The sequence below is a fragment of the Heterocephalus glaber genome, unplaced genomic scaffold (genome assembly GCF_053883595.1).
Source record: "Heterocephalus glaber isolate CG9 unplaced genomic scaffold, H.glaber_assembly_v1.0 deba00001429, whole genome shotgun sequence".
Lineage (NCBI taxonomy): Eukaryota > Metazoa > Chordata > Mammalia > Rodentia > Bathyergidae > Heterocephalus > Heterocephalus glaber.
Genome location: NW_028258294.1, coordinates 5,202,031 through 5,274,119, shown reverse-complemented (window position 1 = coordinate 5,274,119; position 72,089 = coordinate 5,202,031).

Sequence of the window (72,089 nt, the reverse complement as noted above, 5' to 3'; positions counted from 1 at the left end):
GGTTTCTGGAATCTTAACTATTCTATGGCTATGTGTAGATTTTTTTTTTTTTTTGACCAAGGCTAGTTGGAGTCCTATGTGCCTCACTTATCTGTATGTCAATTTCTTTTCCCCTGCTTGGGAAGTTTTCTGCCATTGCTTCTGTGAACAGATATTTATGTCATCTGCACTCTCTCCTGTTTCTTCATTGACTCTGATAAGTCTTATGTTTTTCTTCTTTGCATCATCTAGCAGCTGCTGGATTGATGTCTAGTGGTCCCTCACTCATGTAAAGAAATTTTTCTTTTCCTGGTCACTAATTGCAATCTCATCGTCTTTATCTGAAATTCTGTCTTCACCTTGGCTCATTCTGCTGTGTAGACTTTCAATGGAGTTTGTAATCTCCTGGAAATCTGTTTGCATCTCTTTTATGGATTCCATTTGTTTCCTATGTTGAGATTCCATCATGTTCCTCAGCTCCTCTATTTTTTTATCTGTGTCCTCTCTAGATTTATAAATCATGTCTTACACTATGGGCAGAATCTCTGCTTTTATTTGAGAAGTTATTTCTGATTTCATTATTTCCAGATCCCGTTTTGTTTTCCAGTTCATGGAGTCCAGGTCGTTGAGTATCAGATTGCTCCATCTCATTTCCCTTTGGTGTTGCTTTAGGTGATCTGAAAGCCTGTTTTTGAGATTTGTTTATGTGTTTTCTAATTTTAACAGTTAGGGGGCTTTGAGGAGGGGTTGTGTGCTGCTGGCACCTGTGCAGCTCACCTCCTTGTTGATGGGGGTTGTGGTATGGTGGCTCAGAAGGTTCATTTCCTCTGTGGGATATATTATGGCTGGTATCTAGATGTCTCCTCAAATCTCATATGGTTTTAAGTGGAGCTTTTTGGAAGTGGCTACAACTAGAATGTGTGATGCTGGGATAAAGGATTTCATGCTGGGATTGACTTAGGGTGTGATGCTAGGATTAAAATTCCCCCACCTTGGGTGTGAGTGCCACCCTCCCTAAGGGTGGTACCCTGGTTAGAATATAAGGGAAAGAAAAAGGGCTGCTGTTGTCACTTGCTTGGCTACTTTCTGCCCACCATGAACTGTTTCTCCTCTTTGATGCCTGTCTACCATACCACCGTCCCTTGGAGCCAGCCAATGGATTGGAACCTCTACAAATAGTGAGCTCAATAAACCTTTTGTCCCTTAACTTTGGATGTTGGGTATGTTGTCTCAGAAATGAGAAAAATTCACTAAGACAGAATACCACACAATTGTAGATGGCTAGTCCTACAAGTGGCACTGATTACTTTCTTCCACATGCCATTACCCAAAAACCAGTTACATGGCTCCAATTTAAAATCAGGGGTGGATTGGGGTATGTTTCTTTCCTGATTGCTCAGTAGGAATAAATAAAATGTGAATATTCACCTCGTCTGTTATAGTCCATCCTTTTGAGCATAAAATTTTATTACACACTCACACACCGAGTACATTCACCATATTCACAAAGTGGTATCGAATGTCTCATTTAGTCACTCACTGAGCTGCATCCTTCTCAAAGCCTATAATCTCCATTCATAGCAGTAGCCTCTCTGCATTCCATATGTGGCTTTTTACAGTTATCTATCTCCCAACATAGTCATTTACAATTGTTGAACACATGCAGAATAATGAAAATAAGCAGTCTTATTTCAAAATCAATTCAGAAATTACTAGCCCATGGAAAATGTGAAATTCCACTGGGTACTTCATATTTGGGAAAACTCTATCCCAATAAGGGAAAGATCCTTGGTTAAACCTTAGCTTTGCTTTATTTCTGATTTTCTTTTAAAAACTTTTTTGTTTTAATGGAGCATAATGATTACATTCATAATGGGGAGTTCGGTACGTATACATAACACACCACAGTTTTCTTTTATCCCCTCTTCTTTCTTCCATGTTCTCTCTATTGCTAAGTCTTCTGTCCTTTGCTTCCTGTTATCTATTCTTTATTTTGCTCTTTAATGTACTTTACTTTCTGATAAGAACTTCTCTACCAACCAGTCTCTGAAAAGTAAGTCCTTTGGAACATTTTGTTTCTTGGCCATTTTCAGGTCCTTCTTAAGGGATATAGAATTTTCCAACTCAGCCTTCTACTTATGGAAACTGGGAAACTTAAGGGTAATTTCAAAGCTGAAGCAATATTGTGTTTTTGTGGAGTGGTGGGGGAAGGTAAAGGGAGAGATGATTTCTATGACAACACAATTACTTCAAAAGCAGTAGGTTCTAATCTAGTAGATTTAAATTTTTATATTTGCCTCCAATCTCAAAGCTCTATCATACATATAGTGATAAACTTTGCTTCATTAACTTTTTTCTTGCTATCTTTGCCATGGATCTTTCTCTTTAGAGAGATTTTTTGGCACCAAGGACCAGTTTTGTGGAAGACAGTTTTTCCATGTAGCAGTTGTGGAGGTTATTTTCATTTTATTAGTAGCATATATTTGTGATACATAATAATTTGTTCACTAGCACTAGCATCACCACCTCAGCTCTACCTCATATCATCAGGCATTAAATTCTAACAAAGAGCAGAGCATGCTACCTCAGTTCTTTGCATACTCAGTTCACAGTACAGTAGAGTTCAACCTCTTATGAGAATTTAATGCCTCTGCTGATCTGACAGGAGGCAAATCTCAGGTGGTGATGTGAGAGATGAGGAATGGCTATAAATACAGATGAATCTTTGCTGGTTTGCCTGTATCTTCCTGAATCCTGGTTCCTAATAGACCATGGACCTAGTACTAGTCCATGTCTGGGTGTTAGGGTTCCCTGTTTCTTTTGCTATGATTGGAACCACTTTAAGAAAGGGCCAAGTGGAGCTATCCTTGAAACTATTCATGAGATATTTTACTGAAATTTTTTCATTTAGTCTTAAGAATTATTTTGGAAAAATTTAAATACAAGTAGAGTGCATAATAAACTGCCCTGATTCCATCATTCAGGTCCAACCATCTTCAAACTCTGAGCCTGTAACTCACATATTATTATTTTGAAGAAGAGCTTGCATAAAAGTTCATCTTTTCTATAAAAATTTCACTATGCTCATCAGAAGAGAATGACCCTTTTAAAACTTTTTTAAGTGGTCATTTTTAAATGGCCATTTAAAATTGGTCATTAAATTTTTTAAATGGTCATAAATTTTGTAGTTTTGTTGTTTACAAACCTCTGTGGTGGTGTTTATAATATGTTCTTCTCTCATATATCAATAAATTGATTGATCCAGAGCCACAATGAGATTGCAGTTCACTTTTTTGGGAAGAGTGCATATTAGACAAAACCCACAGTGATCCTCCAAGAATTCTTAGCTTACCTTACCTCCTACTGTACATTCTTTGTGTAATCTCCTCTTGAGCAGGCACAGAAATTGTGATTTGCATTTAGGGAATATAATATAGCAAAGCTGATGAGATGTCACTCCTGTGATCAGGTGACATTAGAAAAGACTGTCACAGCAGACCAGAGTGAGAGATTCATACAGCTGTAATGAAATGACCAGTCATGTTGAGAACATTCATGTGTGAAAGATGACTTTGCTTGGTATCTGATGAAGCAGAACAGTGTGCATATGTACATAAAATGTAAGTAATTTTAACTTCATTGCACAGTGCCTTTTAGATGTTCTGAATAAAGTCTTCAGAATTTTGCATATTTATTATATATGATCTAATGTTATAGAAATACATGTATAATATACATATTTTTTCTATGGGTATCAGATAGCTCTGTATTTTTTTTTATAGAAGTTGAAAGAAAGAAGTATTTATCCTCAGAAATTAAAGTTAAATAAAAAAGAAATAAACATTTTTAAGTAAAAGAAAGAAGGAAGGAAGGAACAAAGAAAGGAAAAGAAAGCAAGCTAGAGTGGCAAGAAATTGTAGGTGGCTGCTCTACATGGGTTCTCTAATAAACTGGCAGACATGGGTTCTCTAATAAACTGCCAGCAAAAAGCTAGCCACTCAGGCATACTACCACAGAGAAATAAATTCTGTCAACAGAACTGACGATTTTGAAAGTAGGTTCCTCGTAAGTCAAGCTTCCAGTTAAAAACACAAACTAGCAGACACCAGTATCGCCTTTTTGTGAAACTCAGCAGAAGTCCCAATGCCAATGCTTACACCCTGACCCACAGAGGCTGTCAGAGAGTAAATGTACGGTGATTAAACTATGTTTGTGGAATTCCTTTATACATTATAAAAACAAAATGAAAGTGTTTCATAAGGTATATTGTTTGTGATCATAAGAAGTACAAATTTTCTGATAATTTTGCTCAGGTCAGTAAATGACAAGTGAATAAAAGTCTCTGAACTCTTAGTTAAATCTTTCTTCCATGTTTTTTTTTTCCTGTTCAGTTTAATTATGGGCAGTGAGAACACTTAAAGCAACTACTGTATGTTTATTGGTTATTAGGGAAAACATTTTATCTTCTACAAGAAACTTAGAGATACTTAAGGGGAGATGAGATGTACAAAACAAAAATAATTAAAGGCAGAAAGAGAGTACTCTAAAGTTTGCTTCCAACTGCCAAATCTATTTTTTTCAAATATTTTTACTTTAGTTTTATTTATTAAACTTCCCTCCTCTATATTATATTTGATAATGTAAAATATGAGCATATATTAACCTGAAGACTCCAAAACATTATAATTTGAAGTGAAATAATAGAATTTAAACAACAAAATTGAAGAGGGCACAAAGAAGACAAAATATTCCATTTCAGGATGGACTGAATCAAGTATTTTTGCATTAACACAGGAAAGACTTGCAGCTATATGAAGACACAGCAGAGTGAGCCTGCCCCTTTACTCTGGTAGTGGCAGCTCTGCATAGTGCCACATGGGCTCCCAGTGGAGCAGATTGGCAGGTCTTGCTGGCAAGCTGTGAGCAAATCATGAGAGAAAATCAGGCCTTGTACCTGTGATCAGCTGTATTACAGGCAGTTCTCTAAGGATTATGGAAAAAATATTACATCATTTGAGTGTCTTTTCCCACAGGCAATTGGGATCATTTTGAAAAGTTTCTTCTATTCCCTCAATATTCCTAATTTGCTTTAGTATCATATGTAACCAGTTAGAATCAATGCTGTACTTTTGATACAAACACATACAGCAATTTGATTCTTTAATGATCATTAAACAAAGTGATGTCTTCATTTATGATACATAAACAGTCTAATGTCTCTAGACATCTGTAATGTATTTTCCAAATATGCATGATTAATATTCTCATTTTGTTCAGTGCTAACTTATGCCTAATTCTCTGTTATCACTGTACGCCTGAGGATTCTACCAACTGCCCATACTCGGGTCATCTGCAGCATCTGTGACTGTTCACCATTCGTGATCCACATACCTGAACTCTGGTTTGAACCAGACAGAAATGGATGCTTTTCTAGCCCTTTCCTCATTATTGCTATATGATCTGAGTCTACTCTATTTCTCCCAGCCTCCATATCTCTATTTGCAACTTCAGAAAAAGTATTGATATGTTATTACTATGAGATTACTGTTCACATATCATCATATCATGATAGAACTGATAATTTTGCTCAGATCAGTGAATGGACAACAATCCAATAAAAGTTCTCCCCCCCTGTTTAAGTGTTGTCCTTACAGGCAGTCCCAGGAATGTTTCTCTGATTTTAGTACCTTTTTATTAAGTTTTATAAAGGTATAACATTTTATATACCATTGCATCTTCATAGACCCAAACATGATGCTATTTATAATTTTATACACAAATAACTATTCAGGAGGACACAATACTTAGGTAATTTGATAGTTATTTTCTTTTAGTATAGTATAGGACAGTGGTCTTCAACGAAGGGATATTTAACAATGTCTGTTGAGACATTCCCTGCTCCTGGGTAGGAAGGATTAATAGAGTGAAAATGGCCATACTTCCAAAACTCTATATAGAATTAATGCAATTCCAATTGAGATCCCAGCAACATACTTCATAGACCTTGAGAAAACAATCCAAAAATTCATTTAAGAGACCCAGAATAGCAAAAGCAATTCTAGGTAACAGAGACATGGCAGGGGGTATCACAATCCCCAACCTGCAACTCTACTACAAAGCTACTGTAATAAAAACAGCATGGGACTGGCAAAGAAACAGACTTGAGGACCAGTAGAACAGATTAGAAGATGCAGAAACAATGCCAGACACACTCAGCCATCTCATCTTTGATAAAGGAGCCAAGCACCCTCACTGGAGGAAAGATAGCCTCTTTAATAAATGGTGCTGCAAAAATTGGTCTTCAAATTGCCAAAGATTAAAACTAGACCTGTATCTCTCACCATGCACTAAACTAAAATCAAAATGGATTAAAAATCTAAATATTAAAATAGAAACTCTGAACCAGTTGGAACAGAGGTTAGGTAGAACCCTTGAAGACATTGGTGTAGGAAAAGATTTTATGAACAAAACCTCAGTTGCCCGAGAACTAGCACAAACAATCAACAAGTGGGATCTCTTCTTATTAAAAGGCTTCTGCACAGCAAGAGAAACCACCAGTGGTGTGAAGAGGCAACCCACAATGTAGGAAAAAATCTTCACCTGCTCTTCCTCAGACAAAGGTTTACTATCTGGAATCTATAAAGACCTTAAAAAGATCAGACCTCCCAAATTTAAAGACCTAATCCAAAACTGGGCATTTGAAATGAACAGACATTTCTCAGACAAAGAAGTAGAAATAGCAAATAAATACATGAAAAAATGTTCAACATCACTGGTCATTGGAGAGATGCAAATGAAAACAATGCTGAGATTCCACCTCACTCCAGAAAGAATGGCTGCTATCATGAAATCAACCAATAACAAATGCTGGTGGGGCTGTGGGGAAAGAGGAACCCTGCTCCACTGCTGGTGGGAGTGTAGACTGATGCAACCACTGTGGAAATCAGTTTGGAGATACCTCAAAGAACTAGGACTGGAAGTCTCATTTGACCCCGCTATTCCACTGCTGGAGATCTTCCCCAAAGAGTTAAAAGAATCATACCACAGTGATATATGTGCGCCCATGTTCATAGTAGCACCATTTGTAAGAGCTAAAACTTGGAAACAGCCCAAATGCCCAGCAACTGGAGACTGGATAAAAGAAATGTGGTTTTTTTATAAAATGGAGTACTACTCAGCCATAAAAAATGAGAAATTAGAGACTTTTATAGCTAAGTGGATGCATATTGAGGCAATACTCTTAAGTGAAATAAATAGGATGCACATGAATAAATACTGAATTGTTTCTCTGGTGTGAGAAACTGAAAGTGTAAATAAGGACTAAATGTATAATAGGCAATGTGAAATAGGAAGAAAAGGGGCAAAGGGGAAGGGGAAGTGTGAGGGGTAGGGGAAAGGACAGAAGGGAATGGGATTAATATGAGAAAATGGAAAAATAGGAACAAAATCTTTGTAAGTAGGGAGGACTGGAGGGGTTAGTGGGAGGGCTGGGCAAGGGTGAAAAATAAGAACCAAGAGAGACTATGTAAAGGTGCAAATTTCCAATGATGAATGTCATTATATTTGTATACCTAAAATGTACCAATGATTGGAATGAATAATCGATAATGTAAAATAGGAAGAAAAGGTCCAAAAGGGTAGAGGTAGTGGGAGGGGCAGGGGAAGGAAAAATGCTGAGAAATGGAAAAAATGGAAATAAAGTCTTTGTAAATATGGAAGGGTGGAGGGCGTGAAGGGAGGGCTAGGAATGGGGAAAAAATAAGAACCAAGATGCATCATGTAAAGGTACAATTCCCAATGAGAAATGTAATTGTGTTGTATACCTACCATGTACCAATAAAAGAATTAAAAAAAAACAAAAACAATGTCTGTTGAAAATTTCATCTATCAGTTGGCAGTTGCTACCTGGGATCTGGGATGTTGCCGAAGATTCTAAGTTTTACAGTGATAACAAACAATAAAGAATTATCTGGGCCTAAATTCTAATAGCACTAAGTTTGTGAAATCCCTGTACAATGGAAAATACAGCAGTAGAGTTAGACCTAGGTTTCAATCCTAGATCTATTTTTCACTTGCTCTGTAATCCTGGCAAAGTTGCTTGATTTTAGTTTTTTCTACCTATAAAAAATAAAAGTATTGCTTCATTTTATTTTCGGAATTAAATACAACAACAAATATATAAAGTACTTTAATGCTTTAGCTGCAGAATATATGTATATATGAATTTCCCCTGTACACTAAATATTGGACATAAAATTTTACAAGAATCTAGATACAGAGAAGTACATAAAAATGGATTCTTATCACGGTCCAAAGATCTTTGGATCTTAACAGGAGATATTAATAAGGCTCAGGCTGTTTTTTAGAGACCAAAGGTAAGGCAGTCTTGATCAAAATTTTGTTTACAAATGCTTTTTCTGCATCTATTGAGATGATCATATGGCTTCTGTCCTTGACTCTATTGATATAGTGCATTATATTGATTGATTTGCATATGTTGAACCATCCTTGTATCCCTGGGATGAATCCCACTTGGTCAGGGTGTATGATCATCTTGATGATCTTCTGCATTCTGTATCTTAGTAAGGATTTTTGCATCTATGTTCATTAGTGAGATTGGCCTGTATCTCTCTTTTTCGGTTGGGTCTTTCTCTGCTTTTGGGATCAAGGTGATGCTTGTTTCCAGGGATGAATTCGGGAGTATTGCTTCCATTCCAATTTCATTGAAGAGTTTAAACAGTAGTGGCAGTAGTTCTTCTCTGAATGTCTTGTAGGATTCAACAGTGAAGCCATCAGGACCTGGGCTTTTCTTAGTTGGTAAGTTTTTAATTACATTTTCAATTTCATTGGTTGATATTGGGTTGTTTAGGATTTTTATGTCTTCTTTGTTCAACTTTGGTAATTCATATGTATCTAGGAATCTGTCCATTTCTTCTGTGTTTTCCATCTTATTGGCATATAGGTTCTCAAAGTAGGTATTGATAATCTTCTGGATTTCTGTTGGGTTCATTGTAAATTCACCCTTTTCATTCCTAATTGCATGGATTTTCTGATAAGGTTGGTTAAGGGTTTGTCAATTTTGTTTATTCTTTCGAAGAACCAACTCCTGGCTTCATTGATTTTTTTGTATTGTTCTGTTAGTCTCCATTGCATTGATTTCTGCTCTGATCTTTATAATTTCCTCCCTTGTATGAGCTTTGGGTTTGTCTTGCTCTTTTTTTTCTAGAAGCTTGAGGTCCAGCATCAGGTTGCTTAATTGGGTTCACTCTGTTTTTCTAATATGAGTATTCACTGCTATGAATTTCCCTCATGAGACTGCTTTCACTGTGTCCCATAGATTCTGATATGCTGTATTGTCACTGTCATTTAATTGAAGGAACTGTCTAATTTCTTCTTTAATTTCCTCTGTGACCCATTGGTCACTCAGAAGTGTGTTGTTCAATTTCCAAGTGTTTATGAAATTTTTTTTGGTTTCTTTTTCTATTGGTCTCCAATTTCATCGCACTATGGTCTGAAAATACACAGGGGATAACTTCAATTCCTTTTTCCCTTAATTAAACATGTTCTATGAGCTAATACGTGGTCTCTTTTGGAGAACAACCCAGTTAAGCTGAAAAGATTGTGTATTCTGAATTTATGGGGTGGAGCACTCTGCAAATATCTGTTAAGTTCATTTTTTCAAGAGTTTGATTGAGTTCTAGTATTTCATTACTTATTTTTTGTCTAGTTGATCTATTTGTGACATTGGGGTGTTGAGGTCCCCCACTACAATTGTATTAGTGCATATATGACTTTTCATGTTTGTTAATATTTGTTTTATATAGTTCAGTGCACTAGTGTTTGGTGCATAGATATTTATGATTGTCATCTCTTCCTGTTGGATTGTTCCCTTTACAAGGATGTAGGGTCCTTCTTTGTCTCTCTGAATCAGTGTTGGTTTGAAATCTACTTGATCTGCAAAGAGGATAGCTACTCCTGCTTTTTTTGGGGGGGGGGTTACTGTCACATGGAGTATTGTTTTCCATCCTTTAACTTTCAGCCTATGTTTTTATTTTTGAATTAAGTGTGTTTGTTTATGTAGCACATTGTTGAATCTTGCCTCTTGACCCATTCTGCCAGTCTACTTCTTTTGATAGGTGAATTGGGACCATTAACACTGATGGTTATAACTGATACATATTGAATTATGATTGTCATGACTTTTTCTCTTTGCTGGATTCTCCCCCTTTACATGTAATTTCTTGTCATGCCTGTTTGATTCATTCTTCTGTGCCTGCTGGGGTTGTGATGCTCATTGTCTGTTCCTAGGATATTATCTAAAAGTTTTGGAGTGCTGGTTTTGTCTTCATGAAGTTCCTAAGGTGCACTTTATCATGAAAGTATCTTATTTCTCCTTCAATTTTGAAAGATAGTTTTGGAGGGTACATCAATCTAGGTTGGAGGCTGCTTTCCTTTAGGGCTTGAAACATCACTTCAAGCTATTCTTGCCTTGAGAGTTTGCATTGAGAAGTCTGCTGTAATTCTGATAGACATTCCTTTGTATATGATTTGTTTCATTTTTCTAACTGCTTGTAGAACTTTGTTCTTCTGTTGAGTTTCTGGGATCTTAACTATTCTATGCCTATATGTAGATTATTTTTAATCAAGGCTAATTGGAGTCCTATATGCCTCACCTATCTCTAAGTCATGTTCTTTTCCCCAGCTTGGAAAGTTTTCTGCCATTACTTCTGTTAAGAGGTTTTTATGTCATCTATACTCTCTCTTGTTTCTTCTTGACTCCAATCAGTCTTGTTATTCTTCTTTTTATCGTCTAGCAGCTGCTGGATTGCTTTCTCATGGTCCCTTAAAATTTCAAAGCAGTTTTTCTTTTCCTGGTCACTAATTGCAATCTTATCTTCTATATCTGAAATTCTGTCCTCGCATTGGCTCATTCTGCTGTGTAGACTTTCAATGGAGTTGGTAATCTCCTGGAAATTTGTTTGTATCTGTTTTATGGATCCTATTTCTTTCCTATGTTGGGATTCCATCATGTTCCTCAGCTCCTCTATTTTTTCATCTGTGTCCTCTCTAGATTTATGAATCATGTCTTGCACTATGGGCACAATCTCTGCTGTTATCTGAGAAATTATTTCTGATTTCATTATTTCCAGATCCTCTTTTGTTGCCAGTTCAGGGAGAATAGGTGAGTATCAGAGTATTCCATCTCATTTTCCTTTGGGGTTGCTTTAGGTGATGTGGAAGTCTGGTTTTGATACTTGCTTACATGTCTTCTCATTTTGTTGAGGGGGGATTGCTGTTGGTGCTTGCAAAGCTCACCTCCTCTGCTCTGGGAGCTGTGAAACAGCGGCCTGGAAGCCCCTCCCTCTGGCCTGGGAGCAGTGGAATGGCAACCTGGAAGCCCCTTCCTCTGGGCTGGGAGTGGTAGAACAGCACCCCATAAGCCCCTTCCTCTGCACTGGGAGTGGTGAAACAGCATCCTGGAAACCACTTCCTCTGGGGTGAGAGTGTTGGAATGATGGCCCAGAAGCCCCTACCTCTGTGCTGGGAGAGGTGGAACGGTGGCCTGGAAACCCCTTCCTCTGCTCAAGGAGTGGTGGAACAGCAACCTGGAAGCCCCTTCCTCTGGTCTGGGAGCAGTGGAATGGCAGCCCAGCAGACCCTTCCTCTGCACTGGGAGTGGTGGAACAGTGACCTGGAATCCTCTACCTCTGGGCTGAGAGCAGTGGAACAGCAGCCCAGAAGCCCCTTTCTGTGTGCTGAGAGCAGTGGAACAGTGGCTCAAAGCCCCTACTTCTGGGTTGGGAGCAGTGGAACCAGGAAAATATATAGGTATTCTTAATTGTATTGAAGTTTAACCCACAGGCATCATCAGTTAGGCCAGGAAGGCAAAACACACAGCTTTAAGTTCAAGGACACACAGGAATGAACAGGCTCCTGATAATCCAGGCAATGGTTTCTTCAAAAAAACCTAAAAAAATTGGAGTAGATGGTCTCTACTTCAATCTGATAAAAGCCATCTATGAAAAACCAACAGCCAATACCATACTAAATGGTCAAAAACTGAAATCCTTCACACTAAAATCAGGAACAAGACAAGGATGTGACTATCACCACTCTTGTTCAATATAGTTTTGGAAACATTAGCCACAGCAATTTTCTTCCACATCACCTAAAGCAACCCCAAAGGAAAAAGAGAAAGAAATAAAAGGAATAAAGATAGGAAATGAAGAAGTCAAATTGTCATTATTTGCAGATGACATGATACTCTATATAGAAGACCCAAAGCACTCCATCAAAAGTCTTCTAGACTTAATAACCAAATTCAGTAAAGTATCTGGATACAAGGTGAACATACAAAAATCAATAGCTTTCCTCTACACGAACAACAGACTCACTGAGAGAGAAATAGGGCAAATAATTCCTTTCACAACAGCATCCAAAAAACTGAAATACCTAGGAATCATCCTAATGAAAGAAATCAAAGACCTCTTCTCTGAAAATAGAGAAGATGATATCAGAAAATGGAAAGACATCCCTTGCTTCTGGGTAGGAATGATCAATATAGTGAAAATGGCCATACTTCCAAAACTGCTATATAGATTCAATGCAATCCCAATTGAAATTCCACCAGCATACTTCATGAACCTTGAGAAAACTATCCAAAAATTCATTTGGAGCAAGAAGAGACCCAGAATAGCAAAAGCAATTCTAGGTAACAGAGACATGGCAGGGGGTATCTCAATCCCCAACCTGCAGCTATACCACAAAGCTACTGTGATAAAAACAGCATGGTACTGGCAAAGAAACAGACTTGAGGACCAGTGGAACAGATTAGAAGATGCAGAAACAACTCCAGATACACTCATCCATCTCATCTTCGATAAAGGAGCCAAACACCCTCACTGGAGGAAAGGTAGCCTCTTTAATAAATGGTGCTGGAAAAATTGAGTTTCAATTTGCCAAAGATTAATACTAGACCTATATCTCTCACCATGCTCTAAACTAAAATCAAAGTGTATTAAAGATGTAAGTATTAAAAGAGAAATGCTGAATGGGCTGGAACATAGGTTAGGTAGAGCTCTTGAAGACATTGGGGTAGAAAAAGACTTCATGAACAAAACTTCGATTGCCTGTGAACTAGCACAAACAATCAACAAGTGGGATCTCTTCTTATTAAAAAGTTTCTGCACAGCAAGAGAAACCAACAGTGTGAAGAGACAACCCACAATGTGGGAAAAAGTCTTCACCTGCTGTTCTTCAGACAAAGGTCTACTGTCTCGAATCTATAAAGAATTTTAAAAAATTACACCTCTCAAATATAAAGACCCAATCTGAAAATGGGCATCTGAAATCAACAGTCTTTTCTCAGACAAAGTAGAAAAAGCAAATAAACATAAAAAATGTTCAACATCACTGGTCATTGGAGAGATGCAAATGAAAACAATGCTGAGATTCCACCTCACTCCAGAAAGAATGGCTGCTATCATGAAACCAACCAATAACAAATGTTGGTGGGGCTGTGGGGAAAGAGGAACCCTGCTCCACTGCTGGTAGGAGTGTAGACTGGTGCAACCACTGTGGAAATCAGTATGGAGATAACTCAAAGCACTAGGACTGAAAGTCCCATTTGACTCAGCTATTGCCCTGCTGGGTGTCTTCCCCAAAGATTTCAAAGAATCATACCACAGGGATATATGTGTACCCATGTTCATAGCAGCACAATTTGTAATAGCTAAAACTTGGAAGCAGCCCAAATGCCCATCAACTGGAGACTCTATAAAGAAAATGTGAGGGTTTTTTATAAAATGGAGTACTACTCAGCCATAAAAAATGAGAAACTAGAGACATTTATAGCTAAATGAATGCACATTGAGGCAATACTTTTAAGTGAAATAAACAGGACACATGTAAATACCGAGTAGTTTCTCTAATGTGAGAAACTGAAAGTGTAAATAAGGACTAAAAGGTATAATAGATAATGTGAAATAGGAAGAAAAGGGGCAAAGGGGAAGGGGAAGTGTGAGGGGTAGGGGAAAGGAAAGAAGGGAATGGAATTAATATGAGAAAGTGAAAAAATGGAAACAAAGTCTTTGTAAATAGGGAGGGATGGAGGGGTTGAAGGAAGTTCAGGGGAAGGGGGAAAAATAAGAACCAAGAGAGATTATGTAAAGGTGTAAGTTTCCAATGATGAATGTCATTATATTGTATACCTAAAATGTACCAATGAAATAATATTAAAAAAAAAGAAAGTGTGCTTACGGAAGGAGAACTAAAATAAATCTCATACCTTTTTTGTTTGTGGCCGCTCTGAGCTACTTTTTCTTCACTATCCAAACAGACTACTTAAGCAAAAAAAAAAAAAAAAAATGGAAACGTACTAACTTCATAGAGAAGAGATCAATTCTCTCCTTTCCTGAGCTCAGTAAGTACGCAAAAAATGGAATTTTTACTTAATTGATTTCATAAGTTCACAGAGGCTTACTTTTATTTTTTATTACTGGGGATTGAACTTGGGATCTTGGGCTTTTGAGGCAGGCAGCAAACCACTGAACTAAGACCCCAGCCCTCACAGAGCCTTACTTTTACCAAGATCATTAGAATGAGGCTGGAGGCTTCACAGCAGACTCAGTTTCCAGATAATCGGGACGAGCACAGTGGGCTGGTGGGCACATTGCACCAGGACAACCAACTCATCTTTCTTCACAGCTCTGGCTCAACAATGACACAGAGGTATCCTCAGGTCTCCAGACACTTCAACTGTTACACTCTATGGTAGACAGCAACTGAAGAGGTCCCGGAGAACCTGGCCTGAGTTCAGGGATGGTATCTTGTTCATGAAACAGACTCAGGACTAAACATAGTGCCAGCACATAGTAAGTATTTAACAAATAATCACTGAATAGTGTCACAGAAATTCTGAAATTAAATATCCAGTAACATTTAACTCTGCATTCTGTATCTAAGTCACTTTCACATTGATGGGTCAAAATGCCCAATACTCACAATTTAAAGGAGAAGAGGTTTATTTTGGCTTATGGTTTTTAGAGGGTTCAGTCCTTAGTTGGCTTGCTCTAAAGCAGAAAGGAAATGGTGGAAGGGCCCATCAGAGGAAAACTGTTCAACCCACAGCAGCAAGAAAGCAGAGAGAGAAGGGAAGAGTCAGGGACAAGAATACACCCTTCCAAGTCATGCCCCAGGGACCCTCCTCCACCAGCCCCCACCTCCTAGAAGTACATTCAACTATGAACTCATCAGTGGATGAATCTACTGATGACTACACAGCCACCATAATCTAATCACCTTCCATATACATGAAAATTTGGGGGGACATTTTTTATCTAAACCATAATAATAATCTTCTACAAGGGGATGTGGCCTTTCTGGAGAGCTTTGAGGTGCATAATACATAACTATTGCAGAAATATTCCTAAAGGACAACTTCTCTAACAAATGAGGGATATATTAGAGTGATAACTATATATCTACAATCAAATTGAGTGTATCCTCTCTCTCACATTATTAAAGGTACTAAAGGAAACCTCTATAAAGAATCATTAGGAAGTATAAGTCAGGGTGAATAACCAAACTCAATTGAGGGAAGTAACAAATTAGAAGACAATTTTTCCCTCAAATCAAGTGTTAATAACCAACATTTATTCAATGCTTACTATGTCCTGTACACAGAGATAAGTACTTTTCATATAGTATTTTATTTTATGCTCATAACATCTAATGATGTAGATCCTATTGCTATCCCCATTCTCTAGATGAGAAAAATGAAGCTTGGAAAAGTTAAGTGCTTTTCTCAAAGTCACAAAACTATTAGTACTTAGGTCAGTATGAGTCCAGAGCCTGGACTCTTAACCACTAAGCAATTCTGGGAGCAGATTCTCAGTCACAGATGTTTCATGTATAAGAAATTGGCTCCAAGAAAATAATGTTTATGGATGACTATCTGAAGATTATGCTCTCCATTTGTTCCTCTATCTTTACACTGCAAATGGCCCACAAGAATATTCCTAGATTTCCTGGTTATGGCCTTTTTTTGTGAGCTGGTTTTATAGCAAGGATGGTCTTGTAGACATTGTTAATTACGTGAAACAGTGTCCTCTGTGTGACACCCTAGAGAAATGACTCTGTAGGTTTTTTGTTTGTTTTTGTTTTTTGAGACAGGGCCTCACTATGTAGTCCAGGTTTACATTGAACTCACTATGTAGCCCAGATTGGTCTTGAACTCTTGGTGATCCTCCTGCCTCAGCCTCCTGAGTCCAACTCTCTGGTTTTAATACCAGAGATAATTATGTTTCCCTAATGCCTCTGGTTTGTCTTTTTCTTTTCTACATCAAATCATGTACATACTAACATTTCCTTCTTTGTTTTGCTATCAAGATACATGGTTACTCTCCCGCTAATTTATAGAAACTTGCACACTGCAGCTAAGTACCTTCTATAGTTGAGGCATTTGCCAAACTCTATTTTTCATTTGAGAGAATCACCTTGAGGAATCACCTTTTATTACAAGGAATTGCCCTATCTCCTGTTGTTTTCACCTCCTCCTCATGGGAAACGGTAATTTTCTAGGGTAGAGGGGAGTTGGTTGGTGAAGAGCAGCTAAAAGGTTCCAAGCAATGAACTAGTACCAGGACTAAACAAATACAGAAGACATTTTCTCTACCCTCAAAGAGTTCATAGCTTTAGAAAGAAACACATAAAGTAAACACAGAAAAAAATGCACTGAAAGTAGGATAGGATCACAGATGAAACATGTGCCCTCCATCGTCTGCCATGAGAAATAAAAAACATGTTAATACTGGAGTTGATAAGTAGATGGGGCCTTGAGATAGAAGATTGCATTTATTGAATACTACATGATGTGTTCATCTTTTGTTAGATTATACTGAATCCTGACCATTACACTATACTTTTCCACATTTTCTAGAGAGATAATAAGTAAGGCCAAGGCAGCTGGAGCATTTATTCAGAATCCCAGAGTGATAAAGCATGGAAACTGCAACTTGAACCTAAGCCTTTTTTCACTTCAAAGGGGCCCTTTCCCTTGTGCTTTAGAACTTCAGGTCTAATGAGGCCTTCAAAGTGGCCTTTCTAGGTTTGCTTTATGTATGATTTTGGGAAGTAGGAGAGCAAATTCCACCCAGAATACCTGATTGGATGTTGTGCCCTTTGCTTAGGCAAAGGAATGGGCCGAATGATTTCTTAGGTTGTTTGCAGACTCGTTTCGGAGCATGCTCATCCCAGGGAAGAAAATGTCCCCACTTTGAACTTTTGACCAGTGTTCCTCTTGATAGAAATCTCTCCCCAGGTGTACAGTGAAGATTTTACTGAACTACACTGAAGCTCAGTGAGGGAAGGGATTGGGTTAGTATTGTTCAGTGCTCATGCCTAGACTCCAGCCCACTGTAAACATGAATAATCCTTAGAAATGTATCCAATGAACATAGGACTTGTTGAAACAACTTGAAAATAAATGTTAGCCTATTAGATTTGGTGACCTATTGATTTCCACATTCCCCAAACACCCATGAAAGTTTTATGTGCTTACTAAGTGTTTTGAATAAAAATAAATATATAAAACCTACTGTGACAATCATGATATGTCAACTTCACTAAGAAATGCCTCACAGATTAGTAAAGCATACCTGGGTATGTATGGGGTATTTCCAGAGATGACTGACATGTAGGCCAGCAAACTGAGGGGGAAGACCCATCCCAATTGTGGGTGGCACCATCCATTAGGCTTGTAGCCGGGATAGAATAAAAGGAAGAAAGGAAGCTGGGACATAGTTTTGAAAAGCTTCTTTCTGCTAGAACAATTGCATCTTATCCTCCCTTCACCAGTGCCTTCACCAGTGAAGAAACCGTCAGTTTCTTCAAAAGCAGACTCATACTACTAACTCTCCAGGGAGCTTCCATGCCTTCATGCTTGGACTGGAACAAAGTCCTCGATCCCACTTTTTCCCTAGCTTCTAGCTTCTTGTTCAGTTACTGGGTCCTCCAGCTCTCCAGCAGATACAAGGCCACTGCAGCTTCTCCTGCCTCTGGATCCTGTAAGCTTACCTAATAAATACCTTCCACAAATTTTTTTTCTATCAATTCTATTTCTTTAGAGAACCCTAGCCAATACAACTAAATGTAGATAGAACTGCATTTAGTCCAAGAAGACCTCCTTTACATTATTCTCACTGACCTACTGTCAGTCCAAACTATACATGGCATTTTTGCCACATAACTTCTATACTACCTATACCTCTTACAATAGGAATGATTAAATGCACTTGTAATTGTTTTCTTCTCTGAACATTTTCTGTCATTCCTTTATGAGGATCGAAGGCAGAGGCTATGGGTCTTTTTCATCTGTGCATCCATAACATCTAGCCTGCCGTAAAGCAGGGCTGATTACTTCAAAGAATTTATTAATCAATTAATAAATATTTTAGTTGTCCTTCACTATCATATAATCAGATGTTTTGCCAGTTTTTGTGAGGAGTCATATTATAAAGAACTAAAAATATATATTTTTCAATGTTTTAAAGCAAACTTTTACATAAAACCTTCCAATGCACAGAATGGAAAATACATAAGAATTCTAGGTGGTTCCTAAGAAGTGGCCCTCAAAAACAAAACAAAATGAAACAAAGCAAAACAAAACAGGTTTATGTTTATGATTTGACAACAACCGCTTTCGTTTCATTGTTTTGTTGCTGTAGTTTCTTCTTCCAATACTTTCAGCACCTCTTCACTGAGTCCTCATAGTGTAAAGGTCAAACACCTCATGCTGAAGATTTTCTCACTTGTTCATTGTTCATTTTCTTCATTCTTCCTAGGAAGAAGCATGTTTTTTACATACTGATGCTCAGAGTCCTTTGACCAACTGTTCTCACCCTGCAAACTGCTTTGCATTTTCATCTTAATATGCATGTTTTAAAAAATAAACCAACCATCTTCTTACTCTTTTTACACTTCTATTTCTCTCACAATATTTTGTTCATTCTGAAGGTTTTCCCTCATCTATTGCAGATACGAAGGAATTATGTAAATGATTGATTTTCTATTTTTTGTTACTAAAAATTGAAAAAAATGTCTTAAAATTTTTAGATGTTTTCATATTGACCTCAATTCTTAGAATATTTAAGTGATAGGTGTATAATAAGTACTAATACTAATATTATTCAGGGCACCATATATTTGTTGCTTTTTGAATGTAGCTATCTAAGAGTAATCAAACAATAATGATTTATAAATTATATCTAAAAAATAGGCCTAATAATATGTGTATATATTTGTAACTTAGGGACTATTTTCACAGCAATAAATTCTCACAACAGCCATGTGAAGTGTTATAATATTTAGCACATCTTAGAGATGAGGAAACTAATGCTTAGAAAGCTTTGTTCAAGATCAAGTGGTCAACCTAGGTGTTTCTTTTTGTTTTTGTTATATTTGTTTAGTTTTTGTGTGCTTGTTTTTCTTGTCCATGTATTCCCTACATTATACCATTGGGGTGAAATTTAGAATCAGATAATCTTGATCCGGGGAAAAGGATTTTCACCCCAATGTTTTTGTTCTGGGACCATGCTAGACTTAAAGAGGTCCACTGATAACTTCATGTAGCTTCTTGGTTGTGTCAAACCTGTGCTTCTTGCCTGGAAAACTGATTTTTATTTTAATCCTGAAAACCACTCTATATTCTGTTTAGATGTTTAGATCACACTTTTCTCTGTGAAGAATACCTTTTTACCTGAACAAAGTTAGTGGCTTCCTCTGTATTCCTTCTGTCCCTTGTATCTTTTCCCATTACTGGAATTGAAAACCTGGAATATTTTGAGAGGGTACTGTCTCCCCTGATTTAGGCAGTTTTATGGCAGAGAATGTTATGTCAAGTAAATGCTTCGTAAATCCCAGTTCAGATGGAAATGGAATGTGTGAAATGTACAGAGAATTCTGCCTGATTTTAAAATGGGTACTCTTTTTTCTATACCATAGAACCCTTTTTTACTGTATGAACCACAATGAAATAAATTAGAATGCTTTTCTCCCTTAGCCATTGGTTCAAATCTGTCTTTGTTTCCCTTTCCAATGGTTTTGCTGGGAAGAAAATACTTAAATCCTTTCCTCCAACAGTGCACCTGGTTGAGAGTTGAAGTAGCTATTTGGCAAATCACTAGATAGGTAAGAATTTTAATGAAACTCATTTAAATTCTTTACCTTGGCTACATGGCCTCAATCCACTAATAAAACTTGGTTTTAACATTTATTTTTCTTTCCCAGTGTGAGTGAAACTACTGATGGTTTTCATAAATGCACATTTTTTTCTGCTGGAAACACAGTTTTCTGATGTCTTTCATGTTGGCTTGATAGGTTTTTTTTTTAAGGACATGAACAAAACGTATCTATAGACACATATATACAGTAAAGGCGTGTGTGTGTGTGTGTGTAATTTATATGTGTACATTATACATAAGATTTCTACTTCATCCTCTGGAAGACAGTGACAGGAGGTATAGAAAGTTCACTTTAATTTCTACTCTTCCCCTCGTTGGGCAATCAAAGGCTCAGTAAGTAAAGAGACCCCGAACACTGTTCTGAAAGATTTCATGCTGGTTTTCAAAGATGGCCTCAATTTCTTCTAGGTCACTGGATATTTTCATCTATTGCAAAAATAGCTTTGAGGGAAATTGCCATAAGCATAGGCATTAATATAGCATTGATTATTCAGTGTCAGGAACCTTTGAGAATGGAGGAAATTATGAGAACCAAATAATATTCTTCCCCTGATATTTTAAAAAAGAGAATATCTATTTTGGTAAAATTCAAATGAAGACCCAGGAAAATGTATGAATAAAACCTAAATAAATTTTTTTTCAGTAAAAAGACCTAGGGTTGGAATCCATTTCTATTGAATTATTTGTTTGTACTGGTGATCCAGTTAAAATGCATAGAAATATAAAGCAGAAAATTTGGGGAATTTCCAGTCCTTATTCTTTAACTATTTTTTCAGCACTTAATAACTCTTTGTCTTTAATTTCTAGGAATGATAGCACAAACAGTAGGTCTGTCTTATTGTCCTACAAATGTCTCAGAGTGAGATTTTAGTCTCTTTTTCTCTCTCTTGTTAAGACTGGATAACTTCTATTTATCTATGGACAAGATCTTTAATTCTTCTATTATTTTCTGCCATCTACATTCCACTATGAAGTACAACCAGCAAGTTCTTTATTCCAAATTGTGGTAATTTTAGATTTAAGATATCCACTGGGTGGTTACTTAATTTTCCAATTCTTTACTGAGACTCAATTTTTTCATTTGTTTGAAAAATAATCATAATTATTTATTTATAGTAAGTGCTTTAGAGGTTTTCTCAGATAACTCCAACATCTTTGTATCCTGGTCTTGGCATCGGTTGTCTTTTTCCATATGAGTCAAAATTTTCCTGTTCTTCACATACTCACTAATTTTGGATAATTGAAACACCAGAGAAAATGACAGTTTTGTTCTGGTGAGGTTGAGGCTATAAGTGTAATCTCAACTTTTGTGGTATTGTTTATGGTTCCTTCCCTACCTGTGTTTCTCTACTAGACAGTCTGGAACTTGAGTGGTGATACATCTTTTGATTCAGTTGTCAATGATTTGGAGTTGCTGATTACAATTATATCTGTTCTTTCGCAGTCTAGGAATTTATTTACAATTTTTTGGATACCAATTTCCCGAGGTCCTAGATATTTTTAACCTTTCTGGTTGTTTCCAGAAAGGATTCACCACTTTGATCCTCTAGCTAGAAATCTAGGTTTTTAGTTACCTAACTATTCTGTTTTAGGGCTAGAGATAATATGAAATAATTAAGACCTGCTTCTCAGGTATGAAATTTAAGAAAGTACAAAAATTCAGTAATCAAGGTAAATAACATTTTAACACATTTCAAAAATCAAAATGCAAAAACCCGTCCATGCCCTACTGAGGTCCTGAGTCGCACAGAACATGCCAAATCACCCCACTGCAGACAGGCAGGTCTGCCCACGCCCTACCAAGGTCCCCAGTTACGCGGAATACTCCGAATCAGCCCGCTGCACAAAGGAAGGTCTGTGCACGGCCTACCGAAGTCCTGAGTCACGCGAAAGACACCAAATCACCCCACTGCAGACAGGCAGCCACCTGGTGCCTCACTACAAAGACGGAGAGGACACCAGACCACCAGACCAAGGTACTGAGTTCCGCTGTTCCCGGCCCAGAGGTAGGGGCTTCTGAGCTGTCGTCCCACTGCTCCTGGTCCAGAGGAAGGGAGTTCCAGGCCACCATCCCTCCCGCTGCTCCCAGCCTAAAGGAAAGGGCTTTTAGGTCACCATCCCTACCGCTGCTCCAGCCCCTGTCCCACCTTACCCAGCTCAGAGGAGGTAATCCGTGCAGGTGCTAACAGCCGCCCCCCCAGTAGAAATGAGAAAACACGTAAATAAGTCTCAAAACCAGACTTCCAGATCACCTACAGCAACCCCAAAGGGAAATGAGATGGAACACTCTGATACTCAACCATCTGGACCCACTGAACTGGCAACAAAAGGGGATCTGGAAAAAATGAAATCAGAAATAATTTCTCAGATAACAGGAGAAATTGTGCCCCTAGTGCAAGACATGATTACTAAATCTAGAGAGGAGCTTAGGAACATGATGAAATCCCAACATAAGAAACAAATGGAATCCATAAAACAGAGGCAAATAGATTTCCAGGACATGAAAAACTCCATTGAAAGTCTACACAGCAGAATGAGCCAATGTGAGGACAGAATTTCAGATATAGAAGATAAGATTGCAATTAATGACCAGGAAAAGAAAAATGGCTTCAAAATTATAAGGGAACATGAGAAAACAATCCAGCAGCTGTTAGATGATGCAAAGAAGAATAACATAAGACTGATTGGGCTCATTGAAGAAATAGGAGAGAATGCAGATGACATAAAAAAATCTCTTCACAGTAATAATGGCAGAAAACTTCCCAAGCAGGGGAAAAGAGCTTGACATACAGATAAGTGAGGCATATAGGACTCCAAAGAGCCTTGATCAAAAAAAAACTACACATAGGTATAGAATTGTTAAGATTCCAGAAACACAACAGAAGAATAAAGTTCTCCAAGCAGTGAGAGAAAAGAAACAAATCACATACAAAGGAAAGCCCATCAGAATCACAGCAGACTTCTTAACACAAACCATCAAGGCAAGAAGAGCTTGGAGTGCCATATTCCAAGCCCTAAAAGAAAACAGCCTCCAACCCAGATTGATGTACCCTGCAAAACTATCTTTCAAAATGGATGGAGAAATAAGATATTTTCATGACAAAGAGCACCTTAGGAACTCTGTGAATACCAAACCAGCACTCCAAAGAATTTTACACAATATCCTAGGAACAGACATTGAGGATCACAACCCCAGGAAGCACAGCAGAATGAACCCATCTGGCATGACAAGAAATTAAATGTAAAGGGGGAGAACCCAACAAAAAGAAAAAGGCATGGCAATGACAAGTCAGTACATTTCAGTTATAACCACCAACATTAACAGTATCAATTCACCAATCAAAAGAAATAGACTGGCAGAATGAGTCAAGAAGCAAAATCCAACAATATGCTGCATACCAGAAACACAGTTCGAAAGGAAACTCATAGAACGAAAGTTAAAGGGTGGAAAACAATACTCCATGTGACAGGAACACTCCCCTCTAAAAAAAGCAGGAGTAGCTATCCTCTTTGCACATCAAGTGGATTTCAAACCAACACTGATTAAGAGAGACAAAGAAGGACACTACATCCTTGTAAAGGGAAGAATCTAAGAGGAAGAGATGACAATCATAAATAGCTATGCACCAAACACTAGTGCACCCAACTATATAAAACAAATACTAATGGACATGAAAAGTCATATATGCACTAATACAATTGTTATGGGGGACCTCAACACCCCACTGTCACAAATAGATAGATCAACTACACTAAAAATAAGTAATAAAATACTAGAACTTAATCGAACTCTTGAACAAATGAACTTAACAGATGTTTACAGAGTTTTCCAACCCACAAGATCAGAATACACATTCTTCTCAGCTGCACATGGGTCATTCTCCAAAATAGACCACATATTCACACATAGAACATGTTTAAGTAAGTGCAAAGGAATTGAAGTTATCCCCTGTATATTATCAGACCATAGTGTGATGAAATTGGAGATCCATAGCAAAAGAAACTCAAAAAATTTCATAAACAAGTGGAAATTGAACAACAATTGGCTATTCTGAATAGCCAATGGGTCACAGAAGAAATTAAAGAAGAAATCAGTTTCTTCAATTAAATGATAATGACAATACAACATATTGGAATCTATGGGACACAATGAAAGCAGTCTTACAAGGGAAATTCATAGCAGTGAACATGCATATTAGGAAAACAGAATGAGCCCAATTAAACAACCTGATGCTGAACCTCAAGCTTCTAGAAAAAGAAGAGCAGGACAATCCCAAAGCTCATACAAGGGAGGAAATTATAAAGATCAGAGGAGAAATCAATGGAATGGAGACTAAGAGAACAATACAAAAAAATCAATGAAACCAAGAGTTGGTTCTTTGAAAGAATCAACAAAATTGACAAACCTTTAGCCAACCTTGTCAGAAAAAGGAAAGAAAAGGCCCAAATCCATGAAATTAGGAATGAAAAGGGTGAAATTACAATAGACCTAGCAGAAATCCAGAGGATCATCAATACCTACTTCCAGAACCTATACGCCAATAAGATGGACAACACAGAAAAAATGGACAGATTCCTAGATACATATGAATTACCAAAGTTGAATGAAGAAGACCTAAAAATTCTGAACAACCCAATATCAACCAATGAAATTGAAAATGTAATTAAAAACTTATCAACTAAGAAAAGCCCGGGCCCTGATGGCTTCACTGCTGAATTCTACAAGACATTTAGAGAGAAACTACTGCCACTACTGTTGAAACTCTTCAATGAAATTGAAAGGGAAGCAATACTCCCAAATTCATTCCTGGAACCAAGCATCACCTTGATCCCCAAAGCAGAGAAAGACCCAACTGAAAAAGAGAACTATAGGCCAATCTCGCTAATGAATATAGATGCAAAAATTCTTAATAAGATACTGGCAAACAGAATGCAGAAGATCTTCAAGAAGATCATACACCCTGATCAAGTGGGATTCATCCCAGGGATGCAGGGATGGTTCAATATATGCAAATCAATCAATGTAATACACTATATCAATAAAGCCAAGGACAAAAACCATATGATTATCTCCATAGAGGCAGAAAAAGCATTTGACAAAATCCAACATGCATTTATGATAAAAACCCTACAAAAAATTGGAATAGATGGTCTCTACCTCAAACTGATAGAAGCCATCTATGAAAAACCAACAGCCAATATCATACTAAATGGTCAAAAACTGAAATCCTTCACACTAAAATCAGGAACAAGACAAGGATGTCCACTATCACCACTCTTGTTCAATATAGTTTTGGAAACATTAGCCACAGCAATTGGACAAGAGAAAGAAATAAAAGGAATAAAGATAGGAAATGAAGAAGTCAAATTGTCATTATTTGCAGATGACATGATACTCTGTATAGAAGACCCCACGAACTCCATGAAAAGTCTTCTAGACTTAATAACCAAATTCAGTCAAGTAGCTCGTTACAAGGTCAACACATAAAAATCAATAGCTTTCCTCTACACCAATGACAGACTCACTGAGAGAGAAATAGGGCAAATAATTCCTTTCACAATAGCATCCAAAAAACTGAAATACCTAGGAATCAACCTAATGAAAGAAATCAAAGACCTCTTCTCTGAAAACTATGGCACACTGAAAAGAGAGGTTGAAGATGATATCAGAAAATGGACAGACATCCCCTGCTCCTGGATAGCAAGGATTAATAAAGTGAAAATGGCCATACTTCCAAAACTACTATATAGATTTAATGCAATTCCAATTGAGATCCCAGCAGCATACTTCATAGACCTTGAGAAAACAATCCAAAAATTCATTTAAGAGACCCAGAATAGCAAAAGCAATTCTAGGTAACAGAGACGTGGCAGGGGGTATCACAATCCCCAACTTGCAACTCTACTACAAAGCTACTGTGATAAAAACAGCATGGTACTGGCAAAGAAACAGACTTGAGGACCAGTGGAACAGATTAGAAGATGCAGAAACAATGTCAGACACACTCAGCCACCTCATCTTTGATAAAGGAGCCAAACACCCTCACTGGAGGAAAGATAGCCTCTTTAATAAATGGTGCTGGAAAAATTGGGCTTCAAATTACCAAAGATTAATACTAGACCTGTATCTCTCACCATGCACTAAACTAAAATCAAAATGGATTAAAAATCTAAATATTAAAATAGAAACTCTGAACCAGTTGGAATAGAGGTTAGGTAGAACCCTTGAAGACATTGGTGTAGGAAAAGATTTTATGAAAAAACCTCAGTTGCCTGTGAACTAGCACAAACAATCAACAAGTGGGATCTCTTCTTATTAAAAGGCTTCTCCACAGCAAGGGAAACCACCAGTGGTGTGAAGAGACAACCCACAATGTGGGAAAAAATCTTCACCTGCTCTTCCTCAGACAAAGGTCTACTATCTCAAATCTATAATGAACTTGAAAAGATAAGACCTCTCAAATTTAAAGACCCAATCCAAAAATGAGCATCTGAAATGAACAGACATTTCTCTGAAAAAGGAGTAGAAATAGCACATAAATACATGAAAAAAATGTTCAACATCCCTGGTCATTCAAGAGATGCAAATGAAAACAATGCTGAGATTCCACTTCACTCCAGAAAGAATGGCTGCTATCATGAAATCAACTGATAACAAATGCTAGCAAGGCTGTGGGGAAAGAGGAACCCTGCTCCACTGCTGGTGGGAGTGTAGACAGGTACAACCACTGTGGAAATCAGTGTGGAGATACCTCAAAGAACTAGGACTGGAAGTCCCATTTGACCCCGCTATTCCACTGCTGGGGATCTTCCCCAAAGAATTAAAAGAATCATACCACAGTGATATATGTGTGCCCATGTTCATAGCAGCACAGTTTGTAATAGCTAAAACTTGGTAACAGCCCAAATGCCCATCAACTGGAGACTGGATAAAGAAAATGTGGGTGTTTTTATAAAATGGAGTACTACTCAGCCATAAAAAATGAGAAATTAGAGACATTTATAGCTAAGCGAATGCACATTGAGGCAATACTCTTAAGTGAAATAAATAGGACGCATGCATAAATACTGAATAGTTTCTCTGGTGTGAGAAACTGAAAGTGTAAATAAGGACTAAATGTGTAATAGTTAATGTAAAATAGGAAGAAAAGGGGCAAAGGGGAAGGAAGTGGGAGGGCTAGGGGAAAGGACAGAAGGGAATGGGATTAATATGAGAAAATGGAAAAATAGGAACAAAATCTTTGTAAATAGGGAGGACTGGAGGGGTTGAAGGGAGGGCTGGGCAAGGGTGAAAAATAAGATCCAAGAGAGACTATGTAAAGGTGCAAATTTCCAATGATGAATGTCATTATATTGTATACCTAAAATGTACCAATGATTAGAATGAATAATCGAAAATGTAAAATAGGAAGAAAAGGTCCAAAAGGGTAGGGGTAGTGGGAGGGGCAGGGGAAAGGAAAGAAGGGAAAGAAAAAATGCTGAGAAATGGAAAAAATGGAAATAAAGTCTTTGTAAATAGGGAAGGGTGGAGGGTGTGAAGGGAGGGCTAGGAATGGGGAAAAAATAAGAACCAAGATGCATTATGTAAAGGTACAATTCCCAGTGAGAAATGTAATTGTGTTGTATACCTACCATGTACCAATAAAAGAATTTAATACATTACAAAAATGCAAATACCCATGATTGAGCAGAAAGCTACAATTTTAAGTGAAGATAGCAACCTGTTCTTTACTTCACCACCCCACTTCACTCATCTCATTCTAATTCCAGTCTTGCACTGCTGTGGACTTCACAACCCTGTCCCCAGCTGAAGCCAAGAAGTAGAGAGAAAAATACTGTAAGCACTGATAATTTAGTGGTACTTTGAATTTTGGTCTTCTTCCTCCATATGTCTATTAGTATCTATTTTCAAAAAGCCATTGGACACCTGTTTTATGCATCCTGTGCAGGTTTTGTAGCTATACTCATTGGGAGAAACAGGGTGGGAGTGTTTATTTCATTTTAACTAGAACTAGAGCTAAAATATATGCTTAAATTGTTATATGGAGCTAAGTGAGAGATGAGATGTAGCCAAAAAAGGAAATTCTAGGGGGAAAACAGTAAATATTTCAAAAAAACAATTCTGTCTTTCATTATGTTTCATCCTTTCTACTGAAACTTTGCATCCTTGAAAATTAAATTTACTTTCTAGGAATTATGCAATGTATTTCTTTTTTCTTCCTTCTTCTGGTAAAGAAGAGGCATTTACATGTGTGCATCTGTGTGTGTGTGTGTGTGTGTGTGTGTGTGTTTATTTGCATAAGTAGGCATGGGGGTAGCACAGGGAGACTTAGATAAGAATGCTGTAGATTTCAATAGATAAGGTCCTTTCATATTCTCTCTCAAAACAACTGCATCAGAAAATGGTAGGACTTAAAGCTTCTGAGCGTCTATCTTCGTTTCTTTCTTGTTTTGGAAAAATTGCTAGAGTGAAAACCTATCACATGGGTACTGTGTTTGGTGACACTGGCCATATTTTAGTTTTTCCTCTTTATAAGAAAGAATACGTACATAATAAGTGTGTCATTTTTTTTAAAAGTAAGGTGGGTCAAGTTTAATTCTGCCATCTCTTTAGCTATATGCATATCTTCCTGGAAAAAGATTGAAAAACATAATCATATGCCCTATTTAAAGTCCTTAACTTAGAATATCTACCTCTCTGCTCTTGAGTCCACAACTATTTTGTTTATTGAATATGACTAACATTAGGCAGAAAGTTATAAAAAGCAGTGCATAATGTATGTAAATGTTTGTTCATTGAGTATCATTAGACAAGAATTGTGTACAAAAACTGTTGACTGCTTTAAATCAACCAACTTACATCTTGGCCTGGAGAATGAATATCTGTACAATTCTGGAAATCCTTAAAATACCTCTTATTTGCTTATCCTTCGTGTCTACTTCCCTGCCTTCATCTTGCCATTGTTCCTTCTCTCCTTTGTTTCTTTCCTTTCCAGAAACTAATTTAGCACCTTCTTTTGCCTCTCACTTAATTAGACACTATAGACCATCCAAAAGTACATTAGACAAACAATGCTCTATCAATCTCTCTCTCTCTCTCTCTCTCTCTGTGAGAGATCTTCTATTTAAATTGCATATGTCATGTGTGCTTCAGTTGCTTGTAGCTACTCCAAATTTAGTTGATATTTTAGCAAGTTAAATTTTCTTATATTATCCTCTGTAGAGACATTTGTGTTCTAAACCCCTGAGCCAAGTCAGGTGATAATTTCTTATTGCTCAATAAATTCTGAGCCCTAGGTCAGGCATTTTGAGGGCCAAAAGAGATCAATTCAGTTATGTTTTATCGAGCAGTTTGCAATTCCAGGCAAAGCTTTTGCGTGAGCTCTCTGCTCTCTCCTCTGGCTTTATCCCTAATACTAATCCTATCAGCAGCTTGCATGTCTCTCAGGTCTGCAAACCTAGACAGCTTCTATCTGCTCCCAGTAATTAGGGCAACAGAACTGACACAGATATACCTGGGAATTACCAGTCTCCCTTGCACATTCCCTGTCTTCCCCAGGCACTGTGCTTGGGAATTAACCTCCTGCTACACCCTTCAGGAGGGAGGTGGTCCATGATGTCCCCTGGCATGAATGACTTGAAGTGTTCTGAGGAAATTTGGAGGCTGGTAGGGTCAGAGAGGGGTAATGAATATAAGTGATACCTAGAGAAATAACTCAGGATGCCATGGGGCTCTTGCCACCCCAGCTTTTCAATACACCCCAGGGAAGCAATTAACACTGGGAGCTGGTGATATAGCAAGGGTGTGGACAAGAACTGACTGCCAAAGTTAGCAAGAGAAAGGATTAGATGCTATATCTCCCATGCAGAGTTATCTGTATCTGGGAGAATTTACTACTACCCAGGAGAAAATGACTTCTGACTTCTTTCATGAAATCTGTGGCCTGTAGTTTCTTAGAGATATTTGTTTTCTTGAGAAGAGAGAGTTTAGCTTATGGAAAATTTTGAACACAGATAAGATGAAGTGGCCTTTACAATTTTAGGACCTGTATTGGCCTTTCACCTTACCTGAAGAGGTCTATTACTTCCCTCCCTAAACTCTCATTCCTTTCCCTGAGTTTTAGTGGACTTAGTATTTAGGGTCCAGTTCTCCATTTTAATAAGGCAAGAACAAAGGGCCCAGTTACCTGATGGTGTATAACAGCTTCCAGCAGGCTCAGGGAGACCTGGAGTTATCAGATGTCAAGTGTAGGCTTAGCTCAGGCAACCAAGAACCTGTCAACCATATATCACAGCCACAGAGAGAAGGAAAAGGCATCCTCAAAGTCTCAGTAAGAAAAATAATTGATAAAATGCACATATCTGACTTTTTTGATATCTACATGCTGCTTCTATTGTTGTTACAGGGAAGTGAAATATATCACTTTTAGATTTATTCAATAACTAAGTATTTTCTCAATTTCTTGGGATAATGTGCTACCAGGCAGTATTATCACCAACATCATCCATTCATGCATTAATCATTTATTTAACAAACTTTAGTTGAGCTAGTAATGACATGCTCTATGTCAAATCCTAGATATTGAATTTTGAATGGTTCACTCCATATATTTAAGGGATTCTGAATCCTTTGGATAAAATATGCAAAAAAATTTATTAATCTGTTATACCATACACATCATAACCATATAGTATAATCTGTTATACCATACACATAGTGTGTGTGGGAGCACACACTAGATTGCAGGAAGCAAGGTTATTTCAGGCAAAGAAGTAAGTGCAGGGGAACAAGAGACTCTTGCTATGTTGAGTTTATCATTGTGAAGGGGCAAGACAGTGAGTGGAACACAAAAGGCAGGTAACTACAGGTAATTAAGGAACAGGCCATGCTAGGGAGCAGTGATTTATTCTTAAGTTAACATTCATTTCTGAATACTAAGCACATACAACTGGTGTAATCTACATTACCAGACTGGAATACAAGTAAGGTTAGCAGAAATGACTAAAATATATCTATAGCAATATTTTTAGGATTAATAGAGTAACTTCTATGTAGGGACAGAGATTAATGGCAATGGAGAGAAACTTACAGGGAGCCTTAAATATGCCTGCTATATACATTTAGTTTTTTAACAAAAAATTCTGAAGAGAGCTGACACAGCAACAGAATTGATAAATTGGTATTGTGTAGATTTGACAATGAAGTAACTTTTTTAAAATAATAAAAGTTGTATCTTTTTAACACTCAAATTCACACAAGTTTGCACTTTGTGCATCTTGGCAAATGGCATGGGCTGAATTTTATGATATATCAAAATTTATATATTGAGGTCTTCAGCTCCACTACCTCAGAATATGACTGCTTTTGAAGATAGGCTCTTTCAAGAGGTAAGTGAGTTAAACTGAGGTCATTAGAATGAGCCCTAACTCGGTATGACTGGAATCCTTTTGAGAAGAGGAAATGAGGACACAGGCACACCCAGAAGGAAGATCATATGGGACACAGGGAGATGGCCATCTAGAAGTGAAGAGAGTAAATCAGTCCTGCTGACACTTTGATTTCAGACTTCCAGCCTGAAGGATTCTGAGTAAATAAAGTTCTATTGTTTAAGCCACCCACTCAGATACTTCATTATGTCAAACTAAGAAAAAAAAAATAAAGCAATGATTTTAGAATATCTCCCTTGGGGCTTCCTCAATACCCAGCAGCATTCTAAGAACCTTTTAGAATTCTTCAGTCCCAAGTAACCAGGTCTGCTTCTAAGCTGAAAAGTAATTCAAGGATCACCTCTGACTTTTACCAGATGTTGTAGTGCCAACTGGTCCTTTCCAGGCTCTTATCGTACTGTGCAAAGAATTAGACAGCACAACCAAAGAACATAAAAGCTTAACATTTATTAAAGGTAAAGGAGGAAGAAGAGAAGTGCTTTGAAGAACTCCTCTGAAGAAACAAGAAGAGAAAATACACCCTGCACACAGGGCGGGCCACTGAAAGAGTGAGAGAACAGTGGTGAAAAAGCCAATGGCTGCCTTCTTTTATATCTCCCTTCTGATGTCAGATCTGATCTCATACACAGGGCTTCCTGTGGCTGCATCAGGCTATGATGGACAGGTCTCCATGACTGATAGGTCACATCTGGTTGTCCTGCCGGTTTGCCATGGCCCAATCTCCTGGCTCATGCCATAAGCAGATCTTAGTTTTTTGACTGCCTTGTTTCTTTTGCTGATAATGGTGCACCGAGGATTGGTGTTACACAATTGGGGTTTCTCAGTTGCAACAAAGAAAATTTTGCTGCTCTGGGTCCTACTCACTAAGGCATTCTCTTCATTTAAAGATACTGAACATTGGATTTATAAAGTCAAAGTTCTTTGGTTTATAATTAAGGCCCAGTCACTGTGCATAAAGTTTTTCCCTGAGAAAACAGCAGATTCTCATTTCTAGTTAGACCCTGCTGCTAAGCCCACCTTGCCGATCAGATTCTCCCATCTCTCTTGGGATCTTCCATTCATGTTCTTTCTTGGACAGTGGGTCTTTCAGTTTGTGAATAAAACAGAAATGGCATTGCATCTGAAGAAGAAAGGAGTTGGGATCTTAATCCCTTCCTCTCAAGGGCCTACTAAGTCCTCATGCACATTTTCCTACATTTTTCCCTAGGTTATTAGGTGCCTATTTGATTCACTTTTGTTTAAGGGAGCTGGTGAATATGTGTATTTTTGCTTCATCATGAAAAAGAAACTGAAAGTTTTTGAATGGTAGGTTTTCTTGCTTAAATTCCAAATAGTCATTACAGTCATACAAAAAGTAAATGATCAAAATTTCTTAGTTTCAAGCAGTTTTTAAATTGCCACTACTATTATCTTCTAAAAGATGTCAATTCCTCCTCCCATTGCTCTCAGGGCACACTCCAAATTATTCCTCAATCTGGCGCCACTGAAAAGCAAAAGAACACACACACACACACGCACACACCAACAAACACACGTGAAAAAGAACACCTTGTTTCTTTGATTCCTTGTTATATTACTTAAGTTTGTGTACACCATTTAGAGAAGAACAGCCAGGGGCTTCTTTTTTCATCTTAAAAACCACAAACCAGGGCAGAGTACCTGCACATAGAAGATAGATAGATAGATAGATAGATAGATAGATAGATAGATAGATAGACAGACAGAGAGAAGACAAAAGGAATAGATTTGGAGAAAGTATTGGTGATTGCAAAAGAGTACGACTTAGATGTTCCTATAAAATTTCACCCCAGAAAAGCAGGGAAACAAAACAAAAATGACAAATAGGTTAAGCATGAAATGATTTATCTGGATTAAATAAATAATGTAGAAACAGAGAATAATAGATTTGAAAGATAAAGAATAATTGGGGCTTATTGTTTGAAAGTATATGGAAAAATAATGCACAAATTTCTTCAGAAAATATTAAGGTAAAAATTAGTATTTTTTACTGGAAAAACATAAAAATATCCATGTTTGGACTGCTTACAATTTTTTTTAAAAAGTTTTATACCTAATAAGTGTGAGGGAGCATTATTTTCCACTAAGGAACTCATACACTGTAGTTTGGAATCAAAACATATATGTAAATTCATTAAGAAACTTGTGAATTGCCTTAGAAAAAGTATAAAATCCATAAACAATGAGAAGTGAACATTATGAGGAAAACATGTCATGTACTTCCCATAGAGAAGTAAAAGTCAGCACTGCAATTGCTGTGTGGTATGGAACCAACTGCTCTACTGCTCTGAGCTTGGGTTCTGAAATCACAAAAAATATTTTTGTTTGACAACTTGTTACTAGGAATGCTGTTGATAGATTGTTTTAGACTTATTAAACATTATTCAAGATTCTTTCTTCTGGGAAAAAAATAAGATCATACAAGATTTCACACGAAGGGAAATTTCTTGACTCATGTAACTGAAAGTCTGAGACAATGAGATAAACAGTACAGCATCAGGCAAGAGTCTTCAGAAAATACTATTAATAAAATAAAGGATAATTTATAGACTGGCAAAAATACTTTATATTTATTTTTTTCCTGTTCAACTTATTTTAAACTACTGTCTTTTAAAAATTTTTATTTTATTGGCACATTTTAGCTATACAATATAATGACATTCATCATTGGAAATTTGCACCTTTACATAATCTCCCTTGGTTATTATTTTTTCCCCTTCCCCCGCCCTCCCTTCAACTCCTCTATCCCTCCCTATTTACATAGACTTTGATCCAATTTTCTCATTTTCTCATCTTAATTCCATTCCCTTCTTTCCATTCCCCTACCCCTCCCACTTACCCTTCCCCTTTGCCCCTTTTCTTCCTATTTCACATTATCCATTATACCTTTTAGTCCTTATTTACAATTTCAGTTTCTCACAGTACAGAAACTATTCAGTATTTACACATGTGTGTCCTATTTATTTCACTTAAGAGTATTGCCTCAATGTACATCTATTTAGCTATAAATGTCTCCAATTTTTCATTAATAATGCCTTAGTAGTACTCCATTTTAGAAAAAAACGACTCTTTATCCAGTCTCCAGTTGATGGGCATTTGGGCTGTTTCCAAGTTTTAGCTATCACAAACTGTGCTGCTATGAACATGGGTGCACATATATCACTGTGGTATGATTCTTTTAATTCTTTGGGGAAGATCCCCAGCAGTGGAATACCTGGGTCAAATGGGACTTCCAGTCCTAGTTCTTTGAGGTATCTCCATACCGATTTCCACAGTGCTTGCACCAGTCTACACTCCCACCAGCAGTGGAGCAGGGTTCCTCTTTCCCCACAGCCCCACCAGCATTTGTTATTGGTTGATTTCTTGATAGCAGCCATTCTTTCTGGGGTGAGGTGAATTCACAGCATTGTTTTCATTTGCATTTCTCAGATGACCAGTGATGTTGAACATTTTTTAATATGTTTATTTGCAGTTTCTACTCTTTTTCTGAGAAATGTCTGTTCATTTCAGATGCCCATTTTCAGATTGGGTCTTTAAATTTGGGAGGTCTGATCTTTTTAAATTCTTTATAGATTCTACATAGTAGACCTTTGTCTGAGGAAGAGCAGGTGAAGATTTTTTCCCACATTGTGTGTTGTCTCTTCACACTGTTGGTGGTTTCTCTTGCTGTGCAGAAACTTTTTAATAAGAAGAAATCTCACTTGTTGATTGTTTGTGCTAGTTCATGGGCAACTGAGGTTTTGTTCATAAAATCTTTTCCTACACCAATGTCTTCAAGAGCTCTACCTAACCTCAGTTCCAGCCAGTTCAGAATTTCTGTTTTAATATTTAGATTTTTAATCCATTTCAGTTTTGGTTTAGTGCATGGTGAGAAATACAGATCTAGTTTTAGTCTTTGGCAAGTTGAAACCCAATGTTTCCAGCATCATTTATTAAAGAGGCTATCTTTCCTCCAGTGAAGGTGTTTGGCTCCTTTGTCAAAGATGAGGTGACTGTGTCTGGAGTTGTTTCTGTATCTTCTAATCTGTTCCACTAGTCCTCAGGTCTGTTTCTTTTCCAGTCCCATGCTGTTTTTATCACAGTAGCTTTGTGGTATAGATTCAAGTTGGGGATTGTGATATCCCCTGCCTTGTCTCTGTTACCTAGAATTGCTTTTGCTACTCTGGGTCTCTTCTTGTTCCAAATGAATTTTTGGATTGTTTTCTCAAGGTTCATGAAGTATGCTGCTGGGATTTTAATTGGGATTGCATTGAATCTATATAGCAGTTTGAAAGTATAGCCATTTCATATGATCCTTCCTACCCAGGAGTAGAGAATGTCTTTCCATTTCCTGATATCATCTTCAATCTCTCTTTTCAGAGTGCTATAGTTTTCAGAGAAGAGGTCTTTGATTTTTTTTTAGGGTGATTCCTAGGTATTTCAGTTTTTTGGATGCTATTGTGAAAGGAATTGTTTGCCCTATTTTTCTTTCAGTGAGTCTGTTGTTTGTGTAGAGGAAAGCTACTGATTTTTGTGTGTTGACCTTGTATCCAGCTACTCTACTGAATTTGTTATTTAAGTCTAGAAGACTTTTGGTGGAGTTCTTTGGGTCTTCTATATAGAGTATCATGTCATCTGCAGATACTGACAATTTGAATTCTCCATTTCCTATCTTTATTCCTTTTATTTCTTTCTCTTGCCTGATTGCCCTGGATAATGTTTCCAAAACTATATTGAACAGGAGTGGTGATAGTGGACATCCTTGTCTTGTTCCTGATTTTAGTGTGTAGGATTTCAGTTTTTGACCATTTACTATGATATTGGCTGTTGGTTTTTCTTAAGATGGCTTTTATCAGATTGAGGTAGAGACTGCCTATTCCAATTTTATACAGGATTTTTATCATAAATGCATGTTGGATTTTGTCAAATGCTTTTTCTCCATCTATGGAGATGATCATATGGTTTTTGTCCTTGGTTCTATTGACATAGTGTATTACATTTATCGATTTGCATATGGTGAACCATCCCTGCATCCCTGGGATGAATTCCACTTGGTCAGGGTGTATGATCTTCTTGATGATCTTCTGCATTCTATTTGCCAATATCTTTTTGCATCTATGTTCATCAGTGAGATAGGCCTATAGTTTTCTTTTTTGGTTGTGTCTTTCTCTGATTTGGGGATCAAGGTGATGCTTGCTTCCAGGAAAGAATTCAGGGTATTTCTTCCCTTTCAATTTCTTTGAAGAGTTTAAACAGTAGTGGCAGTAGTTCCTCTCTAAATGTCTTGTAGAATTCAGCAGGGAAGCCGTCAGCACCTGGGCTTTTCTTATTTGGTAAATTTTTAATTATGTTTTCAGTTTCATTGATTGATCTTGGGTTGTTTAGGAGTTTTAGGTCTTCTTTGTCCAACTTTGTTAATTCATATGTGTCTAGGAATCTGTCCATTTCTTCTGTGCTTTCCATTTTATTGGTGTATAGATTCTTGAAGTAGGTATTGATGATCCTCTGGATTTCTGCTGGCTCTGTTGTAATTTCACCCTTTGTATTCTTAATTGCATGGATTTGGGCCTTTTCTTTCCTTTTTCTGATAAGGTTGGCTAAGGGTTTGTCAATTTTGTTGATTCTTTCAAAGAACCAACTCTTGGCTTCATTGATTTTTTTGTATCATTCTCTTAGTCTCCATTGAATTGATTTCTCCTCTGATCTATATAATTTCCTCCCTTGAATGAGTTTTGGGTTTGTCCTGCTCTTCTTTTTCTAGAAGCTTGATGTTCAGTATCAGGTTATTTAATTGGGCTTACTCTGTTTTCCTAATATGCATATTCACTGCTATGAATTTCCCTTGTAAGATTGCTTTCATTTTGTCCCATAGATTCTGATATGTTGTCTTGTTATTTTTATTTAATTGAAGGAACTGTCTGAATTTTTCTTTAATTTCCTCTGTGGCCCATTGGTTATTCAGAAGTGTGTTGTTCAATTTCCATGTGTTTATGAATTTCTTGTGGTTTCTTTCACTATTGATCTTCAATTTCATCACGCTATGGTCTGATACTATACAGGGGATAACTTCAATTCCTTTGCACTTACTTAAACATATTCTATGAGAAAGTATGTTTTCTGTTTTGGAGAACAACTCATGTGCAGCTGAAAAGAATGTTTATTCTGATTTTGTGGAGTGAAACACTCTATAAACATGTGTCACATTCATTTGTTCAAGAGTTTGACTGAGTTCTAGTATTTTGTTGCTTATTTTTTGCCTATTTGATCTGTCTATTTGTGACAGTGGGGTATTGAGGTCCCCCACTACTATTGTATTAGCACTTATTTGATTTTTCATATCTTTTAGAATTTGTTTTATATAGTTGGGCGCACTAGTGTTTGGTGCATAGATATTTATGATTGTCATCTCTTCCTGTTGAATTTTTCCCTTTACCAGGATGTAGTGTACTTCTTTGTCTCTCTTAATCAGTGTTGATTTGAAACCCACTTGATCTGCAAAGAGAATAGCTACTGCTGCTTTTTTTCGGATCCCTGTCGCATGGAGTAATGTTTTCCTCTTTTGGACTTTCAGTGTATGTGTTTCTTTTTGAATTAAGTGTGTTTCTTGTATTCATCATATTGTTGAATTTTTCTTCTTGACCCATTCTGCCAGTCTATTTCTTTTGATTGTTGATTTGAGAACATTAACATTGATGTTTATAACTGATACATGTTGATTTATCATTGTCATGACTTTTCCTTTTTGTTTGATTCTCCCCCTTTGAGTTTAATTTCGTGTCATGCCCAATGGATTCATTTTGCTGGGCTTCCTGGGGTTGTGATCTTCTTTGTCTTTTCCTAGGATATTGTCTAAAATTTTTTGGAGTGCTGCTTCGGTATTCCTGATGTTCCTAAGGTGCTCTTTGTCATGAAAGTATCTTATTTCTCCATCAATTTTGAAAGATAGTTTTGCAGGGTACATCAATCTGGGTTGGAAGCTCTTTTCCTTTATGGCTTGGAATACATCACTCCAACCTCTTCTTGCCTTGAGGTTTTTGCATTGAGAAATCTGCTGTAATTCTGATATGCTTTCCTTTGTATATGATTTCTTTCTTATCTCTAACTGCTTGGAGAATTTTGTTCTTCTTTTGGGTTTCTGGAATCTTAACAATTATATGCCTATGTGTAGATTTTTTTGATCAAGGCTATTTGGACTCCTATGTGCCTCACCTATCTGTATGTCAAGTTCTTTTCCCCTGCTTGGGAAGTTTTCTGCTATAACTTCTGTGAACAGTTTTTTACATCATCTGCACTCACTCCTGTTTCTTCATTGACGCTAATTGTCTTATGTTGTTTTTCTTTGCATTATCTAGCAGCTGCTGAGTTGATATCTCATGATCCCTTATAATTTTAAAGCAATTTTTCTTTTCCTTGTCACTAATTGCAATCTAATCTTCTATATCTGAAATTCTTTCCTCACATTGGCTCATTCTGATTCTTAGACTTTTAATGGAGTTTTTAATCTCCTGGAAATCTGTTTGCATCTGTTTTATAGATTCCTTTTTTTTTCTATGTTGGGATTCCATCATGTTCCTCAGCTCCTCTCTAGATTTATTCATCATGTCTTGCACTTTGGGCACCATCTCTGCTGTTATCTGAGAAATTATTTCTGATTTCAGTTTTTCCAGATCCTCTTTTTTGGCCATTTCAGGGAGTCCAGGTGGTTGAGTATCAGAGTGTTACATCTCATTTCCCTTTGGGGTTGCAATAGGTGATCTGGAAGTCTGGTTTTGAGGTTTGTTTATGTGTCTTCTCATTTCAATGGCGGTGAGTCATTGTTGCTGGTGCCTGCGCGGCTCACCTCCTCTGTGCTGGGAGTGGTGGTACATTGTCCCAGAAGCCTCCCACTCTGTGCTCTATGTTTTCTTTTTATATAACATACGTACACATAAACTCAGAGGGTGGCATATCTTCTATGGGCTTAAGACAATTTGTATATACCTCAAATATATATTTTATGACTTTGTTTCTTTGTATTTTTGCTAAAATGCATTCTTTTTTATTTTTGTTTTGTTTTGCTTTTGTTTTTTGAGACAGGGTCTCACTATGCAGTTCAGGCTGTCCTTGAACTTACTATGTAGCTGAAGCTGGCCTGGAACTCACAGTGATCCTCATGCCTCAGCCTCTTTAGTTCCAGGATTACAGGCATGCACCACCATAACCCACTGCTAAAACATATTTTTAAAGCAATAAAAAGAAGAAAAACAATCCAATAACAAGAGCATATATATATATATATATATATATATAATTTTCATAAAATGAAATATTGAGCAATAACAAGGAATTAACTATTCACAAATGCAGCAACTTCAATAACCCCCAAAAGCATACAGTCATAGAAATGAAGGACAAAATACATAAAAGACTGTACAAATTTATTTATACAATATTCTAATTTGGGAAGAATGCACCTATAGTGTTAGACAACAGATTAGTGGTTTCCTGTAGACAGAAGTGTTGGTATTCATTTATAACATGCAGGAAAGAATTTGCAGTAATAAAAATGGTTTACATGTTGATTGTTTTGTGTGTGCAAAAGTACATTTAAAGTAGAGTTCAAATGATACACTTATATACTTAGAATGGGTGTACTTTATATTTAAATTATAAATCAATAAAATAGTATAAAAAGTTAAAAAATAAGTTTATAGTGCTTTTGTAATAACTATCAAATAAATTATTATATATATATATTTAAAGAGTAAAATGTGGTGAAAGTATATCTAAATATATACAGATGGAGAAGTTAGAGAAGAAATAATTTTTCCAAAAGATGAAATTAGTTGGACACACTATTATTCCAGAACTTTGGGAAACTAAGGCAAGAAGATTGCAAGTTCTAATGCTGTTAGGGCAACTTAACAACTTAATAAGATACTGTCTCAATACAAACAAACATACAAACAAATAGACTGGGAAAGTAGCTGAATCTGAAAGTTTTAGGTTCAATCTTTAGTAGTGAAAGGGGGAAGGGGGCAGAAAGACAGAGAAAGAAAATGAGCAAGTCATGAGATTATTTTAAATAAATATATAGAAATATATTTGAGATCATAAGTGAAAACACAATTTATCATAATTGTAGTTAAAATAGAATGATTAAACAGACTGCTTATCCTAAAGAAAGACAACTCAAGCAACTGCTTGTTCTAAATTACTCACACTAGATGGTTATATAGGGAATTCTAACAATCTTTCAGTGACAATTCATACATACAATTGTATCAGAGCATAGAAATAAAAAGGATTCAAAATCCATGTATTTGTTAGAAATGCATTCAATATTAAAACTAAGCCTGATAATGATGACACACTAAAGAAACATAGAGAAACATTCTCCTTATGAAAATTGGTTGAAGAGTCCTTAAGCATTTGCAAACCAAACTCTGATGTGTTAAGAAAATAATACATAAAGGACAAATAATATTGATTCCAAAGATCACCAAATTACATAATATTTTCTGTGTTAAATTTGTTTTATTGGTACATTTTAGGTATACAACACAATTACATTTCTCATTGGGAACATGTACCTTTACATAATACATCTTGGTTCTTATTTTTTCCCCATTCCTAGCCCTCTCTTCACCCCATCCATCCTTCCCTATTTACAGACTTAATTTCCATTTTTTCCATTTCTCAGCATTTTTCCTTTCCCTTTCCCCCCCCCCCCAACTAACCCTACACCTTCGGACCTTTTCTTCCTATTTTGCATTATTGATTATTCATTCTAATCATTGGTACATTTTAGGTATACAATATAATGACATTCATCATTGGAAATTTGCACCTTTACATAATCTCTCTTGGTTAATACTTTTCACCCTTGCCCAGACCTCCATTCAACCCCTCCACTCCTCCCTATTTACAAAGATTTTATTCCTATTTTTCCATTTTCACATATTAATCCCATTCGCTTCTATCCTTTCCCCTAGCCCTCCCACTTCCTTCCCCTTTGCCCCTTTTCTTCCTATTTCCATTACCTATTATACATTTTAGTCCTTATTTACACTTTCAGTTTCTCACACCAGAGAAACTATTCAGTATTTACACATGTGTGTCCTATTTATTTCACTTAAGAGTATTGCCTCAATGTGCATCCATTTAGCTATAAATGTCTCTAATTTCTCATTTTTTATGGCTGAATAGTACTCCATTTTATAAAAAACCACATTTTCTTTATCCAGTCTCCAGCTGCTGGGCATTTGGGCTGTTTCCAAGTTTTAGCTATTACAAACTGTGCTGCTATGAACATGGGCACACATATATCACTGTGGTATGATTCTTTTAATTCTTTGGGGAAGATCCCCAGCAGTGGAATACCTGGGTCAAATGGGACTTCCAGTCCTAGTTCTTTGAGGTATCTCCATACCGATTTCCACAGTGCTTGCACCAGTCTACACTCCCACCAGCAGTGGAGCAGGGCTCCTCTTTCCCCACAGCCCCACCAGCATTTGTTATTGGTTGATTTCATGATAGCAGCCATTCTTTCTGGAGTGAGGTGGAATCTCAGCATTGTTTTCATTTGCATCTCTTGAATGACGAGTGATGTTGAACATTTTTTCATGTATTTATTTGCTATTTCTACTTCTTTGTCTGAGAAATGTCTGTTCATTTCAGATCCCCATTTTCGGATTGGGTCTTTAAATTTGGGAGGTCTCATCTTTTTAAGTTCTTTATAGATTCAAGATAGTAGACCTTTGTCTGAGGAAGAGCAGGTGAAGATTTTTTCCCACATTGTGGGTTGTCTCTTCACACTGCTGGTGGTTTCTCTTGCTGTGCAGAAGCTTTTTAATAAGAAGAGATCCCACTTGTTGATTGTTTGTGCTAGTTCACAGGCAATTGAGGTTTTGTTCATAAAATATTTTCCTAAAACAACGTCTTCAAGACTCCTACCTAACCTCTGTTTCAACTGGTTCAGAGTTTCTACTTTAATATTTAGATCTTTAATCCATTCTGATTTTAGTTTAGTGTATGGTGAGAGATATAGGTCTAGTATTAATCTTTGGCAAGTTGAAACCCAATTTTTCCAGCACCATTTATTAAAGAGGCTATCTTTCCTCCAGTGAGGGTATTTGGCTCCTTTATCAAAGATGAGATGGCTGAGTGTGTCTGGCATTGTTTCTGCATCTTCTAATCTGTTCCACTGGCCCTCAAGTCTGTTTCTTTGCCAGTACCATGCTGTTTTTATCACAGTAGCTTTGTAGTAGAGTTGCAGGTTGGGGATTGTGATACCCCCTGCCATGTTTCTGTTACCTAGAATTGCTTTTGTTATTCTGGGTCTCTTTTGCTCCAAATGAATTTTTGGATTGTTTTCTGAAGGTCCATGAAGTATGCTACTGAGATCTCAACTGGAATTGCATTAAATCTATACAGCAGTTTTGGATGTATGGCCATTTTCACTCTATTAATCCTTCCTACCCAGGAGCAGGGGATGTCTGTCCATTTTCTGATATCACCTTCAATCTATCTTTTCAGAGTGCTATAGTTTTCAGAGAAGAGGTCTTTCATTTCTTTTGTTAGGTTGATTCCTAGGTATTTCAGTTTTTTGAATGCTATTGCGAAAAGAACTATTTGCCCTATTTCGCTCTCAGTGAGTCTGTCATTGGTGTAGAGGAAAGCTATTGATTTTTATGTGTTGACATTGTAACCAGCTGCTTGACTGAATTTGCTTATTAAGTCTAGAAGACTTTTGGTGGAGTTCTTGGGGTCTTTTATATAGAGTGTCATGTCATCTGCATATAATGACAATTTGACTTCTTCATTTCCTATCTTTATTCCTTTTATTTCTTTCTCTTGTCTAATTGCCGTGGCTAATGTTTCCAGAACTATATTGAACAAGAGTGGTGATAGTGGACATCCTTGTCTTGTTCCTGATTTTAGTGGGAAGGATTTCAGTTTGTGACCATTTAGTATGATATTGGCTGTTGGTTTTTCATAGATGGATTTTATCAGATTGAGGTATTCCATTTTTTTGTAGGGTTTTTATTATAAATGCATGTTGGATTTTGTCAAACGCTTTTTCTGCAACTGTGAAGATAATCATATGGTTTTTGTCCTTGGCTCTATTGATATAGTGTATTACATTGATTGATTTGCATATATTGATCCATCCCTGCATCCCTGGGATGAATCCCAGTTGATCAGGGTGTATGATCTTCTTGATGATCTTCTGCATTCTATTTGCCAGTATGTTATTAAGGATTTTTGCATCTATGTTGATCAGTGAGATTGGCCTATAGTTCTCCTTTTTGGTTGGGTTTTTCTCAGCTTTGGGGATCAAGGTGATCCTTGCTTTCAAGAATGAATTAGGGACTATTTCTTCCCTTTCAATTTCTTTGAAGAGTTTAAACAGTAGTGGCAGCAGTTCCTCTCTAAACATCTTGTAGAATTCAGCAGTGAAGCCATCAGGGCCCGGGCTTTTCTTAGTTGATAAGTTTTTAATTACATTTTCAATTTCATTGGTTGATATTGGATTGTTCAGAATTTTTAGGTCTTCTTCGTTCAACTTTGGAATTCATATGTATCTAGGAATCTGTCCATTTCTTCTGTGTTGTCCATCTTATTGGCATATAGGTTCTGGAAGTAGGTGTTGATGATCCTCTGGATTTCTGCTGGGTCTGTTGTAATTTCACCCTTTTCCTTCCTAATTGCATGGATTTGGGCCTTTTCTTTCCTTTTTCTGACAAGGTTGGTAAAAGGTTTGTCAAATTTGTTGATTCTTCTGAAGAACCGACTCTTGAGTTCATTGATTTTTTGTATTGTTCTCTTAGTCTCCATTACATTGATTTCTCCTCTGATCTTCATAATTTCTTCCCTTGTATGAACTTTGGGCGTGTCTGACTCTTCTTTTTCCAGAAGCTTGAGGTTCAGCATCAGGCTGTTTAATTGGGCTTGTTCGGTTATCCTAATATGAATATTCACTGCTATGAATTTCCCTCATAAGACTGCTTTCATTGTATCCCATAAATTCTGATATGTTGTATTGACATTGTCCTTTAATTGAAGGAACTGTCTGATTTCTTCTTTAATTTCCTCTGTGACCCATTGGTTATTTAGAAGTGTGTTGTTCAATTTCCCCTTGTTTATGAAATTTTTTGAGTTTCTTTTACTATGGATCTCCAATTTCATCGCACTATGGTCTGATAATATACAGGGGATAACTTCAATTCCTTTGCACTTACTTAAACATGTTCTATGTGTGAGTATGCAGTTTATTTTGGAGAATCACCCATGTGCAACTGAGAAGAATGTGTATTCTGAATTTGTGGGGTGGAAGACTCTGTAAACATCTGTTAAGTTCATTTGTTCAAGAGTTCGTTTGAGTTCTAGTATTTCATTACTTATTTTTAGTCTAGTTGATCTATCTATTTGTGACAGTGGGGTACTGAGGTCCCCCAATACAATTGTATTAGTGCATATATGACTTTTCATATCCATTAGTATTTGTTTTATATAGTTGGGTTCACTAGTGTTTGGTGCATAGATATTTATGATTGTCATCTCTTCCTCTTGGATTGCTCCCTTTACAAGGATGTAGTGTCCTCCTTTGTCTCTCTTAATCAGTGTTTGTTTGAAATATGCTTGATCTGCAAAGAGGATAGCTACTCCTGCTTTTTTCAGTGTTCTCGTCACATGCAGTATTGTTTTCCACCCTTTAACTTTCAGTCTATGAGTTTCCTTTTGAATTAAGTGTGTTTCTTGTATGCAGCATATTGTTGGATTTTGCTTTGACCCATTCTGCCAGTCTATTTCTTTTGATTGGTGAATTGATACCGTTAATGTTGGTGGTTATAACTGAAATGTACTTTGTCATTATCATGACTTTTTCTTTTTGTTGGGTTCTCCCCCTTTACATTTAATTTCTTGTCATGCCAGATGGGTTCATTCTGCTTTGCTTCCTGGGGTTGTGATCCTCAATGTCTGTTCCTAGCATATTGTGTAAAATTTTTTGGAGTGCTGGTTTAGTATTCAGGAAGTTCCTAAGGTGCTCTTTGTCATGAAAGTATCTTATTTCTCCATGAATTTTGAAAGATAGTTTTGCAGGGTACATCAATCCAGGTTGGAGGCTGTTTTCTTTTAGGGCTTGGAACATGTCACTCCAAGCTCTTCTTGCCTTGATGGTTTGTGTTGAGAAGTCTGCTGTGATTCTGATGGGCTTTCCTTTGTATGTGATTTGTTTCTTTTCTCTAACTGCTTGTAGAACTTTGTTCTTCTGTTGTGTTTCTGGAATCTTAACAATTATATGCCTATGTGTAGATTTTTTTTTTTTGATCATGGCTATTTGGATTCCTATATGCCTCACTTATCTGTATGCCAAGTTCCTTTCCCCTGCTTGGGAATTTTTCTGCCATTACTTCTGTGAAGATTCTTTTTTATGTCATCTGCCCTCTCTCCTGTTTCTTCATTGACTCCAATCAGTCTTATGTTATTCTTCTTTGCATCGTCTAGCAGCTGCTGCATTGATTTCTCATGTTCCCTTACAATTTTGAAGCAATTTTTCTTTTCCTGGTCATTAATTGCAATCTTATCTTCTCTATCTGAAATTCTGTCCTCACATTGGCTCATTCTGCTGTGTAGACTTTCAGTGGAGTTTTTCATGTCCTGGAAATCTAATTGCATCTGTTTTATGGATTTCATTTGTTTCCTATGTTGGGATTCCATCATGTTCCTGAGCTCCTCTCTAGGTTTATTAATTATGTCTTGCATTAGGAGCACAATTTCTCCTGTTATCTGAGAAATTATTTCTGATTTCATTTTTTCCAGATCCTCTTTTGTTGCCAGTTCAGTGGGTGCATGTGGTTGAGTATCAGAGTGTTCCATCTCCTTTCCCTTTTGGGTTGCTGTAGGTGATCTGGAAGTCTGGTTTTGAGATTTATTTACGTGTTTTCTCATTTTGACTGGGGGGCAGTTGGGTACTGTTTGCACCCACGCGGCTCACCTCCTCTGAGCTGGGAGAAGTTTGACAGGGGCCAGGAGTGGCAGTAAGGATGGTTGCCCAGAAGCCCCTTCCTCTGGGCTGGGACCAGCGGGAGGGATGGGGACCAGGAAGTCCCTTCCTCTGGACCAGGAGCAGTGGGATGGCGGCTCAGAAGCCCCTTCCTCTGGGCCTGGAGTGGCAGGATGGACAGCTGCCCCAAAGCCCTTTCCTCTGGGCTGGGAGCAGTGGGAGGGATGTTGGCCGGGATGCCCCTTCCTCTGGACCCAAATTATATAATATCAAGAATTTTTTTAATATAAATTTTGTATTTTATATTAATAGTTGGCAAATAATTATATGGTTTCTTTCCTTGATATGTTCAACAAAATTTAACATGAAAGAGAAGCAAGTGGCCTTAGCTACATGTAAATCAATAACATATTTAGGAAGCAAAAAAAGTAATTGAAGTAATTGGGTCATATTTTTCTGAATGTACACTCTTGATGAAATATAGTCATGAACTGCATAATAATGATTTGTTCAGTAGCAGAGCACATATACAATAGTGGCTTCTCAAGATTACACCTGTTATTAACATTGTAGCCATCTTAGTGAGAGTATATTCTCTGATATTTGTGCAAAGATGTGATAACAATACATTTCTCAGGATAGGTGACAAATGACTATACATGCTAAGAATAAAAAGAAATGTAAAGAGATCTTGAGCTTTACTAAGTTGTGTTGGTAGTAACATTGGTGTAGACATTGTGAAACTATTTTATGTACACTATAAATTGCAAATTTAAAAAGGTGAAAATGAGACTGTGGTGTTGAATTTGAATTTTCATCAGAATAAATGATAAAAATATATGTAAGCAAGGCACAGAGGCCAGAAGCAATGTCTCATGCTAGCTATAATTATACTTTCTCTCCAGATCTTAGCTTTTAAACATGATTTATCACCAATATGAACTTGGGATCCTTGGAGATATAATTGAAACTGTCTTTAGGAGAGTGTGGACAAAATGAATTTGAAAGATCTTAGCATGGTAATGGAAACATCTTGCACATAACATAAGTTGAGTGTCAATTCCAAATGACCCAGAATCCAGCTCAGTTGGAAGCCCACTGCTCAAATTTGAGATGGTTTGGCTATTAAAAATTAATAATGATAATTTTTTCTTTTACCTTTAAACAAGTAGTTTTTTTTAATCTGATTACTGTCTCAAGCATAGTACCTGCATTTTTAAAAATAGTGGTTTAAAATAATCACAGAAAAATCAGGACAAATAGGATTTGAGGAGCCATGAATCCAGAAAAGAAATAAATGTATTAATATTAGTTCTAGATTACCATAACTATATTTCTTTTTTAAAATACCAGTTTGCCTCATAGCCATAAAGTAAGAACAGAAATTTCAAATTTTTCCAGGATGAGACACAAAAATTGGAGTTTAGAACTCCTTGTTAGAAAGGTTGAAGCATTAACGTCCAGAAGAAAAGCAAATTACAGGAAATGAACACAGAAAGTGTCTCATTTCACTTTTAGTCATTTTCTCAATCCTAGGCTATGTGTACATATGCAAAGCCAAAGGCCAAGAAATGAAGCAAAAGGGAGATTATAAGGAGCTAGCAAGCTAAGCAGAGATTTCTGCAATTCTCACAAAGTTTGAAAGCTAAAAATTGGACTTCCTGGGCACATCAAAGGGAATAGATCCTGGAAAATGCCCGGCTTTCATTTGAAACCCCTAAAGTCTTTTGGTATAAGAACAACCTAGAAATAGACCAGCCCAAACAAAACTTGAAATATAATTTAAAAATACTTCAGCCTCTGATGTCATGAAGTTTATATAACCATACTCCACCAAGCTTAAGAAAATTAAATCTTCTCTGAAGAAAAATAATATAACCCAAAACCTCTTTAATTTTTTTTGAAACAATATGTGTCATTCAGTTGAAAGCTGCTAGAGAGGCCAGAAGAGAAGAGAAATAGATCAATGCCCAGAAAAAAGATAGGACTGATTCAGAGAAGTCCTTAATGGGTACCAAAAACATTGGGTGAAAGTCAATAGAGCAATAGGATATTTATATGGTTTTTAACTTGAATAAATCAGGCAAATCTATGCTGTAAGATACTTTATAAAAGTGGCTTGGGTATGCATTTTTCCAGTTCGTTCCAAATATACAAACATATGATTAAGTTTTTATACTGACGTTACATTTTTTAAAAAATTGACCTTGAACTTGCCAATTCACTCACTAGTTCCAAAATATTTTTGTTCTGATCAGTTAACACACTAGATATAATTTTTCACAAATACTTTTTATTAGCTAGAGGAAGCTTCTCTTCTGTTGTATTTGCTGAGAGTCTTTTTTCATGGTACAGATTGACTTTTGTTACATTACTGAGAAAATGCTCAATTAAGATGGTGAAATATATTGATTAATTGTTATATATTAAGCCAACTTTCCATTCCTGTTATAAGATCCACTTGCTCATGATTCTCCATTTTATATATTCAATTTCATTTGTAGTTGTAAAATCTAATATAGAGAGATTCTGTGTATTTTACCCAGTTTTCCCAATATGTAATCGATATTGATATAATCCTCAAATTTTATTCAGATTTATCCATTTTTACCTGTGTTGTGTGTGTATATGTGTTTATTTCTATGAAATTTTATTATGGTAGGTATGTGTATCCACCGTTAGAATCAAGGGTGGGAAAAGTCCTATCACCACCATGATGTCTTGAGCTGCCATTTTCTAATCATGCACAGTTTCCTCACTCCCCTAACTCTCACCAATCATTAACCAGTCCTCTTTATCTATACTTTTTTCATTTCAGTGATGTTACATATAGAATTATACAGTATGCAACCTTTGGAGCTTTCTTTTTCACCTAGGATATTTTCCCTTCTATTGCTGAGTACTACTTCATGTACACCTGTTTAGCAGTTTTCTGAATACTACTTCATGAACTTCTACCTGTTTAGCAGTTTGTCCATTAAAGATTGCTGGATTCAGGGCCGGAGATTTAGCTGAGTGGTTCCGCCGACTGCTTCGCAGGCGCAAGGACCCGAGTTCGATCCCTGGTACCAAGAAAAAAAAAAGATTGCTGGATTCTTTCCAGTTTTTTTTTTTTTTTTTTTTGCTATGGCACCTATTGTTATGAATATTTATATATAAGTTTTTATATCACCATAACTTTACATTCTATGAGATAAATTCCCAAGGGTAATTGACTCAATACTTGGAACAGAATACACGTTCAAAATCACAAATTGCCTTTTGTTCTCATTATGATAATTGAGTATAAATTTTTATAAAATGATTTTATAAATTATATATTCTAGCTTATGAATTTAGTAAATCATAATCTTTCACTCTATTGTGAAACAAAACAATGTTAGGCAGGACACTTCTGAATTTCTTATGTAGTTAATAATTCAAATCTGTATTGGTTTCATAGTTTGTACCTTAAGAAATTGCTGATATATGACATTTCTAACATTCAGAAAAAATAATTTATGTATGTCAGCTCAACTTAATTTCCTTCCTTCTTCATTCTTCCTTCTTTTCTTTCTTCCTTTATTTTTTCTTTCTTTCTGCTTGGAACACAGAATCGTATCCTAAAAATTTTGGTTTTATTCACCACAGAGAACAATCATGGACTGGTTAATAGACTGACCCCAGGTTCAAAGTCTGATTTTGTCATCTATTACCTCTGTGACAGTATCTCATGGTCTTTAATTCTACACTTATAAAATGGGGAAATTAAAAGTATCTCGCTCATGTTGATGTTGGAAAGCTAAATCCATACATGTAAATAACTTAAAATATCACCTAACACATAATAACAACAAAAGCTTACTATGAACAATTTTATTAGAGATCCATACCATGGTGCCTGCTTTTTATTGAAATGTTGCTTTCAATAAGCTTAAAGACTTGCTTTCTGCCTAACCTATTACTTCATCTCTGCAAATTACGGGCAAATTAGGTGGGTTGTTTTTTTTTTTTTCAGTATTTTCACTTAGAGTCCACCTCCCTCATTTGAGATACAGGGGATTGAACTCAGGTAGCTGTGAGCTACATTTCCAGTCTTTTAAAAATTCATTTTTTAAAAAAATTTGAGATAAGGCTTGCTAAGTCACTAAGTTTCCCAGGCTAGGCTTGAATTTTTTATCATCTTGCCTCAAATTAGAGAGCCTTTGAAGTCAAGACCTACACGCACGTAGTCACAAAGACTCACATCTGGGTGACCACACACTGTTCTAGGAATATACAGAGGTGAATCAGAAATAACTCTGTGTTCTCAAAGGCCTATGTGTATAAAAGAGATAGATTAGAAGCATACAAATGTTTGTAATTTTATTAGGTACTATAATATCAGATATGAATAATTCTAGGAAGAAAAAAAAGAAAATTAGAGTGTGTGATGGTTAGGGTGGAGTGTCAAAGTTATAAATTTTGAGATCCATCCAGGGAACTAGTGGAGTACACTTCTAAGTGTTTCCTGATGGATCATGGAGGTGTGGCCTTGGGATTGATATCTGGTCCTTCACCCCTTCCTCTTGCTGCTGTCTCCCTGCTGTGCTTCCCAACTCCGAAACACTAAGCAGCTTTGCTCTCCCATGATGTTTGTAACTTGGAGCCAGCCCACCATGGGCTTAATCTTGTGAACTCATGCAGCAAATTAAACTCATTTTCCTTAATTTGTGGATGTGGTGTTTCAGCAATTGGAAAGCTGACAAATGCTGGCTGGTATTTTAGGTAGATCATGAGGCACTCTTAGAGAAGGTTATATTTTGGCAGAAATGAATTACATGAAGAAGAAGATCACAAATACTTGGCAAATGTATTCTAATTAGAAAGCCTAACAAAGAAACTGAGGCATGCATGCATGGAGTGTATTCAAGGATCTAGAGATAGAAATAAATAGGCTGGAAGAAGACAAGTACAGAGAAGTGTGTATGTTGTCCTGTAGACTGTTGTTAGGATTTTAGATTGAGGCCTTTGGGATGTTGATAGCAGGAGTGGCTTTATATTATTCAGGCTTTTAAAGTGTTACATTTGTTGTTTGAGATAGGGAAGAAAGAATGGAAACAGGGTAGTCAGAAACCTATTGCAGCCAGGTGTGGTGGCAAACACCTGTAATCCCAGCACTGTGGAGGCTAAAGCAGAATTGACACTAGTTTGAGACCAGCCTGCACTACATAGTGAGTTCAAGGCCAGCCTGAGATACATAGTGAGACCCTGTAACAAACAAACAAACACACACACACATACACCAAAAAGAAAGCTATTGCAGGAGTCCAGGTGAGAAACATCATGCCTTAGAGCGGGGAGGTGATGACAGACAGAATGAGAAGAAATTGGATTCTCAGTGTGTTTCAAAGAGAAAGTAGAGAGGATGTGATGACATTTATTTCAGTGAAAGAAAATGAGAAGTTATGGATGACTCCAAGGTATTTGATTTGTGCAACTTGGGGAATTGTAGTACCCTGTACAAAGATAATGAGAATTGGGGATGGATTGGTTTTGTGAAGATCTAAAAAGCAGATATCTGTCATGCAGATAAAGGTATCAAGTAAGCAGTGGGACAAACAACTGAAATTTAAGGCAAAGGGACATGATACTGATACATATTTGGAAATATTACTGAAAAGAAAGTATTCAAATTGATTTATGAAAATAACACAAAGGTGAGAGTATAATATGGTTAGAGAAGGGAAAAGGAACAAAGTGTGAACTGGGAGGCATTTTATTTTTTGAAGTGAAGATAAAAATAATCCAACAAAAGGAATAGAAAAGAGGTAGCCAGTGAGGTAAGAGGCAAATTGGGAAAACATATTGTCCCTCTAAAAATGAAGAAAGTGTTTCAAGAAGAGGGGATGACTGAGGATGGTGCAGCTGAGTGAAATAATATGAGATCTGAACATTTACTGTTGTACTTCATTTCAGCTAGGCATGGACAGCTCTCTGGAGTAGATCCAAGTGAGAATTGGAAGTAAGGAAATGGACACAATGCATAGAAGCAAGTCTTTTAAGAATTTTTTTCAGAAAAGTGAAACAAGAAAATAAGGTGAGTGTAGAAGAGAGATATGAGATTAAAGAGAGGGGTTTTTTTGCAATCAGAGATATTTCACTGTTCACTGTTTGCATTGTAGTGAGAAAAATCTAGATGAGACATTGAAAACAATGATGTGTATGGAAAAGAGTGGACAGTGACACAAAAATATTCTGAAACCAGAAGAGGAATCCCATGTTAAAACTCAAGGTATGAGTTTGGATAATAACAAGAGACAGCAAAGGAAATGTGCACAGATGCAGGCAGGCTTAGAAAAATAGGAATAGAATTATCAGCTGAGAGTAAACAGTTGACAGGAGTCAGTGGAGGTTTGGAGAAGAGGAAATCCTTTGTAACTGTCTTTTTCTTCTCCTCTATTTAGATTTTTTTTTTTTTTTTTTTTTTTTTTTGGTACCAGGGATCAAACTCAGGTCCTTGAGCTTGCAAAGCAGGCAGCAGAACCACTGAGGTAAATCCCTAGGCCCCAATTTAGATATGTTTTAAGATCTTCGGAAATTATTTTCATGAAGAAAAAATGGGGAAAATGAGTAACATCTAGAGACAGAGTTGACATTTCTCAAAGTTATTAAAAGCAGGGGTCCTGGAACAATGTCAGATCTCCATGACTGCAAAGGAACCAATTTACAACCATGGTATATGTATAGTTAATAGGCCATAAATGATTGTATGATAAGACAAGGATTGGAGACAGACGCCATTAAAGCACATATGTAGTAGTATTCCATGCAAGACTTTAAAATATCATAAAATGACAGTGCTGGCTATATCACCAAAGAGAAAATAAAACTCCCAATTGCCAACTAATTGAGAATATGATAGATTTTTTTCCCATAGAAAAATGTATGTAAACACACTTGTGCCCTATTATGTGAAGTTTAAGGAAGATACAAACATGAATCTGGAGCTTATCCCAAAATGTATCCTAATTTAAGTAACCTTTTCTTTCTTATATGTATACTCGTGTGTTTTGTACTCTCTGCTTGCAATGCCTATGTTTGTTTTCTTACCTACTGAATTTCTGTTCCTCCTTCTATCTGTTCTGCACAGCCTTGTACCTGCCCAATCTGTGTTCCTTAAGAAGAAATTAATAAGACATTTCCTTTGAGCATGAGCAAGAAAAAAAATCTTCATGCCAAGTCTTCAATTGTATTAGATTCCATGGACATCTGAGTTGGTTCTTGAGCAAGTACTCTTACCATTATTAATTAGGATTAAGTCTTCACTATAACCCAGTTGAAATAAGTTTTCTGATTCTAATGTTAAATGTGAGCCATTTGAGGTTCATAAAGTTAAAACAGTTATACCAAGGATGCACAGCTCAGAACACTGGTCTCTGAACACTTCAATATTGTGCATTTTACACCATATTCAAGAATAATTAAATACTTCTGAGCTTCCCATTTGTGTTGTAAAAGCTTGGGAAGATACAAAACAATTGAGGTATTCTTGTTGTCATAATTCTATTAGCTTCCAAATATAAAAAATTCTGACTTTTGGTTGACAGCCCGCTTGCAAAACCCAAAGGTGCTTTTTTATACAGAGACTCCAAGTGACCAAGATAGTAGCTGAAGACAAGGGTTACCATGTGAAACACGAGAGGAGAATGGCTTCAAGTGGAAGGATTTTTTTCTGATGTAAAAGCCCAGACTTCTTACCAAGAAGCCTGGATGGTCAAGTCTTCAAACTGTCTCACACAAAGTCTCCAAAGCCCAACTTGAAACACTTTTCTTCTCCGAGAATACAGTCATTCTGTTAACCAGGGTAACAGCTTGGTAACATCCAGCGATCCAAAACAGACCTTTTAGAAAGACTGAATACTGTCATTACTAGAAGAAACACTAGTAGCTTTAATTTGACTAATGCTTTCATAACCCACTCTTCTTTCCTCCAGACTTATCCCTCTTAGTAGGTCTAGTAAGCAACCAAGTCACCACATAGCCTGATTAACACATTTTCTTATTCTTTAAGGTGATGATTAACATAATTGCTACCATCTATTGAGCACTTTTATGTGGTAAGTGCTTTACCTGAAAGAGTATCTCATTTAATCTTCATAACAAACTATTTCATATTAAGCAAGAGAGGCTCAGAGAGTTTAATTGACATCCTGAAAGTCATGAGTAGTTATTAGAGCTGAGAGTGAAAGCAAACAATAACCTTATCCCTGCTAGCATTACCCAAAGGACTAAAGATAAAAAGATAATCTCCCTGAGTGTCAGAAGATCTAAGTCAGCACCTACAGGAACATTTCCTTGATTCAATAGATTGCAGAACTAAAGAAGAGAAAGGAAATGTGTATCTTTTTGTTGACCACACTGAGTAGCTAGTCAGAGGATGAGGACTGGCTGGTAATCTAGCCAGCTCCTTAGGAAGCATAGTAGCAATTTAAATTCTCTCCAAGAGTTAACAGTATAGGGTAATTTTATAACTAACAAAATTTGTAGAGAACTACAGTACACCGAATGAAGTTTGGCATTTTGATTTTTACATTTTATTTATTATTGATTACTAATTTGATTTGAATGTCAATTTCACTTTCAGGAATCCCTGAGTGTTGTCTCTCCACAACTTTCTAAAGATTTCCATGTCTATCAATCATCTTTGTCATTGAAGCCCTGCTGTCCTTTGCTCCACAGTGCCAGCCTAATAATATTCCCAGGGCTATCCTCACAGTGAACTTGTTTTGCTCTGGTCTCTGTCAGTTGTCCCTGTTGAGGAGCAGAAAAGCCACCAAAATTTCCCTCCTTCCTGACCTCAGATGATACACATGTAATAATAAGGACTAACAATAAGAATTGAAGAAAGATCCTCCACAAAGCACATGGTTGTTGAGGTGTAAAGCAGGCTTTGCCAGCATGGTCCGTAGGATGGTACAAGAAATTGAAGATGACCACCCCACTAACAGGGGTTTTTGAAACCTGAGTGTGAATATTGTGAGGATAATAGAGGATAGCTTTGAAGTAAGACTTGACTTCTAGTCCCAACTATGCCCCTTCTGAACTGTGTGAATTTTAAATGTCATTTTTTTTTTCTGAAATGAATCAAAACTGAAATTTCTGGTCTCTTAAGTGGAGCTACAAAACCTAGATAATAGCATTGTTTTATATGAGTAACATAATGAGTTCATTTCTATTCCTGTAATTTTAAGATGTATAGATTAAAGAATGCTATGAGGTGGATGGGTAGGACCAGACATATCTGGGTTTGCATTCTAATTTGTATGATTTAGTAATTGTGAAATTTGAAGACATTTTTTTCAATTCCCTGACCCCAGTTTCCTCTTCCATAACATGGAATTAAAGCTCCTAATCATATGGAAGAGGACAATGAGACTATATATATATATATATATATATATATATATATATATAATGTGTGTGTGTATGTGTGTGTGTGTATGTGTATATGTATGCATATATATATATATTTGCATGTATATGCATATTATATATGTGTGTATATGCATATATATGTATATGCGTATATATGTATCGATGTGTATATTCAGGTCTAGGGCCTGCCATACAAGTTCTAAACTCCATTTCTCCTTCTATAGTTCCATATTCTTGACTATCTGACACTGTAGAGTAAGTAGGAGAGAGGACATAATCTTGACTGGTGTACTTGTCTTCTGTCTCTCATTTAAGGTAACAAAACAACTACTGTTACAATCACCATTCTTTTTTTTTTTTGCTACCAGGGATTGAACTCAGGACCTTGTGCTTGCAAGGCAAGCAGCAGAACCCCTGAGCTATACAACCACCATTTCTAACATGACTACTTTTACTACTGTTGCTGTTCTAGTATTATTTATAGAGCACTAAACATGTAGCAATATGTGAAGGGCACTGTCATAAGCACTTTATTTGCATTATTGATTTTAATCTCAATATGTCTGTTTTCAAACAAGTTTTTATTGCATGACTTTTAAAAGCAGTTAACCCACTCAATTCCAGGTGTTTCTCAGACCAAGATTAATGCATAAAGCCTTTATTGTTAAACCATCAACTCCAGAGGTTTATGCAAATAGGACTCTGTTCATGGATCTTTTGTTTAAATCCATCTCAGCCCCAGCACCTACTGGGAGTCACTCTGGCTAATTTCACATTTTCCCATCATGACTGTTCTTGGCTCTTAGTATTTCAATGCAGTATTTTGCAGGCAAACACATCTCTTCTGATCTTCAGGTTTTGAATCAGGTAGAACACAATCTCCACATTGCTTTTCATGCTGATAGTCATTCTCAATGGTTCTTTTTCCTTTTGTTTCAGTCATTCTAAAACCTGAAAAACAAGAGAGACAAAAAAACCAATCATGAAGCCACATCCCTGGATGTTATTAGTTGTAAATAAAGCAGCATTTGTTTTTATTCAGCTGAATGTGTACTGGTTCCAAAATAAAAGAAATTAATGAACTAAAACATAATAAAGTATATTTTTACAGCCTTGCTTTGGACAGATAAGCAAGGACAATAAATATCAAGATTGTTACTTCTTGATTCTAATTTTCTATCCCTGTTTCTAATTGATATTCTCTAAAGTGTCTGGGATTAGATAACTAAGGTTCTCTTGTGGAATTATTTTTGGCATCTGATGAAAGTTTGTTATTTATAGAGCCTCTGACATAAATGAACTTCAAGGTATTAATAGACCTACAAGATATCACAACTTGAAAGAACCTTAGGCATTAAGATTGGAGAGGGTTGAGCACCTTATTTTACAATTTAGAAAACAAGGCTCTTAGTTCTTTGGCATGTATGCTTTTGAGAGTTCAGGGAAGATCTTTTTCTAATATAATATTTATCTCTCAGTACACTTAGTCCTTTGAAATTATTTTAAAATAGTGTATATTTAATGAGATTCCCTTTGGAATTTAAAAAATTCAGATTCTTCCTATACCATAGCAGAACAACACTACTGTTAGCAGATTCCACTTGCTTCTTTCAGTATCCCCTCAGGTGCTGAGGAAAGATTGAAAGTAGAATGGAAGAGTTTGAATGAATGCAACGGAGGAATAATCCTCTTTCCACAATGCAAAGAATCTTGTAGAGGCTTTTTGCTGCCTTACTGGACTGGTTGCTGTTCGTGGGTCATGTAATTTCTGTGTCACAATCTATCCAACCAGGCAAGGCACAGATTACTTTGTGTGTGAGGCTGTTAAATCTTCTTTGCTCTAAACTCACCCAGAATCCAGAATACTACCAGGCATGCTAATATGTCCAAATGAAGTCAATGTAAATAGGGAAGGGTGGAGGGGGTGAAGGGTGCACAGGTAATGGGGAAAAAATAAGAACCATGATACATCATGTATAGGTGCAAACACCCAATGATAAATGTAAACATATTGTATACCTAAGATGTACCAATAAAAGAATTTAAGGAAAAAAATATTTTTAGCAGAGGTTTATCTGGAAAAGCAATCCAATCCAATACATACATTTCTGGTTCCCACCATCTTCCTCCCTGGTTACTTACCAACAATTCGTATCACAGTCCCTTGTCCTCCTCTTACCTTCTCTTGTTGCAGGACACAGATGCTAAAATCACCACCCACACGCTCAGTGTACTTCCAATGATCTGAATAGTATGGTGACTCTGTGTATCTTCCCCAGTTGAAGAGTGAGGAGCTCTTGGTGTTGAGTGATTATTAGCATTACAAGTCAGTAGGTCATTAGTCTAAAAGTTTCTCCTCGTGCACACCTAACTTCTTCATGGGCAGGTAGAAATTCTGATGAGGGCCAGGATGGGAATTATGACTTGAAAACTGACTGAACCCAACCAATGGCAGGAACATGATTAGTGGTGGGGAGAGGTGTCTTGATTCCAAAATCAATACTTGCCCACCTTTCAGATGAACTGCAGTGTTTGAGATGCTTTGAGGGAGGAGAATGAAGGAAGTGGGTATATGCTCCATGACATTTTTGACCTGTTCATAAAACCAAACATCTTACTCATGCATCAGTGTCTCTTAGTACTTTAGAATGAAAGGTTTGGAGCTAAATTGGACTATGTGGAGTCCTCACTGTGCTGGTTACCTGCTATGTGACTTTGATGGTAATTATTGAAACTTCTGAAACTTGGTTTTCTTTTCTGCAGATAAAACAACTATAATACTTATACTGTGGGGTTATCTTGAAGGGCTAAATTATATATATATATATATATCCTATAGATTTTATATATATATATAATGTATCCTAAATTTTATATATATATATATATATATCCTACGATATGTCCTAAATAATACCTAATAAGACAGTAACTATTACTATCAAGACTAACCCTGTGGTAGTCTCAGCTTTGTTTGCCCATTTAAAATTTTCTGGCAGTCCTGCTATCTTAGTCATCCTTTTGAGATGACTATAAAAGATTAGTACCTAGAAGCATAGGGTTTTGAGTCAGATACAGCTGAGCATGAATTTGAACATTTATTTATTACCCATGCTACTTTAAGCCTCTATTACTTTGCACCTCTGCTCAGTTTTTAAATTTGTAAAATGGTAATAATAGTAATACTTCTTTCATAGAGATGGGCCTAGTTTAAGATTTAATTAGATAAAATGAGACTGTAAATTTTAATGAAAGCAGGGAACTGATCTTGCACAATGTAGTGTTCCTTACTTCTGGAAATGGGCTTGACATATAATTAATGCTCAATTAATAGTTGTTAAATGAAAAATTAATAATTCATGCTATGCAACCTCTTACTATGGTATCATGCACATAATTTATGAGAACTATATCTGTCTTATATCAGGTAAAATATATGTGAAGTGGAAACAGAATTGCATGGTGTCATACCTTTAAACAGCAAAACATCTAACTGGAATAACCTGTTAGATTGCCAAAAGGTCTCCTTAAACGGTTTTGACAAAAAAAAAAAAAAATCTTTGACGACTCTTTTCTTAATAAATAAATGTCAGAGAGGTAAATTTCAGTGCAGGTGTAGGTAGGAGGCATTAACAGCTGATCATGGAGTCTCTTTGAGAGACTTTTAGTCTGGAAGAGTAATTCTAACATTTGGAAATGCTAGGTGGGTAGGCAGAGAAGGGACAAGGCTAAAGGATGGAAGCCTGCCCATAAGAGGCTACTATGAAGAAAGTAAAAAAGGCTGTGATTATGAATGCCATTCCTTAAATTCTGCCTTGGCAAGTGACATTTTTTGGTCTCAATTTCCCCATTTTTTTCCTTAAATTCTTTTATTGGTACATTTTAGGTATACAATATGTTTACATTTATCATTGGGTGTTTGTACCTGAACATGGTGTATCTTGGTTCTTATTTTTTCCCCATTCCCTGTGCGCCCTTCACCCCCTCCACCCTTCCCTATTTACATAGATTTGTTTCCATTTTTTTTCTTTTCTCATAATTTTTCCTTTCCCTTCTTTTCTTTCCCCTTCCCCTCCCACCACCCCTATCCCTTTGGACCATTTCCTATTTCAAATTATCAATTATTCATTTTAATCATTTTAATCCTTATTTACACTTTCAGTTTCTCACACTAGAGAAACTATTTGGTATTCCCACGTGTGTCCTATTTATTTCACTTAAGTGTATCACCTCAAGGTACATCCATTTAGCTATAAATGTCTCTAATTTCTCCTTTTTTACAGTTGAGTAGTACTCCATGTCATAAAAAACAAAACAAAACACATTTTCTTTATCCAGTCTCCAGTTGATGGGCACTTGGGCTGTTTCCAAGCTTTAGCCATTACAAACTGTGCTGCTATAAACATGGGTGAAAATATATTGCTGTGGTATAATTCTTTTAATTCTTTTGGAGGAAAAGGTACTTTGTGGGGATTTAATGAGAAAAAGAATATAAAAGTATGAAAGTGATTTATAAAATACTGACCAAAAACAAGGGGTTATCTCTTGAAGATGAAATTTTGGTTTCTTCACGATTCTCTTTAATTCAGAATCCTTCTTTGAGTCTAGATAGATGAAACCTAGTTAGATTTCCATCTTATTACATCATTAGTATTCTCTGGATCTTATAAGAAAAAATAGAATTAATATCAATTGAATAAATATTAATTTTGTTTGTATTGGACAAATTACAGTGTCTGTTGTAACAGTGACCCAACAATGAGAGATATTGTCAATTATGCAATGTGCACCCCATAGCCTAAGGCAAATGTATTCTTTATGTGGATGAGTAGAAGAGCTAAAATGCTCTATTATGGGCCCGAAAGTGTCAGTGACACTGCACTCGCAAAAAGCTGATCTCATTGACACTGAAGCACCCAAACAGTTGTATTGGTAAAGCATCAGATATGGAGACAAGATACTTGGTTTTGGTCCTGATATGCTAATAGGTGACTGTATAGTCTTAGTGTAGCAAAACTCCTCTCATAATATCAGTCTTGTCATTTATCACTATGGGGGTTGGATTACATGAGTCCAACTCTATAGTTAATTCTCATTTCCTTTTTCTTGTAACTTTTGGTTTTTCCTCTAGAATTTCCAATTGCCAAATTACTTTATCCCCTTGGTATTTTTATCTCAATATTTAAGTTTTCCAAGAACTTTATCAGAATAATTTTTAAAAACAATTTATCACATTGTCAAACTCACCAAGTAACTTTTTCTGGAACTCTCTATCCTAACATTACAATCTGGATCAGTTGATGTCTAAGCCTCCCACATGGTTCCTATGCAGGATAAGCAGAATACTTACCCTGGAACTTTTCTCCAGAATCATACCAAGAATTTTCTGTCCCTCTCTTTTGGTGTCTCTTATTTTTTCAGTCTAATAGTTTCCATTCTGTCAGCTTACTCCCTTGTTCATGAGGGTATCTTTTTTGTTTGTTTGTTTGTTTTTTGGTACTGGGGATTGAACTCTGGACCTTGTGCTTGCCAGGCAGGTGCCAGAACCACTGAGCTAAATCCCCGGCCCGATGAGGATATCTTTTAATAACTTTTTAAGAAAGAGTAAAACTCCTGAAACTGTTTGAACAAATAGCAATGTCTCTATTTTATCCTATACTTGATTTTTTTTCCCTACTGGTTAAGGTATAGAGTCATAGATCATAAACTATTTTCCCTTAGAATTGTGTAGTGATAAATTGATAAATTATAGTTGTATATGTTTATCAGGTTCAAAGTGCTGTTATATGTATCTGATATGGAATGATTAAATGAATGTATTCAATATATTTATCACTTCAAGTATTATTTTCTGTAGTGGGAACATTTGGAATTCCCTTTCAGTAATTTTGAAATATATGATACCTTATTGTTAAGTAGTCATTATGTTATTCAATAGATCTCAAAACCCTTATTTTTCCTAACTGAAACTTTGTACCCTTTGATCAAAATTGCCCCCCCACGTTTGATAACCACCATTCTACTCTTTGCTTCTGTATTTGATTGATTTTAGATTCTCTGTATGACTGCAATCATATGATGTTTGTCTTCCTGTGCATGGCTTATTTTGCTGACCATAAATGTCTTCCACATTCATCCAAGTTATTGCAAATGACAGAATTTTCTTCATCAGATCCTTAAGGAAAAAGAAGTGTCAATGAGCTTAGTGCTTCTGGCAGTACATCCTAAAGCAAGATTTAAAAAACAGGTGCCTTTTCCTACTACTTCATACCAAGACAAAAGAGTTATTCCTTTAAGAAAAGGATAGATAGGGTTATTCTCAGGTATTTGACTTCCTGGAAATTGCAAAGATAATGAGAGAGAAACTTTTCAGCTCTCTCAAAACTGGGATGAGGAAGGCAGTAGAAACCTTGTTGATGTGGCAGCCCAACTGAAAGGATACCTTCCTGCTTGTATAATTCCCTCCACTGATTATTCGATCAAATGCAAATCTAGACATGGATTCAGAGGGATTTGCATACATAATTAAAGCCATGGGTCTTAAAATATGGAGATTATATTGGATTCATTGAGTGGAACCAATATAGTCACTTGAGCCCTTAAAAGTAGACAGTTTTTATGCTGGTTTCAGGTATGGTAGAAGAGGAAGCAGAGAAGAGATGAGGCAGAGAGATTTGAAGAGCAAGAAAGATTAAACCTGATATTTTAGGCTTGAAAGATGATTATGTCCTAAGCTTGTGATTGCTGGTAGCTAAAAATGACCTCTGGCCAATAGCCTATGAAGAAATAATAACCATAGTCCTACAACACATGAACTTAATTTTTCCAACGAAATGAATAAGGTTGGAAATATAGTCTCCTTTGTAGCCTCCATGAAGGAACACAGACCTCCCAACACTTTCATTTTATCCTTATGGGAACTAGAGCAGAGAAACAAGTTGAGCCTCCGCAGACCCTTTACCTACACTTCTGTGAGATAACAAGGGCTTTAAGCCACTAAATTTATGTCATTTTTTTATAGCAGCAATATAAAACTAGTGCACTTTCTGAGCAATATAGATGAGCTGACTCTAAAGGTATAGCATAGATAAATTTTGATAGAATTGTGAATTCATAGATCCAGAGATCTCATCCCAAGTAAGGCCTTAAGTCATCAGAGAACAAGTGAGAAGGGGAAGCAGGACAATGCATGAGTGAGTCTCCATAAAGGTTCACATTCAGCAAGACTTTACTGGATGAGGTTTCACCATAGAGTAAGAGATGCCACTTAAAATCTTAAGACATTTCTTTTTATAGAGAGACAATAGGTATAAAAAGTAATTTACAAAAAAATTCCATTTTTATTTTGTAATTTAATCCTACTAACACATTTATAAAATGTATAATTATTTAACTTCTAACACAATGGGCAGACACTCAGATAACATTAGTGGGTAAGGTCAAACAAGTAGGACTAATGAAAGTTGTGTAAATTGAAGGATTGTCCTTTCCCATTAAAATCTTGGCCTTTTTACCTCAGAATCACATTTTACACAATATTTTAGTAAGCTGCAAGTCTTGGAAAGAGTTGAGATGTAAAGTTGAAATAAATAATGTTACCCCACTCTTTGCATATACAGTGAAATATTTTCTTTTAAAGGGGTGGAGATAATTCCAAATAGATACTGTTTAATCTTCTAATGGTTACTATCAAGTGGTGCTTCCTTACCTCATGATCATAATGTTCCCACTACTGTTGGAATCTAGGTTGGAGATATAGGACTTTAGGTCCCAGGATAGAACCATTCCTTCTTCAGAACATACCATAGTGAACTTTAACATGAAAAGGAGGCATGGCTTTTTCAAAGAGAATAATATCCATTTGGAGTTTTCTTTTATTCCAGGTTTGGGCCTCAGATGGGTCCATTGAAATTCTGATTTTGGAGATGACTGTTGCTCCCAACACAAAATACACAATGGCTGACCACTTAAGCAACTGCAACACTTTGTAGGAAATATTTTCACCCAGTCTTACATCCTCCACCCAGTTTAGAACACTTATATCAATCACTTCATCTCAACATTATGTAGTTCACATCATATCTTTAAACTTATGAATAGTATTTTAAAAATTTTCATTAGGGTGTTGAGGTTCTGAAGTTGGTCCTCTATAAGGAATCGGAGTGGTGACATTAATACAGACTTCCACAATAAGTCTACAGTTTTCTGTGAGACACTACAATGCCAGCTGAAAAAAAGTAAAGACAAGTAACAAGACTTAGAGAGAACTGACTCTAGAGGCTGATCAGTGCTGCTCTAGGCATCAAAGACAAGGGGCATCAAGAGCACCCAGTATTTTATTGACTATAAGTGTGGGGAGGTAAGAGAGGTATGCTTTGAAGACATTTAGCAGCACAGTGTGAAGAGTCCAGAAGCATCTGGCTGGAAGCATCTGGTGATGGCTGATGTGCAGACAGGAATATCCGATACGCAGACAAGGATAGCTGATATGCAAATAGGGATGTATAGTGGGAAGGCACTGCTTGTCTTGCTGGAAGAGATCAAAGGGTGCTGAGATTGGGTTGCAATTAACCAGCAACCCATCAGGTCAGTGAGAAGCCATAATTCAGGGAAAGGAATTTGGTTGGAGCCAGGTTGACCTCAGCTGGAAGTGAACTCAGCAGAGCCCTGCTGCTTCACAGACCAGGATTTAAGTCTCGGTAGCAGTCATTAGCAAAGTAGCAGTGCAAGGCCAACTCTGCTATCTGAGATGCCCATTTGAATCACGTAAAGCTTTGGTAAGACTCTGAAGATTAAAAAAAAAAAAGCGAAATTATGGGAAAGCAAGAAGCAAGTGCCACTTTTATATACAACCTACTAGTACTGGGCAGAGATGTTTGCAACAGTCCTCAAGAAAATTCAAATTATTAGGACAAGATAAATCACCACTCAGTCTCACCTATTACTCTGACTGGGATAAAAGTATTCTCCGTGTGATTGCCTCAGCTCAGCCATTTTGGCTGAAGGAGACTCAAGGCTGCAAATGCCAATAGATTTGGAAATTTTATTATATCTTGACAGGTGGGGCATGTAAAAAGGTGCCAAGATTGAAGAATTTAGAAAGCTGCATTTAAAATTGACTTTTCCCTTCCCTTCACTATGAAGTGACTTCTATTTGTTTGGATTTACTTTATTCACTTTCTTGGATCTTGTTTCTTAACATTAGTAATTTCTCCCACTCATTGAGTCTATTTTCCCCTGCTATCGTTAGCACATGCAACATATCTACAAGGCATTACCATGCTACACCTGTGCAGAATTAAAGCATAGAGAACTCTAGGTATATTCTGGCTTGTTGGCTCAATACAAGGGTAGATTTTAACCTACATAAAAAAGTAGATGAAGATCTTTCATGGATGCCCTTATGAACAATATTTGCTTTATATTAAGTGTCAAAAACTATTATTCTTATTAGGCATTATGACAAAAAGGAGAGTACTATAATGTGGGAAGCATATGGAAATCAAGTTCTGAAATCAGACAGATAACTGTGTGACTACAGGACTAAATCTTTTTAAGCCTCAGTTTCCTTGCATATGAGAGGCATTTTTAAATTTACCTCAAAGTTTTGTGAGGATCAAATTTAATAATTCATGAAATAGCAACATTTAGTTGCTGGATGGTCATTGTTATCCCCATATTCAATATCCATTGCTTCCTCCTTTTGCTTTCAGTCATGGGCATGGATTCTCTGTTGTGAGCTTAAAACTTAGTATTTACTTAAATTCTCTCTCTCGTCTACCATGTAAGGAGTGGACTGTCAGTGCTACTCAAAATGTGACAATCTCAGCAACATATGGTAGTCTTTTAGAATTGCAAGTTCTTATACTTGGCTCAAGACACCCTTAATCTAAGTCCATGTAAGAAGAACTGTAATAAGTCCAATTCCTCTCCACAGCACATTGAGGTCCCGGGAGCGGCTTGGAGCCCTGCCTTCATCTGGAGCTTCTCTCTGCGGGTCGACCAAGCAGCCTGAGGCTCCTCGGCTGTGTGGTCCCAGAGCAGCTTGGAGGCCTGCCTTCATCCGGTGCTCTGCTTAGCCGTGCGGGCACCTGCAAGGCCCAATTCCACCCCCCCCAACCCCCTGCCTTGCAGCTCTTCTGCTACCTGGTCCCTCACTACAGAGCCACAGGTGATTATACTTCACATAGTTAAATGTGATAGATTAATAACTACCACAAATTGTCATTTTCTAAGCTGAGCTTGATGCTATGGTATTGCTGATTGTAACATTTGGTCTAACATATTGTGATTGATCTAATCAGTTTTCCTTCCTGGTATAAGGAAAATAAAATAGACTCAGAGTCATTAGAGCCTCAAAACCTGTCTGGAGGACACCTCTGAAAAGCAATAATTCCACAAGGGTTTTAAACACAAGCAACAAACATACCTGCCTTAAGCAATTTTGAAATATCAACCCAGGAATTAAACCAAGGACAGTACCAAAAACAAAAATGAGAAGACATTTAAGCAAGGCACAAATGCAGGCTTCCACTCCACAAAATGGAAATTCTGGGGAAAATGAGGTGGAAAAGTCAGATAATCAACCACCTGGACACCCTGAACTGATAGCACAGGAAGTAACAAAGCAGATGCATGAGTCTCTAGAAAAATTCAAAGCAGAAATAATCTTCCAGATAAATACAGAGATGGTGAGTAGAATGAAGACATGATTAGAGGCTCTAGAGCAGAAACAGACAAGAAAATAGATGAGCTCAGAAACATGCTGGAAGCCATGAATGCCCAGCATAACAAAGAAATGGAAACCGTGATCACCCAACATAGGAAAGAAATGAAATCCAAAAAAAGATTTAAACAGATATTCAGGAGATTAAAACTCCATTGAAAGCATGCAGAGCAGACTAAGAGAATCTGAAGACAGAATATCAGATATAGAAGACAGGATCATAGTTAAGGACAATGAAAACAGAGATTTCTTAAAGATAGTAAGGGACTATGAGAAATCAATCCAACACCTGCTAGATGATGCAAAGAAGAATAACATAAGACTGATAGGAGTCCACAAAAAAACAGAGGAAAGTACAATTGACATAAAAAAAAACTGTTCACAGAAGTAATAGTAGAAAACTTCCCAGACAGAGGTGGAGAATTGGACATACAGATAAGTGAGGCATAAGAAGCTCCAACTAGCCATGATCAAAAAAAATCTACACCTAGACATATAATAGTCAAGATCCCAGAAACCCAACAGAAGAACAAAATTCTACAGGCAGTTAGAGAAAAGAAACAAATCACCTACAAAGGAAAGCCCATCAGAATCATGGCAGATTTCTCAACACAAACCCTCAAATCAAGGAGAGCCTGGAGTGAAGTATTTTAGCCCTAAAAGAAAATAACTTCCAACCTAGACTGTTGTATCTGGAAAAATTATCTTTCAAAATCGATGGGGAAATTAGATACTTTCATAACAAAGAACACCTGAAAAATTTCATGAATACCAAACCAGCACTCCCAACAATTTTATGCACTATCCTACAATAAGACAATGAATGTCACAACTCCATGAGGGCCAACAGAGAGAAGACACCATGCAAGATAAGGCACTAAAAGGAAAGGGGGAAAAATAAGAAAAAAGCCAACAACAATAAAACATCATGGCAAGAATGAGTCAATATCTCTCCATTATAACTATCAGTGTTAATGGCCTCAATTCATCAATCAAAAGAAACAGACTGACAGAATGGATTAAGAAGCAAAACCCAGCAATATGCTGTATACAAGAAACACACCTAACTGAAAAGGAAATTCATAGACTGAAAGGAAAAGGATGGAAAACAGTTCTCCATGTGACAGGATCCCAAAAAAAAGCAGGGGTAGCAATCTTATTTGCAGAAAAAGTGGATTTCAAACCAAAACTAATTAAGAGAGACAAAGATGGTCATTACATCGTTGTGAAAGGAACAATCCAAGAGGAAGAGATGACAATCCTAAATATTTATGCACCAAATATGAATGCCCCCAACTATACAAAACAAATATTAATGGACATGAAAAACCAAATAAGCACTAATACAATTGTAGTGGGGGACCTCAACACCCTTCTATCACAAATAGACAGATCATCTAGGAAAAAAATTAACAATGAAATTCTAGAACTGAACCAAGCTACTGAACAAATAGACTTAAGAGATGTTTATAGAGTGTTCCACCCCACAAAATCAGAATACACATTCTTTTCAGCTGCACACGGATCATTCTCCAAAATAAATCACATCCTAGCTCATAGGGCAAATCTAAGTAAATGTAAAAGAATTGAAGTTATCCCATATATATTATCAGACCATAGTGCAATAAAATTGGAGATCAATAACATAAGAAACTGCAGAACACCCACAAACACATGGAAATTGAATAACACTCTCCTGAACAACCAATGGGTCACAGAAGAAATTAAAGAAGAAATTAGACAGTTTCTACAAGTAAATGGTAATGCCAGTATAACATACAGGAATCTGTGGGACACAATGAAAGCAGTTCTACATAGGAAATTCATAGTGGCGAATGCCCATATTAGGACAACAGAGAGAACTCAGTTAAATAACCTAATCCAGAACCTCAAGCTCCTAGAAAAAGAAGAGCATAACAAACCCAAAGCTCATAAAAAAAGGAAACTATAAAGATCCAAGCAGAAATGAATGCAATGGAGACTAAGAGAATGATACAAAACAAAAACAATGAATCGAAGAGCTGGTTTTTTGAAAGAATAAATAAAATTGATAAAACTTTAGCCAACCTTATCAAAAAAAGGAAAGAAAAGGCTCAAATCCATGCAATTAAGAAAAAAAGGTGAAGCCACAACAGATCCAGCAGAAATTCAGAGAATCATCAATACCTACTTTGAGAACCTGTACTCTAATAAAATGGAAAACACAGAAGAAATGGGAAGATTCCTAGATACATACAAATTGCCAAAGTTAAATGAAGAAGATATAGAATTCTAAACACCCCAATAACAATGAGTGAAATGGAAAATGTAATAAAAAATTTACCAACAAAGAAAACCCCAGGTCCTGAGGGGTTCACTGCTAAATTCTACAAGACATTTAAAGAAGAACTATCACCATTACTCTTTGAACTCATCAAGGAAATTGAAACGGAAGCAAGGCTTTCAAATTGTTTCCTGGAAGCAAGTGTTACTTTGATTCCAAAACCAGGGAAAGACCCAACCCAAAAAGAGAACTACAGACCAATCTCCCTAATGAACATAGATGCAAAAATTCTCAACAAGATACTAACAAACAGCATACAGAGGATCATCAAGAAGATCATACACCCTGACCAAGTCGGATTTATCCCAGGAATGCAAGGATGGTTCAACATCCATAAATCAAAAAATGTAATACACTATATTAACAGAGTCAAGGACAAAAACCATATGATCATCTCAATAGATGCAGAAAAGGCATTTGACAAAATCCAGCACCCATTCATGATAAAAATGCTACAGAAAATTGGAACAGAAGGTCTTTATCTCAACCTGATTAAGGCTATCTATGAAAAAACCAACAGCCAACATCATACTAAATGGTCAAAAACTGAAAACTTTCATTCTAAAATCAGGAACAGGACAAGGATGCCCACTATCACCAATCTTGTTCAATATAGTTCTGGAAACATTAGCCATGATAATTAGACAAGAAAAAGAAATAAAAAGAATAAAGATAGGAAAGGAAGAAGTGAAACTGTCATTATTTGCTGATGATATGATACTTTACATAGAAGACCCAAAAAACTCATCCAAAAGCCTTCTAGACCTAACTGACAGATTCAGCAGAGTAGCTGGATATAAGGTCAACATTCAAAAGACAGTAGCCTTCTTATACGCAAATAGCAGACCCATTGAGAGAGAAATTCAGGAAATAATTCCTTTTACAATAGTATATAAAAAAATGAAATATCTAGGAATCAACCTAACAAAGGAAGCAAAAGACCTCTACACTGAAAACTACTGCACTCTGAAGGAGATTGAAGAGGATATAAGAAAATGGAAAGATATCCTTTGTTCCTGGTTAGGAAGAATCAATATAGTGAAAATGGTCACACTTCCAAAACTACTATATAGGTTTAATGCAATACCAATTGAAATTCCTACAATATACTTCACAGAACTAGAGAAAAAAATTCAAAAATTCATTTGGAATCAGAAAAAACCTAGAATACCAAAAGCAATTCTGGGCAACAGAGACATGGTTGGGGGTGTCACAATCCCCAACTTGAAACCATACTACAAAGCTACTGTGATAAAAATGGCATGGCATTGGCAAAGAAACAGACCCAAGGATCAATGGAATAGATTAGAAGATGCAGAAACAACTCCAGATATACTCAGCCACCTCATGTTTGACAAAGGAGCCAATCCCCCTCATTGGAGAAAAGATAGCCTGTTCAATAAATGGTGTTGGAAAAATTGGATTTCAACCTGCCAAAGATTAAAACTAGGCCCATACCTATTGCCTATGCACTAAACTAAGATCAAAGTGGATTAAAGAGATAAATATCAAGACAGAAACAATAAACTTGCTGTAAGATAAGTTAGGTAGAACTCTCAATGACATTAGCATAGGAAAAGAATTTATGAACAAAACTTCAGTAGCATGGGAACTATCACAAAGAATCAACAACTAGGACTTCATCTTATTAAAAAGCTTCTGCACTGCAAGAGAAACTACCAACAGAGCTAAGAGACAACCTACAATATGGGAAGAAATTTTTAGCAGCTGTACCTCAGACAAAGGTCTACTATCTAGAATATATAAAGAATTGAAAAAAGTCAGACGCCCCAAATTCAAAGACCCAATTCAAAAATGGGCATCCGAAATGAATAGACATTTGTCAGACAAGTAAAAACAGCAAATAAATATATGAAAAAATGTTCAACATCACTGGTCATTCGAGTGATGCAGATGAAAACAACACCGAGATTCCACCTCACCCCACGAAGAATGGCTGCTATCAAGAAATCAACCAATAACAAATGCTGGCAGGGGTGTGGAGGAAAGGAACCCTTCTCTATTGTTGGTGGGAGTGCAGACTGATGTAATCACTGTGGAAATCCACATGGAGATACCTCAAAAGAACTAGGACTAGAGGTCCCATTTGACCCAGCTATTCCCCTACTGGATATCTTCCCCAAAGAATTAAAAGAATCATACTACGGTGATATATGTGCACCTATGTTTATAGCGGCACAATTTGTAATAGCTAAGGATTGGAAACATCCCAAGTGCCCATCAACTGGAAACTGGATAAAGAAGATGTGGGGTTTTTTTATAAAATTGAGTACTACTCAGTCATAAAGAACAAGAAACTAGAGTCATGTATAGATAAATGGATGCACATTGAGGCCATACTCTTTAGTGAAATAAATAGGACACACATGTGTAAATACCAAATAGTACCTCTGGTATGAGAAACTGAAAATGTAAATAAGGATGAAAATGATTAAAATGAATAATTGATAATTTGAAAGAGGAAATGATCCAAAGGTGGAGGGGTGGTGGGAGGGGAAGGAGAAAGGGAAGAAAGGAAAGGAAAAATTACGAGAAAGTAAAAACAAATGGAAATGAAATCTATGTAAATAGGGAAGGGTGGAGGGGGTGAAGTGTGCATAGGTAATGGGGAAAAAAATAAGAACTAAGGTACATCATTTACAGGTACAAGCACCCAATGATAAATGTAAATGTATTGTATACCTAAAATGTACCAATTAATATATAAATAAAATAAAGAAGAACTGTAATAAGCTTTCTAGGTGGTTTTAAGGCTTGGTAAACTGAAAAGCACTTTTCTAAATTAGTTACAGAGGTTGATTTTTAAAAACCCAGAAAAAGTGAAGGCCAGATTTGGGTTAAAATTCCTAATGCTGACATTTAATGGCTATATAAACTGGGACAAATTATTTTCTTTCTTTTATTCCAGTTTTTCCTTTGTAATGTAAGCAATGTTCTTTGAAATTTCAGTATTCAGGTAATGAGTTAAAC